The sequence below is a fragment of the Rhododendron vialii genome, chromosome 2a (assembly GCF_030253575.1).
Source record: "Rhododendron vialii isolate Sample 1 chromosome 2a, ASM3025357v1".
Lineage (NCBI taxonomy): Eukaryota > Viridiplantae > Streptophyta > Magnoliopsida > Ericales > Ericaceae > Rhododendron > Rhododendron vialii.
The window spans coordinates 15,159,863-15,231,951 of record NC_080558.1 but is presented as its reverse complement, the minus strand read 5'-3'; the positions used below and the strand labels follow the sequence as shown (position 1 = coordinate 15,231,951).

Genomic DNA, 72,089 nt, shown 5'->3' with positions numbered 1-72,089 from the left:
CCTACATAACCAGTAATAGGCATCCAAAAAGTAGATTAAAAGGACACACGAAATAACGAATACAGTGAAAAATCACACACATTCCTCTTTTTCTACTCCTCCCCCCCAGCCCAAAAGGTTAAACCGATAAAAAAAGGCATGGAGAAGGAAGAATACGGCAGTTCAAAGAAAACTAAGGACTACTGTCAAAATCCTAGACCCTCCTCATTCCACGCCTCCTGGCCCCAAGTTAAAACCCACTAAAAAGGAAACAAAGTTTCATTAGTAATCCAAAATTTTCTTGTCAGCTAAATCTAACAACAACGATGAAGAAAATGGTTCATTACACCCCCAAAAAGCAGTCTCCAACAAAGTCCAAGACTAAACATCTAAGCAAGGATAAATAGAGTTTATCTGATTTCAATAATATATTAATCCTTTCTTCCCACAAGGAAGCCCAAGAACATTCAGTGAAGCACAGCAAAGCCAAGGATGACATAAAAGATTCTATACACCACCGGTCCACCAAAGTAGACTAAGTAAAGCAGAAAAATAGCCAAAAGAAGGAATGACAATGACAAGGTCACAATTGCTTCTTGTAGCAGCTTACCCTAAAACCAAAATATCCATCAGATCAAGATTCTTTTCCAAGTAATCACAAGCAATAAGCCGTGACTGAACTTGTTGCCTTTGCAAATTTGCAACAACTTGAGTAGCATCTTTACGGGCCTGTGAAAGTTAACAAAATGAAATGGCAAAATACAGAGATATGGCTCCATCGAATGGAACATGAGAAAAACTATGCAACCAATGAAAGGTTAATAAATCTATTCAATTAGACCATCCAAATCCATGTTTATCTACAAAAATTGATTTCATATTACCTCTAGGTTCAATTTTGGGAGACACACAATTAAGAGACGCAGCGTGTTCTCCCTAAAGAATTCCTGGGTCAGTTGTGCACAAGCTTCTGAGACTGGTTCGGTTTCACTATTTCCATAAAGAATCGACTTTAGCTCCCTTAGAAGCTTGCTTAACTCAAACATCTGGAGAAAGTTTAGGAAGGGACAAAAAACTTGAAGAAATTAACACAGAACAAATAACAACATGATTATAGGGTAAAGTGGCCAACTAAATGCAACAACCCCTACTTCAGAAACCCTGCATAAGCAAGCATATTGGTCAAATTTACAAATTCAAGTCTTTCTCCAAAACACGGCACAACACAAATGATGAAACTCTTTTTCAAATTCCATAATAAAACTGTAAAATACGCTCAACATCAAGATTGGGAACATTACGTCTTAAGGCAATTCAGGGAAAGCTGTGGACATCTTCCAACACCACAGTTCTTAATCAATAGTTCATTTCCATAATGTCTCTTCACACGTTACTTTTTTTTATAAGTAGTCAAAACCAAGACTCAATACCAGCCTAAGCTTCAAAAGTCAAAACGTGTCAAGCATCCATTGGCAGTCCTAACAAGTAACTTTTCAATCCACTTGGCAAAGTTTCACTAGGCCGCCTTACCAATGCAAGTGCGTTCAAATTTTAAGCAAATAGCCATCAAACACTAGCATTGACGCAAAGTACAAGTACCCCCCTATAGACTTAACACCAGATAAGTTGACTCCTACCTAAGTGTGGTGGATATCCCCCAAAGCAATCCACAAAAATCAAACGAATCCCTTGCTGGATAAGTCAGACCGCTCAGCAAGAGTGCATAATTTAGTGATAAATACGGTCACAGTAACAACATCCAGATGACAATGGTTTAGGAGCAAATAATATCAAAACAATTTAAAGTTTCATGCAATTTCACTTATTTTCATACACTTGACACATAGCTGAACGCACCTTTTGCAATTTAATCACCGCCTAGTAGACATGGTTAGCATTTTCATAACCATAAATGAAAAACATAAACGCAAAGCTTGAAAAATTTTGAAAATCCTAATTCCATAAATGACAAGCATGCTAATTTTACAAAGCTAATGTATAACCAGTAATACATTGTCCAGGAAAGCTTGCCTATCTCAACACAATTCCGTAGCCAAATATCAAAAAAAAATCATCATATGCTAATCGTATACACAAACAAAAGTACAAACAATAAAATCACTCGTTGGAAATATTGGGCAATTTGGGCTTGTGAAGGCTGATTCGATTCATTCGCGCTTCGCTGACTATTCCGGATGTTACGGTAACCGATGACGTAAACCCTAAGTTATAAATAGTTGCCATCCGCAGCCAATGTAACTTGTAGTTCATTCCACATTCAATACACAATGGCAACTGGTGTGAGTCATAGATGCACTCTATTTCATTTTCACAGTTGAGGCACCACATAAAAATATCTATGCCTTGCGCTCTTTGTTTCTTTTCTTGATTATTCTATAACCACATGATATACGCAACCAATGCAACTTGTACTCTCAGTTTACATTTGATACATAGTGAAAGCTAGTGTTAGCCGTGAATGTACTCAACAACACAATTGGAGAATCATGCAAAATGTCTGAGCCTATCTTTATTTCTTTCCTGATTATCCTTCGTGCCTTGTGAGTTTGTTAATTGGGCCGATTTCTCACCAGGAAACATTTGCATACACAATTGGCGCAGATCCGAACAAAACTAAACCACGCAATGAAAACCTAAACCGTTCCGAACAAAATCAGATTAAAACAAAACAACAGAAAAGTAAAGGAACGACCTTCTCTTCGCGCTTGATTTCGCGGGTGTCAGGAGCGTTCAGGTCCGCGTAGACGAGGAGTTCGCGCGTCTGGCGGACGAGGTCGACCGGCGTCTTGGGCTTGGACTTGAACAGGCTCTTCATCTTCTTGTTGTTCTCCGCCTCCCCCTCGTTCTCTGGTGGCGCCGCCGCCGACGACGGCGACGAGAGCCTCTGGATCACCACCGCCGGTGACGCCGAGGCTCGGCTGCGCGCCAGAGATTTGGAGGATGAGAAACAGAGTCCTATTTTTCCTTCTCTCTGTACAAACAGATATTTTTTCCTATTGTTAGAGAGAGATAAAGAATAGGAGTATAAAAATCTCTCTCTCTCTCCCTCCCTCCCTAGGGTTTGAGTTCTTCGTCCGATTAGGGACCGAGCCAATCGATCGGTGCTTCAATTGTGCGAGAACTCATCGATATGTAAGTGTCTAGACTGCTCTCTCTCTCTCTCTCTCTCACACACACACACACACACACACACACAGACTGAACACCGTTGTAGATTCACGAGAACGATAGATTCAGGTGCTTCATTATCTGTAAATTAATTTCGTATTTAATTTAATATATCCGAAACTTACCAAATGCTCCTCAAAAACCAAAAAATGGCGAAAATCATCTCTATTCTTGTGCAAAATTCACTCTCACAATTTATATTTTAGGTATTAAATTTTAATCATTTGTGTCAAATTACGTATTATCTTCTTTTTTTTTTGGGTGTGATAGGTATTAAATTTGATATTATTAAAACTCGTAATCTTATCTTAAAAGAGGAGAAAGATTGTCGAGTACAAATGACCTTATACTATGGACTATGGGACCATATATTATGACATTGTCGATTAAATGATGTCATGAAACACTAACGAATGAACTTGTTACTAACGAATGAACTTGTTAGAATGGATATGAATATTTGAAGTAGAAGACAAGTGCAGGCATCGACCATGCAAAAAGGCAAATTGACTAGTTCTTAAAATGAATATGAATATTTAAAATAGAAGACAAATGTAGCGGCATCGACCATGCAAAAAGACAAATAAACCAGTTTGAATGGTCACAAGATAAAAATAATAATTACTACTATTATGATCCCACGCTGCAATCCAAATATTCAATATAAAATTTATCTTTTCCCAATTCCCTGTCAACATAGAATTTGAAATACCCTGTAAAAAATGTAATTTAGATAATGTCAAAGATGATTGATTGGTAAGTCTCTATACATAATATGCATAGACTAGGTTTAATCCTTACCGACTATAAGTAACAGCTAGAACTTATTACCCTTTCTGAAAAGGAAAAAAATGTTTCAATCTCACATTCTCCTCTAAGTTCTTGTAGTGGACCTTACGAGGTGTAGAGTTCGACGAATGGATCATTCTAACAAAATTAAATTAATAGGATATCATTAGTTCGTTACTCGATCAACATTTGTTATGCCAAAATAGATGGTCATTATTATTGATAAGTAAAAAATAAAATGTAACACAAATTTATCTTGATCATCTGGTTGTCAATGTGATTTTAACTTAATTTGTAGACCAACTGCAGCTTCCAGCTAATTCTATGGATTACTGTATTCACACCTGGTGCCCTTGTGGTTATTTCAATTTTGGGTGATATGCAATGAAAAAAAATATTGAAACATAACCCCAAAGGGTTTGGTGAAGTGATTGTGAAAAATTAATAAGCATTCTTTTATGAGATCACAAATTTCATTCTCACAAAAGCCAAACTGCGAAGCATTCCAAACCTTGGGGCTATTGGGGATTGTGCCTGATTGTTAACCTTCAGAACTCCGGAATTAGTCGAGGTGCGCATAAGCTGGTCCGGATATTCGGTTATCAAAAATTTTATAAAAAAATACTACTCCCTCCGTCTCAAAATGTTTGTCTGGTCCGCAAAAAGAGGACGTAAAAATAATATAATTTTTGCAAGAAAATTTTAAATTTTTTTCAAAAATTCACTAGATATCGATGAGGTCTTTTAATTTATAAATTTTTTTAAAGTTTTTCTTGAAATAAATGCATTATTTTTAGTCCTTATTTTACGGACCAAATAAACATTTTGGGACGGAAATAATATATTGAAACATTTGGTAGGAGTTGGCCAGTATCCATATCACAGCAACTTTACGAGGACAGTGGTGCCTGCCAGGACTTTACATCAATCCATGAGTACTTTTTGCTTTCATGTTTGGAGGTTTATGGAAATGGCATGTCTGTAGAAAGCCCACTTGCAATTGCACCGAGCCAAAGGGTAGTAAAGGTACACCTTTCCACCTTCACATTCACATGTCTTTGGCCACTCATTTATCAAATCTTTCCCCAACCACACCCTTTTCATCCATTTTTTAATGTTCCATCACTCTTTCTCTCTAAAACTGTCAAGGACTATCACATTTTTTTTGCCCTCATGTCAATGTCCAGAATTTTGATTTTCTTCAAAATCTTATCTGTTTCCTTTCTTTTCTCGGTGCAAATGGAGGATGCAGCCCCACAAATTGACTGTTTTTATCTTGTTAGGAGATATTTGAGCAGTGCAACCGACGTAGAAAATCGAACAAAGATCCTATCACAAATGTATTCAAAATCGTTCGATACACGTTAACCTCTCATGATGCACGTGAAATTCACATAATTGAATGCACAAATACATCAGTGTTAGGATTAGTATCCAAACATCCATGTCCAATTTTGCTCTCATTATGTGGACCTCCCACTAGTGGATGGTAGAATTGATTCTATGAATCATTTTGTGAAAATTTGATATAAAAAAAACATAACATTTGCTCACTATAAGTGCATCTACAGTACTAACATTTTTTCCCTCAAATTTGAATCAAATTTTGAGTAAAAACTCAATTTGGATAGGAGCATCTCCAATGCCAAAATAAATTTTTTATTCTTTTTAAAATACCCAAGGGCAATAATGTAGAGAGAGAGAGAGAGAAGAGAGAGATATCTCATTTCGGTAAGCATTTTTTTACTTTGATAGACAATAAAATTTTATTAGAACTCGACAAATGGTACATCGAGGCGACCGAACTTTAGATACAAGAGAAACTTGAAACATAGAAGAAGCCAAAAAAGAAAAAAAAGGTGAAAAGGAGAAAAAATACATCCCACGAGAAATTGAATGAAGCCGGAGGTGGAATCATCCAAACACCAGAACTGGAGAAGGCAACTCCAAGCAGTACTGACCATATAAGCTATAGGTCATTGTAAGATCAGAGAAGTAGCACAACATCTACCAAAGTCATTTTGCATCAGAGTTCCCCATAGGGAGAACTTAAACGATCTTCCGCAGCAACAAAGTTATGGAGCATCATTTAAACATCACCTTGGATCCAGCATATGCATGCCAAAGCAACATTAGAACATAATCTTCAGCATAGCATCAGGGATGCAAAACATCCAACGAAGAACTCTTCCTTGTTAAATTCAGCATCAGAATCGGCAACCGAAGCAGCCAGTAAAACTAGACTCCAGTCATCAGCATACCAGTAGCACCGTATATATCCTTGAGCATCACATGAGAAACATCCAGCAACCAACCTACATGGCAATCCTTATCCAAAAATCAGAGCTTAGGCATCAAACACAGAGCAGAAACAAAGATAGTGTTATATTCATCAGCAACAGAAGCAGGGAGAACTCCTTGGATGAGAGCCCTAAATCCTCTTAGCCCTCCAAACAGGGAATTGTATAGGATTCAAAACTAAATTAATACCGGGACAAATAGTCCAGGATTATTAACTAATACCAGGGTTTTTTGAGTTTTTTTTTTTTTTTTTCCCTCTTGACTGTGCAATTAATATTATAGAACCGAAGCTGCAACAAAGTTGGGCTATTTTTAGGATATAGCCGGGAAAAGTTTCAAATATTCAAAATACCTTTCCAGTTCTTTTTCAGAAGTACATGTTAGAAAGAGGAGATGAAAATAGCATTGTGCAAATGAATGGAAATCATAGTAATTAAAGCGAAAAAATAGACAAAATACAGGCATAATGTAAGACTAGGTTAATTTATTAAATCCAAGCTAAACAAATCCATGTTTTCAGCGCAAAGAATGAGACTCCTCTAAGAAGACACAACAAACAACAAGAAATTAAACAAAATCTTTTACAGTGCATAGGTGTCAACAACAAGAACAATGCCCAACTATACATATCAGCAAACAGTCATGATCTAGACATTGTTTTCTGCACTTGTGAGAGTTGCATTGACTTGTGCTTCAGTGATCTTTCCATCACTTGTCATCTTCTTCCAAACTTCTAAAATCAGCGAGGTAAGCACGATTGCACTGGAGATAGAACCATACCCGATCATCCATCCCTTCGCAGGCTTCAAAATGGTGAAGCCTACCCATATGTTGACCAAGCTCAAGACGAGAACTAAGTAGCCGGTGAGATGGTGGAACCAATTCCAAATATGTCTGTGCTTGTGGTCCTTCGCAGGTCGCATAAATAGAGCAGAAATCTAAACACAAAACAAAGCATTTTGTTAGCATGATGTATACCGGTTACAGAGTAGAAAAGTCGATAGCATTGTGCATTAAGAGGAAAAGAATGGCCTATGTTTTGATACCTGTAGTAATCAACTCATAATCTCTCACTATTTTTAGGCCCTCTACTGTAGTATTCTTTATTTTACCTTCTTCTTTTTTTCAAGAATGTAAAAAGAAAGATCAATCCTGGTTTTTAACTCATGTACGTAAACAGTAAAAGTGATGCTGGTTACAAATCTTTAACAGCCTATATTATCAACCCCCTTTAGAAATCAAAAGTATCAATAAAACTGTGATGATAATGTGTAAAAGCCTTAATTTTGGAAGGGCTTAATAACTTACTATCTTCAGTTTGGTTTTTGAATTGCCTCCATGAGATCCAAAGGCTTGTCCTGATGAGAGATTCAGATTTCCCATGGATTGGAGATGGTTTCCAGATACACCATGCATTCCAAGATTATCATCCGAGACTGGTCCGTCTTGCCAAATATGATTAACGCTCGTAGTGTTTTCGGGAAGCTCAATTGTTGCGAATATAACCATCTCGTTGTCCATAAACATGGCTGACAAATCTGAGACAGGGAAAGTCAGATTCCCCTCTCGTAGCCTGGTACCGTAGCTATCGACTGGTGACGTGAAGACTGCAACGGTTCCATCTGGCTTTGGGTATGCTACGATGGCTTGAGTTCCAATCATGCCTTTAGATGTGGGATTGATTCCCCATGCAACCCACGACGATGAACTGACTTGGCTGTGGCGGTAAGCGATGTGGAGAGTGGATGAGGAAGAGGTGTAAGTCCAGTGGAGGAACGAATCAAGATTGGGAAGATCAGTGCACGAGGCGAAGACTCGGTTATTAGGGAACACGGAGTCGGAACAGGATGAACCACCAGCAACCGAAAGAGCGAGGGATGGAGCCGAAAAGAAACTGATCAGGAGACAAAACAGAAACACCAGTTTCAGGGCTGCGGCGGAAGTAGGGAGAAGAAGAGAGCGTGAGTTTTGTAAATGACGGTGAAAAATCAGGGCATGGTGGTGTTGTTTATATAGGTTATCAAGGAATTAACTGTGCGTCCAAATCCTGATGGGATTATAACTCTCTGCTTCCTACTTGCTTTGCTTTCTAGCTAAGTTTCTGAATCTCCAGGATTCCTAAACTTATGGGGTTAGTCATTCGACTTGATGATTACTCACCTGATGCTTCTCTAAAGTTTAGAAATTAAAGTTTACTACGGCAAGGTTGTTGAGTTTTGGGCCGATCACGGTCCGGTCTTGATGACCGGGACCGTTAATTTTTTTTTTGGTGCTAATATTGTATACATCAACGGGGTTAGCGGGGTGTTAGGAGATTAGTACACCAGGACACTTAATTTGGAGGTCACTAAAAAGATCATTTTACACACAAAAAATTGAGTTTATCGGATATCATTAGCTATATAAATGGATGAAATTTAGTTTCACAATATGGACGGTTTAGTTAGAGAATTATACTTGCCACCTAGACAGGTCATCCGGCAGTTTGACTAGCCCTCCGGTAGTCATGAGACTACTTATATTTGATCAGTCTTTTTTCTTTTCTGTTCTTTTTAAAATGGGTCACCATATCAAAGGGCTCTACAAGTGAACAATTTTAATCATGATATTGAGCTTAGAGTGAAACTAGGGTAGACCTACTAAATTGGACTTTAGCATATAATTTACTCCTTTATAACAAATCTATCACAGGCTGCTTTGTCATTGTCTGATTTTATCGTATTGACAAACAATGCTATTTTCGGTGCAAGAGATGCCCACCTGTAGCCTGTAGGGCCCGGCCTGCTTCCCACCCCAAAAACCAAAAAGCTATGTGCACAGCTTGCTGTGCACAGCAGCTGTTTTCTCCCCCCTCGGGTCGCACAAAGATGATCGGAGCCGCTCATTTTGTTCAAAATATGTCGTTTAAGGTCTCTTTAAAAAATGAGCTTCGTTCGATATCGTTAGAGGCGTTAACAAAACACCCAAAATCACTTCAGAATTTACGACATATTTTGAACAAAATGAGCGGCTCCGATCATTTTTGTGCGACCCGAGGCGGGAGAAAACAGCTGCTGTGCATAGCTGCTGTGCACGTAGCACTGCTCCCCGAAAAAGTGCTCACTAGCTAGGCGTACTAGTTGGGCCGATCGACAAAGGGCCCGGGTTAATTAATAATATCAAATGCGTTAATATTGCCATTTAGTGACCCTAGCATTGGATGAGACTTCAGGAGTACATATGGGGAATGAGAAAAACTTCTTTCCGGAAGTGAATCCGCTGTCATCCAAAAATGTTTTGGCGGTCTAGATTTCAATGAAATTTTTCCGGAGAAAAATTAATTGTGACCGGTCATAATACTAAACAAGCTTTTGCTTTGATCTCTCTCTCACTCTCTGAAGTTCACAAAATGGGAGTGAATAAACCTAAATTTTGACTCTAATACCTACTTACACAATCAAGGCTGAGCAAAAATGAGAATGAAATTTAAAGCTTTCCTAGAGGTCTATATTTTCTCTTGTAGAGTACAATAAGTAACAAGTCAAGGTCAATCTTTCAAAACATTTCTCAGAAATAAACCGAAATCATATGAATACCTTTACAGTTCATGTTCAGAAACAGAGGATATCAAGATATCATTCTGAAAATGATACAAATGAATGGAAATCATATGAACTTTAAAAAAAAAAAAAAAAAAAAGGCATAATGTAAAACTAGGTTAATTTATTAAATACAAGCTAAGCAAAATCACGTTTTTAGCACAAAGAATGAGACTCCTCTAGGAAGACACAACAAACAACTAGGAATTATGCAAAATCTTTTACAATGCATTGGCATCAACAACAATTAATGACGTCGAAACAATCATGATCTAGACTTTGTTTTCTGCACTTGTGGGAGTTGCATTGACTTGTGCTCCATTCGTCTTGAGAAATGCTACATGCAAAGAAAATGGACAAAGAATTGACCCTTAAAGTGTACATGAACGGTTCAGATGCACTGCACAGTGAATCTGAGCTGTTCAAGTACACTATAAGAGTCAATTCTTTGTCCATTTTCTTTGTCCCTAGCACTCCTCATTGGTCTTTCCATCTCTTGTCATTTTCTTCCAAACTTCTAAAATCAGCGAGGTAAGCATGATTGTACCGGAGATAGAACCATATCCGATCATCCTTCCCTTTGCTGGCTTCAAAATGGTGAAGCCTACCCATATGTTGATCAAGCTCAAGAGAAGAACTAAGTAGCCTTTGAGATGGTGGAACAAATTCCAAATGTGTCTGTGCTTGTGATCCTTTGCAGGTTGCAGAAATCTAAACACAAAATAAAGAAATTTGTTAGCATGACATATACTCTCTCTGTCCCTAAATAAGTGTCCAGCGTGCAAACCTATGACATTTAAAAAGATGCATTTGTTTCGTTAAAAAAATCAATTTTTTTCACAAATCAATAGATGGCAACGAGTTCTATTAGATAGTATAAATTAAATTAAATTTTTTACAGAAAAACATGACATCCGTGATGCAGATACCTCAACCATTAAAGAGATCAAGAAGTTTGCCAACTCTGTAGTTGTAAGCAAGGCCTTTGTATGTCCTCATGTCATCAAGCATCTAACCGACATGATGGATGTGGTGAAAAAGTTGCAGGCATTCGAACTCAAGGTGCATGCAGAAGTTCTTCAAAATGAGCCCGTGTCTCAGGCCTGGGATTTCTGCTCCGATGCGAATATGGAAATCAGCAACTTTGTAACGGGTGGGGGAATTGATGGCATCATCACAGAATTCCCTAGGACCGCTGTTCAGTACAAGAGTAAGCCCGTACATTTATCTTTGGTCATCACACAATCGTTCTTTTCTATTGTTGATCAATGGCAAATTTCTGGGGAATAAACGTGTCCGGTTTTGTTTAGTAGCAAGTTTTCAACCGAAGTTACACGGATTAGGTCCATTAGGATACTCGTGTCCGCTGCAGGTACTAATTTCTATCTTAAGGGTGGGGACACCCCAAACTATTCATGTTGCTTTAATATGTTTCGTAGACTTCGTAGGATAGATTGTGTTTTACTAGGTGCCTTAGGAGTTAGGCAATTGATTCCTAGTCTTTGGTGCCATTACTCACTTCCAAATTAGTAACGGGCCCTCCTTCTAGCGCCAAAATTGTTACCAAAAATTCTTGTTTTCTTTCCAATCGACCGAGAATCGACGGGAAATCGTATTGTAAAGCTTGCTGGAATGTGGATGTGAAAAGTGGAGTTTGGTTCCTTGCCGTATTTCAGGACTTCTTTGAAAACAAACAATGAAGTGGATGAAGTATGGAAGAAGATTAACAAAATGAACTTTATTAATCCTCAAAGTAGAAGAACAATCAATCGAGAAGATTGAGTGAACAATTACAAGTTAATTCTACTCCTAGAAAAGAAAAGATAAAGGCCTGATTGGCGTTGTTTGTGTGTGTCTGAAACTGCTATTAACTTGTACTTAAATAGGCCTCCTCACATTACATTTGAATTCAAAACTTCCCTCCAAAGTGGCAGTTGAACTTTCCCTCGAATTCTGATTAAGAACTTTCTCTAACTGCCGATCATGCCCACGTTGAGAAAGTTGCCCTACTAATTGCGGTTTCCATCCTCTTCAATCGTGGAAACATGGGATCCACGTCCATTTGACATCTGTCACCCGATCGACGGTCCAAAATGCCACAGGAATATGCCACGTGGAGGCTAATCGATGGACAAGACTTTTTATAGTTTCACCATCGATTCACCTTCACGCTGAATCATTACGTTAAGTCCATTATATCCTCACATTTGCTCATATTTACCCCCGCCACGTGTCACCTAATCGACGGGTAAAAATAGAAATCTTAATTGTGGTACAAACACTTACACAAGTACTACGCATACCTCCTTCTAGTAAATCCTAATTATCGAGCATGCTTACTAAACCTGTCGGATACAGATTCCACACCATTAACTGAGTGGTCAAGTGTCTACCAATAATCATAAAGTTTTGGATTCTCTGCATTCCTCATTTTCGACTTGACTAGACAGTCCAGATCTCGTCTGCTCATCTCAACAATAGTCAAAAATTGCTGATAGTCGAAGGTAAGAAACTACCATAAACAAATACAAACCATAGATTGACTAGATGGATGATCATCGATCGATATTTCAGACTTCCCAGTGCAAATCCAAATTCAAGGCTGGGATCGAGGATCCAACTCCTCATCATAGATAGCAAGTTCAAGGGGTGAAGGCTTGATGTCTTTGAGTTTCATAAAGAAAATATGAACATGAAATTTGCTTCTCCGTTGCATCATGAGGCCTTTGCACACCTTGAAACACTCCAGAGTTCCTCTCCTTGTCACTTTCCCACCGAAGGACTCAAGGCTATTGAAAATTTGAAACTCATTATTTTCTGAAGTTGTTTAAATTAATAAGCTTGTAGTATTTTGTTCCCCAACAAAATGGTTACAGAGTATAATGATGCAGATGTAATTTACAGCTTACAGTGGATGAATTCATTCCATCTCCTTCGTTTAGTACAAAATTTTAGTGTGATCAGTTGTTTATCGAGCTTTTGGCGCTACCTGCAGATGATAAGGGTCTGGTGTCACTCATGTCTCCTCAGGACTAGCCCCCAGTGCTCCTAAACCGGTCTTGACAGAAGCTTCAAGTGTCTCAAAAGCCGCCCTGCCTTTTGATACAGGCAATGGGCTTATATCATCATCTCCAACCCCAGAAGCAAATGGGCATCCTAAAGTTCTGGCATACGACTATGTCAGACATGGGCATCCTAAAGTTCCGGCATACGACTATGTCGACTTCTTGACTAATCGGGGTTCTCTGGCTCTTCTTCTCCTGGCTTTTCTCTTTATGGCTACATTTGATAACAGTGATAGATGGGTGGAATTCGTAAGGAGATGAGATTAGAATTTGGATTGATAATGAGAAGTGATTGGTAATAAGAAGGGATTAGTAATGAGTACGTTTATTTGAGATGAGATTGTATGATGTGATTATTAATATTATGTTTGTTTGAGATGAGATTAGATGATAGGATTACAATGATAGAAGGAATTAATAATAAGAAAGGATTGGTAATGTGAATGGGTTGAGATTGGACTATTAATATCATCTCCCCCAGGGTATTCCTAATACCCCCTAATCCCCGGCTTGCCAGTCTATTGGATTCATAATCCAAACTCATTTTGGGTTACCAAACAAAGTATTGATAGTCCCTTGGGATTGGTAGTGGATTGGTAGTCCAATCTTAAGGGCTAAGAGGGTTAACAAATGGGGCCTATGATTCTTGCCCAATGTAATTTTTTCCGAATTTTCTGGCTCTTGTGGCTGTTCTCCTTGTTGTTCTCAGCTTATTAATTTTTCTCGTAATAGAGAGAGTATATGCTAACCAGATTTCTTTGCAAAAAAAATATCCTCAATGTTTTAAGCCAATGAAAAAAAAACACACACACACACACACAACATTATGCTTGGAATTCAAGGATGTGTTTTAAGTATGTGCTTGGAGAGAGAGAGAGAGAGAGAGAGAGAGAGAGAGAGAGAGAGAGAGAGAGAGAGAGAGAGAGAGCAAATCGAACATGATCTTCACGTTCATCATCGGTCAAATCTTCCGAACTATGCTCTGCCACCTCAAATTTGGTCTCTTCCTCTTCTTCACTTTTTTGGGGGCTGGCTTTTCCCCTTTGTTTGTGCCATAACTGCAATTTGTATCATCATGATCCGTATATTCCGGATCCTTCGTTGACCTCTCCACGTGCGAGTCAAGGGTCGCACATGCGGGGGAGTGTTGGGATTTGTCCCACATCGGTTAATTATCTCCGCCAAAACTAATATATGAGTTTGGGCGGCCTCTCCACTCTTTCTCAATTGATTTGGAATTGAATGCTTTAACATGTTTAGCGTGCAATGCAGCGGTACTTGGTTCTGATTTTACCTTTGTAGAATGCCTGGCCGCTCGTTGGTAAGAAACCATGGACAGCCAAAGGACTTTATCAAGAAATTTTAACTGGTTGATTTCCAAGCACGCTATGGGTGTGCATCCGACGGCACGGATCGTACACAGCACGTAACGGCTTGGATCGTGCATAGCACGCCCTCCATGTTCGGGGTAATGTAAGGTAGTGAGCTCCATTGGGTCCCCAGGGTCGCTTGGCAAAGAGAGATTAAGAGGAGAAGTTAAAAGAGTTGGAGTGGGTTATGTGGTGGAAGGAGAAGGGTGGGACACACAGGCATACTCGAACAGAGGATTCGAGTCCGGTTACTTTAACAGTAAACTTTGAAAATTTACCCATTTTGTTCTTAAACTATTCAAATCCCACCCATTGAGTCCAATTCGTCCTTTAATGAGTCTAATTAGTTCTTTAATGAGTCCAAATCCATCCATTGAACTCAATAGGTGTGATTTGGATAGTTTAAGGACAAAATGGGTTGTTTGGTAGTTGAAGAACAAAGTAAAAAAAAGGGTGATAGTTTGAGGAATAAAAATATAAAAAACTCAAATATAAAAAATGCAAGCCTAATTCATCCCATGGCTCATTCACAGAGGTCGTTCAAGGATTTTATGCCTGGTGGATTCCAATTCTTCACATTTTGTGTTGTTCGCCTCCTTTTTTTTTTATCAAACGATATACATCAACAGGAGTCAGCAGAGTGTTAATATGTTAGTCAATGAAAATTCAGAGAAACCCAAACTTGCTTCCCTTGAGGCGCGAACATTGGCCACAACTGGAGAGAGAAATGAGATAACTAACTTAATTAAGCTTGGTTTCTCAAAATGAAGTTTCCTTCCTTACTCAACCTTGAATTTATGGATAAATGGTATTGTTGGAAAAATAGTAGATTTTTTCAAAATCCAGTTTAAGTACGAATTAGAATTGTCTCATTATGGGAACGGAAAAAACAAAGGGATGCACGCGCACGTCATTGAACGTACACCGAAATTAGACCGGGGCCGCATTTTAGTGAGAAGAATATTGGCGTCGCCTCTGATGTAAAGAGATAGAATAAATTCAATAGCTAATAATAGTTGTAAGTAGAAACGTGCATGCATGTAATTAAGATCATCCTAGATAGTTTGAGCCATTTTTTTCAAATCAAAGTTGTTTTTTTCTACTTTGATAAAAGGCTATGAAATGGCAATCAATGTACACGCATCCTTTCTTAACTCAAGTTTGGCTGAAGAAATCATACAGACTTTTCGATCGGTGATTTGTCTAGTTAAAATGGAACCCAAGGGAGTTGCTTTATTGATCTTTATAATCTTCAAAATTGTTATAACACAACCAGAGAACCAGAGGGCAATCCAATTGCATTCATCATCTTTTGCATTGTGGTTCACTTATTATATTCACAATAGTAAGAGAATATCACATCAGCCTAAAGGAGGGCCAAAGGAGGGCCTCCATACAGGACCAAATGTCTCAAACTAGTGTGTTGTCTATCAAAAACTTTATATGCTATCATATTATTTGCTCAGGGCTCTGTGTTATAGGCGTTGATATTTTGCCCGTCAGGATGACTTCAACATTTTTAAAGTATGAGTCGTAATGTGTATCATCTATAGGAAAAGCACTATTGCCCATTCTAGCAGTAGGTGTGCCTTGGGGACCAAACACCTGTCCTCCCCATTCAGCATCGGAAGCCATGTCCGCTAGTTCAGTGAATATTCTCGTTGGCCAAAATCCAACCCTAGTATTGTCATCTCCAACTAAAAGCCACCAATTTCCATTCGCTAGGTCCTATGACAAAATAACTTAATAAGTTCCTAAATGCAAATACTCGTCGAATTCCTTTTTCCCAAGCCAACTAAGAATTGGAAAAGCTTGATGAGCGATATTTAACCTTACCCGGTCAATGTAAAGTTGCACTTCATAAACCGCTTTTCCGGGAACAGAAATTTGGGGATAGACTAAGTCTAGAGGTATATCCGGTCTCACAAGAACAAATCCTAGGCATCTAGCATTGAAACAATGAGATTGACCTGTTTGTTGGTACAATAAAACAAAGAATTACTCCGTAATAGGTATAACAAGGTTTAACACATCCCTTTAAGGAAAGTAGTTTAACCAAGACAGAGAATATTACATCCAATCGTAGAAATCGTCGAGTCTTAGAATCACCATACAACGTTGGATCAACCTAAAACATAAAAATTTGCTTATGGTGAGAACTTTAATTTATATGAAGTTACGATTGAATCTTGGCAATTCGGAAACAAGAACCAGTGACTTACCCTCCACCCTACTTATATGCTATCAGCCCCGTTTTGAAGCATGAATCTCATTGCACTGTATTGTATTCTGGAAACTCGCGGATTATGTAAGTTAAGTGTCGCTCCAGCTCCACTAAACTTGTTTTGGCCACCTCTTGTTCGAACCACGGTATACTGAGCAATATGACAAATACACACTAAATGTAGGCAAAATTTAATTTCTACCCCGTAACCCCTCCTTTCCACCACGAAATATTTTTATTGGTTATATCTCATGCATGATGTTTCAAGCTCCAAATAGGCTTGAGCATTTGGATTCTTCAGAAAAAAAAGCAAAGAAGTCAGGATTTTCAGAGTTAATTGGTAGTGCTTTGGAACGACTTTCCATGCATGTACGATCTATATCGATGAAAAGTATGGATCGGAGTGCAAGAAAATGTGGCTTTACCGGCACTTAACAAATGCCAGAAAAAGTGGTCAAAGATGTAGGTAATAGTTTTACCGGCATTAGTACCATCTATACCGGCATTTGTTGTATAGTATATAAAATCTTTGACGGCGTTTTCTAGTTACTGCTGGTAATAGTACTATTCCCAGAATTTATTTTACTGGCATTTAACAAAAGCGACTTAAGGTTTTTATTACCGGCATTTGTAAAAAAAATGCCGATAATAGTAACTTTTACCGGCATTTGTTAAATGTTGATAAAACAAATGCCAGGAATAATACTATTACCGACATTTGTGATAAATGCCGAAAAGAGTACCCATTAACGGCATTTCCAAATTAAAACTGGGAAGGTGCATTGGTAAAAACAATACATCTAACCAAAAGAGAAATAGTAACAGCAACGGCGGCAATGGCACCATATTAATTCATAAATAACTTAGATGTGGCTAAGGATAACTTACATGACCAGTTGACCACCATAAGCAACATATGCAGAAGACATTACTTCCGAAGCATTTTTTTGCTCTGATGAGATCTTCCTTTGTGACTCTTCTAATAGGAACTGTACCAATGAGCCCGATATGTATGGGTTCTTTATCTTCAGAGGAGACTTGATCTCTTTTTCTTTTAGGCAATAAAGTGGGTTGCATCTGGGGTTCAACACATGTGCATTAAATATGTTGTATTTCTACCTTTCAAGAAAAGAAAAAAAAAAGTTGTATTTTAGTCTGAGAGATTAGAGACATGAGAATATATGGAGACAAACCTAAAATGAAAACGGTGGTTCTTCAATTAAGAATGATCAATTGCTGGTTGCTTGTAGAAATCCACACAATCATATATATCCATGTACTGTGTCCGCGAACATTACAATATTCTTCTATTAATTTTGACGAGGATATGAGGGTTACCAATTACATACACGGTTTACAGTGATGTTCAATTCGTGAAAAGAATTGTTCAAATAAACTTGGGGGACCTAAGAGTTAAAAAAAACTAATAAAAGTCACGTCAATGTACATCCACATACATTTGGTGAGGGTGAACAAAATCGCACTCAAATTTGACTGACCCAATATTAAGGGGATATATAAACTTATAGGGTAAGTTATCAGGGTAAGTTATCACAATGCATTAATATTAACAGAAACAATATTTCTGCAAATGTTAAAAATGGTGTTTCTGAAAAATTACTTGAAACCGCATTATGTTCCTAAAAATAATGAGAGAACAAATAATCGAAATGGCATGGCAAAAAAAGAAAAGAAAAGAAAAACCACTCGACCTGAGTTGTCCACAGTGAATATATTGCAAGGGTGTACTACTAAATGATCCTCTTTTCGCCCTTATGTCTATATAAGATGATTTGTTTTGTAAGAGAATGGGAGTAGCATTAATAAAAAATGGAGTGGCAAAATCAATTCCCAAAAGAATTACTGGAAAGGGGACTTCTAAGGCTTCTTAATCTAAACTGAGCCCAAAGGTATTGGTTCGTGGCCCAATCCATTGCCAAATTGGGCCTCACAAAAGCCCACTTGGAGTATCCTATTAAGGTTCTGTTCTAAATTTTCAAAAAAATACTTAAAAATTAAGAATCTATTTTTAAACTTAAAATAATAAGTTTACGAAAATAATTTTTCAATTTTTTTTGCAGGGTTTGAAAAATCTCATCAGCATCTATCAAATAAGATCCGTGTTACATATTTTTTAATTTTAGTAAGCCTATTATTTTTAAACTTGAAAATTACAAATAAGTACTTATTTTTTAAGGAGTGAAAGCGGACACACCCTAAGCCCTTCCAAATAATTAGGTAGATTCCTTATGACTTACATCTTGGGATTCCCATATATGTTTGCTTTTAAAGCTAACCATGGTTAGTGGGACCTAAGGGTTAGAAAGAGAGAATAAAAATGATAATGTAACAAAATCGGACTTGTCAAATTTGAAGGCACTAAAATTTATGCAACAATTGTGTTGCCTATAATAACGAGGGTTTGCCACTCCTACAAAATTGAAAGTTGACCCAATTAATTCACGTCATACATCGTAATGCCTTAGCCAAAAAAAAGGAAAAGAAAAAAAAGCTATTGACCGTTAGATATATATACCTTTATAGTCTTGACTGCAGGCTTGTTCATAAGCTTAAGTTGCTTCTCCAACTCAAGATCTTCACTTTTCATTAAACCCCTCGTCCCTTCAACTCCATTGTAGCCGAAAAGTTGAAACTACAATAAGAGAACAATGAGCAATTTAGGTAAACCCATCTGTTGACCTGGATAGCGAAAGCAAAGTAACGATGAGCGATCAGATATTGCATTATGCTGATTGTGTTAAGAAACTATAAACATGTTAGGTGCTTATACATTGAAATAATCTAATACGCTACAAAGTCCTAGAGGGGGGGTGAATAGGACTACTAATTTAAATTTAAAGCAACAAACAATTTAGGCTACTATCCAAACTCCATGCCAAGGCTATCCAAATTAATAATATAAGCTAAGAGCAATTAATCTAAAGAACACAAACACCGAGATATACGTGGAAACTACTTAGGGTCAATCATACCCTAAGCATAAAACCACGGCCTAACTACCAAAATTGCCATAGATCAAAAGGTTTACAAAGTGTTGAGAGAGGAATAACAATTTTACCCCAAAAGCTTATCCTAACTCCACCACTTTGATGTAGCTCCCCGAACTCCTTCTTGATCCCATAGCCACCACGAGTCCACCACCTCGATTTTCGCTCAACACGGCTCCGGAATCATCCGGCCAAGTAGTATCATCGGCAACAATGTATGGATTTTAAAATAGATGAAGTTTTTGTGGAAAACAAATCAACCTAGAGAGGATACATTGAATATTAGAGTATTTCTCTAGGATGACAAAGGATGATCAAATGCTCTATTTAGATCATCTCAAATGCATAAGCACACAAGGATATGAGTGAAAGAGTTTTTCTCTCTCTAAAGTGGTTGATGCAAGAGTGGGTTAATACCCTACCAGAAGAGAAATTCGGCATATATATACGGTTGGAACAAAAACCTAGAGCTAGCCAATAAAGGATGGACACGGCGGGTGCTAGCGCGCTCCAGCGGCGCTCTTAGCACGCGAGCTAGCGCTAGCGCGCTGCCAAGGCGCTCCGCGAGCGCCCTTCAAAATCTGGTATTTAAAATTAAATCAAAAATCAAGAACACTTTGAATAGCGCCACCGGAGAGCTCTAGCACTCTTAGGGCGCCAACGAGTGCTACTGCGCTACAAGAGCGCTCCGCTAGCACATGGTTCTGTCCACTTTTTGCCTTAGAAAAATTTTCTTCCTTCAAGCAAGGCCAGCAAAGCTTTTTCTTATGCCTTGGAGAAATTTCTCTACTTCTTCCCATAAAACAAACAAAGAGAGCTAATGCCATGGAATTAAAAAGCGAGGTTGCAGTATTGAAGTTTATGCATAAAACTTAGAAGTGATGCATGGAAAATATTACATTAAATGCATAGAATGCATATACCTCTTTCGAACACAATCTGAGCATATCCTTCAAGGCAAGAGCTTCTCAATATTTCTTCATTCACCGGGTGGAGTATCTAGACAAAATAAAATAAAAGAACCACCTCCTAAACCCAAATGAAAAAAGAACAATACAGACTCCAATGGTTTTGATATAATCCGGAAAATGCCAATTAAACTAACATACATTACTATAGTTGATTGATCAATACCTTATCAAAAAAATGTGCCCCAAAATGCAAGTGATCTCACTACATATGAGAGAATGATAGTACGTGATAACGGTGGGTTGTTAATTTTGGATGAAAGAATCACAAAAGTCCACTCCTCTTTAATTATACAAGAATTTGGTCTAAAAAACACTGTTTTTTTAGCATTACTTAGAAAAATAAGTTTGCCCTTCACTTTATAAGACATTACACACAAAGTCACAAAGAAATCTTTCTACATGGTATAAATTAAATGTAGCATGGACGAGAACGAAGTGCATCTGTGTAAATCACTACTAAGATCGTTACTTCCTCTTCCCCATTTAATTTGGTTACGGATATTGAATGTTTTCTAGTTTGAGGAAAGCCGCAGAAGTTTTTAAGAAGAACAAAAAGTAAATTGAAAAACATGTGAAAATGGCTAGATTCAAGGAGAGACCTGACATGTCGTGCAGTGATAACTGATAACACAAGAATAGTGTTCTTTACATTAATTGGAGTTTATTTATATTGATCATGGTCTCTCATGAATTGCCCATTAAGAATGCAATAATGCTATATATGGTATCTATGAAATTCGTATCTTCAAATTAATTGGTAACATATATAAATACGTGCGTTTGAAGGAATCCTAGGGATAACAAGAGAGGTAATTGACAATGGAATTGATTCTCCTTATTTTATTTTTTTACGTTAATTTTGGTAAAAAGAAATAAATGAATCAAAAGGGGGTACGTTGATTATGCATGTGAAGAGTCTTCTATTTTGTTCCACTTGTCCGGAGGAGACTAATAAGTGCCGATTTTGTAACACTGAAACTGCTTTGAATTGGGGTTGTTCTCGGGTTATCGTGAAAGGGGATGCACTTCAAATTGTTCAAGTCCTCAATGGTTTTCAATCATTCGTTGACTATGATACCATTATTCTGGATTGCCTCCAATTAGCTATGCAAATTTCCTCATACCTTTTCTCTCATATCAAACGTGATTGTAAATAGGGTAGCACACTTTGTGGCTAAAAACCCTTATTGGGTGTTGGGTCGATAAGCTGGCAGGGCGATTTTTTCCAATGGCTCTTGGCTTTAGCCCTTGATGACGTTAAAGCCTCTGACTCCTCTTCTATTTAGTATAAAAAACTTTCTTCCGTTCGAAAAATAAATAAATAAATAAATGTGCCAAGTCAAGATAGTGCACTAAGATTGTCATTCACTTCAATCATTGACTCAAACATACCAATTTTTCACCCGTACTTTGCAAGGCCAATTTATCCTCAAACTTACAACTACGACATTAATGAATTAATCATCACTCGAATCCACGTGATCATTTGAGTAAATGGTGGAGATGCTCTAAGTGGTGCTAAATTTTAAGAGGATCACCTTAACCAACAGAATTTTCACTGGTCATGAGCTCTGAGCTCTTTTTGAAAGATGAAAACAGAACAAAACATGGGTATTTCCTTTCACTATCGTATCTTTGTTTCTTCATGAAATCCGAGAGGTTTCTCGGCAGCCAAACAGAGATCAAAGAGAGCAGCACAAGAAGAAAAATTAAGGAGGGGAAAAAGAGAGTTACCATGCAATGTCTGCCCCAAACTGGTTCTGTTCCTTGATCCTTGACCAGAAGCCAACGTCGCCCAGGGAACAAGTATCCAGATGCACCAAAGCAACCCATACGTGCACAATTTCACCATTTTCAAACTCTTCTGTAAAGATCACACACACACACACATAATTAGGAGTAAAAAGGAACAAATATCTTCAAAACCCATCAAAATTAGAGCAATTTATATTGAAAAAAATTAGCAAAGAACGCGAGAGTGCATATTTTGAGGGAAACCCTGATGGTGATTTTTCACGTAATAGAATATGGGTGACTCATACTTCAATGAAGAAAAGCAAGCAGAGCATGGAATTTTAGGGGCAATGTCACGCATAATTAAACTCAGACTCTTCAGTATTGCCCCCAAACCCCCCCCCCCCCCCCCCCCCCCCCTCTATATTACCTTCATTTGCCGGAGGAGACAAAGCTTGAGGAAATCAGTAATCGATGGATCGGTCTTCGACGGAACTTCCTGGTTTTCTTGAGGGCTTGTCTTGTTTCTGAAGAGAATTAAGTAGGTGGGTGTGTCGTTAATCTAGCCAGGAAAGAACGTTTGGGTTGATTTTGGTTGGTGATAGTGTGATAAAGTTTAGGGTTGTACAAGAAAAATCGAGAACCATGAAATCGGTCTAGACCAAACTGATCCGTGCCTTTTGAATTTTGTCTATGAATTAATGGTCCGGACACGGTTTCGAAAATTAAAAAACCGTGAGATATGGATTAAGATTGGATTTTCATTTCAAAACCGTAAATTAACCGAATTGGACCGTGAGATATTTAAAAAATAAAAAATATATGTGTGTGTAATATTTATAAATAATTATAACTTTACTAATTGTTATGATTTTTTTTTAACAATTTTACATTAATGTGACAATATCTAAAACTTAAGGGTTAAACTGTTAGTATTTTGTAAAAAAGAAAACGTAAATTTTAAATCACACACACACACACACACATATATATATATATATACATACACACACAGTACTCCGAAGTCTGAAAGCCAAAACCCTGGACTTGTTTGGTCGAAGATTTTTGAATTTTGAATTTAAATTTGTAACAATTAATTAGGGTATGGAGATATGATAATGATTGAAGAGAAATAATGATAAAAATAAAAGTATATGGTTTGAGATAGGAGTAATGAGTGGATGTTGGAGTAGAGTTAATAATTTTGAGTCCAAAATCCCAATACCTAACCAAACAAGCCCTATAAATTTTTTTGGGTGCTGTCTTACTGCGCTGGTATTTGGACTTGAACTAACTTGCTATAATCTCTATTATAAAACAGAAGAGTGTGGGGACAAGTTATTGGAACGGCTTAGATTCATTTGATCCAAAGGCTGTAGTGCATCCTCCCACTTTCCGGTTAAGTGCCCATAATTTTCATCTTAATCACACAACTGTCATCCCCTTTCAACCGGAATGCGTAGTGCCGTAGGTACGGACTAATAAGTGTTTGCACTTTCAATAGCGTTATTTTATTTTTATGAAAGGAAATTCATGGATAAAATCGAAACCAAACTATATGACTTTTAGATTAGGATTGGATTGCATGCTCTCTCTCTCAGAAACAGATGAGGATCGACGGGGCCGTGGTTGTGAACTTGTGATACCCCAACGGTGAAGGCATCAACGGTGGGCTGTGGTTGTGTTACGTACCACTGTAATGGTTGTCGAATTCGCCGGAGAAGACGCCGTAATGGAGGGCCAGACAATTATGTTGTAATAGTTCGAGAGACTCTCTCTCTCTCTCTCTCTCTCCCTAAACCAATTTCATACATCTACAGATTGGGGCCCGAATTTGATTTGAAAGGAGGGTCGGGGCTTCAATTTATTCGCGATCGAATCAAGCATTTTGCCGATGAGATTTTCAGATTTTGAGTGATATTCAAGAGGCAATGTAAGCCGCACTGGATTGCTTCTCACTGGAGAGGAACTTTTTGAGTTTTTTGGGTTGTATTCCGCCCGCTTTAGTTTTCATCTTGTCCAGTGATGCATTTTGAGCTGGTTTCTTTGGAATACAATGACATTTTCAAAAAAAAAAAGAAAAAAAAAGAGGCAACTTGGGTCTTGGCTAATGCTCATGCACCACATGTTGGACCAAATACCAGAGGAAACTTATAACCTCATAGCTCAACGTAGCAATTCGATCAAGAGGCAACGTGGCCCTTGGGTCTTGTTGAAGTTTTTTACTTACTCTTTTTTTTTTTTTTTTTTAACAAAAGAGAGAATATTTTATTAATCTAAAAGGCGGAAAAACGCCTAACCATTAGAGAGAGAGGAGCCCCAAAGGGGCAAGGTAGTTGTCCACAAACCGGACAAACTACAAGAAAGGGCTTTCTTCGCACAAGCATGTGCAGCCCTATTACAATCACGTTTGACAAAATTAAAATCACACAACTGAAACGAATCCTTCAAAGCTAAATAATAGTATTTCAAATGAAAACTTGAACCCGTCAAGACTTTACTGTGATTTTTTTTTTTTTTTTTTTTTGTCTTTGAGAATTCCAGGTGTCCTATTTGGATCAATTTGATGCTCAGTTATTCACTCCATGTAACAGGTTGCATTACTTTATTCTATGTTCTTATTTGGAGTTGAGTTCTTTGGTTGTGATTAATGAAATTTTTTTTTTTGCCGATTAAAAAATATTAAAATAGTCCAAAACAGGCTAAAAAAGATAACTGTATATGTTGCTTTATTTTTGAGAGAAAGAAGAATAGGCTAACAAGTATAACAATATCTGTCTTTTTTTTAAAGAAAAACTCCAAGTATCTAGTAGTGATATAACTTTGTTTGTTACTTTTTGTTCAAGAAACACAAAATATATTAGCACAAATAATTTTTTTTTTGAAGATACATAAAATAATGTTATGTGTTCGTTTATTTTTGAAGATACGGAAAATAAATTAGCATAGATAAGGTTATTTGTTTCTTTATTTTTGAAGATACAGAAAATAAATTAGCATATATAAGGTTATTTGTTACTTTATTTTAGAGAGAGAGAAATAGATTAATAGAGATAATGTTATCAGTTTCTTTATTTTAGAGATTACGAAGAATAAATTAGCACAGATAAGATTATATGTTGCCATATTTTAGAGAGATGAAAAAATTGATTGTCATAAATAACGCTATATGTTGCTTTATTCTGGATAATATTATCTGTTGCAGTTTTTTTTTGTTTAAAAGATCTTTTGTTGTTTAATCTTCAATCATAATTCTACTGTTTACACCATAGTTATTAAGCGTTTATGTGCTCATTCGATAAACAATACCCGAAAAATCAATAACGTGAGAAATATAGTTAGGATTTTTTTTCTCTATTCTAATCATATAAATTTATTAACTACTTACAACTTGTGGAGATAACTTTTTCTATTGTTTTTTTTAAGAAGATATAGAAAATAGATTAACACAAATAACATTATCTATTATTTTATTTTAGAGCAAAAAAAATGAATTGATTAACGGAGATAATGTTATCTATTATTTTTTTAAACAACACAAGATATAAACTAACACAGATAACATTACTAGTTGCTTTATTTTGGAGAGAAAAATATTTTGTGCAAAATGCATGAACTCCCAAAAGGAACAAGCAATTTGGTACGAAAGGGATATAAAATTAGACAAATAATTATGCAGAGTACATATTGGACAGGTAATCCTATCTTGCATAAAAAAGAGGACAAATTTTAACAAATAATCGTATCTATTGCTTTTATTTGCAATTACACAAAGTGCAAAATTTTGGGGAGATAACTTTATCTGTTGGTATTTTTGAATTATAAATAGTATAAATTGGACATATAAATAATGGAGATAGTTTTAATTTGACATATAAATAACATATATAAGGTTATATGTGTGCTTTTTGTGTCACACAAATAATATAATCCATGTGTATTTTTTGTTATTAAGATGATAAAGTAACACATACAAGGTATTATGTATATTTTTGTCACACATATAACGTTACTTGTATATATGTATTTGTGAGACAAAGTAATACATATAGGGTTATTTTTTATTTTGCATGTGGCCTATATAATGTTAGAGCATCCACAATGGGAATAATCAACACCAATAACCAAAATGTGTCACATCCGCATTTGATTATCTATTTAGTTCATAATCAAACTTAACAATCTATATCCTTACATTGGTTATTTTTGCATCCTTAACCAACAACCCACCCCCTACCCCCCCCCCCCCCCCCCCCTCGGCCCCCCCCCCCCCCCCCCCCCCACAATACACAATGCACATATGTTCAATCGCAAATGAGTTCTAATCACGCACTCGACCACACCAAATTATTTGTTTCGATGAGACGTTCAAATGTAGGGTGTTTTTGAGTTATTGAGTTTTGAGTTTAGTTATTGAGTTTTGGTTATTAGTAAAAGTTGTTAAGTATGGTTATGGAATGGATGAAATTTGGTTATTTGCTAACTTTGCTTATTACAATGTGAGTATTTTTTTTAGCATTGTTGTTAAGTTTGCTTATGCACACTCATTTACTTATTACACTGGAGATGCTCTAAGCTCCTTGTGTTATTTTGATTGGCTTGTTAATAGATTTTGTGTTGGTGCTAAAAGCTTTTGTTTGCAAGCTGAAATGAAATCTACACATTTAAGGAATATTCAAATTGGTTACTCAGACTTGTACATTATCAACTAGAGATACATAAATTGACACAAAGAACATTATCTATTGTTTTATTTTATAGAGAGAAAAAGATTATATTAAATTAAATATTATTATCTATTGCCTTTTTAGAATAGACACGAACTAAATTAACACAGATAACATTCTCTGTTATTTTTTTGAGAGAAAAATATAGGCACAAATAATATTATTTGTTGCTTTTTTAGAATATATAGCAAATAAATTAATACATGTAACAATATTTGTTGATTTATTTAAAAAATCAATACATTGGCACAAATGATATTATATGTAAATTTATTATAGAGAAAAAAAATAAATTGACAGAGAGAACGTTATCTTTTTATTTTTGAAGAATATAGAGAGAATAATTAGGAGAACATTATCTGTCATCATCATAAAATCAAAGTTGAAACTTAAAGTTTGACTATCTTATGATGTTGGTTGGACATCATTACAAAACCAGTCGAGAGCATCGCGAAACCATGCATGGCGTTGGGAATAGAATGGAAATGTCAAAAAAGAAAGGACATGAGAATCGATTTCTTTTTCTTGTTACGAAATTGAATAATCACATTGTGTTGATTGGTCCCCAATGGTGTTAGCTTTGGCTTTCATGTGATGACAAGAACATACTAAAAAAGGAACAACTTGAAAGTCAGGCACTTGGAACACAAATGGGGCATTACATAGAGGACGACTGTGACTTCCCAGGAAAAAGCTTTAATGAGAGACGAAGAAGAGCAAAGGGGGACGTTACATAAAGGAAGAGGATAGGGACGTGGACGATCGAGTTAGAGGGCGGGGACGAGGAGTTAAAGGTCAACAAGAGACAGAGCAACAAGGACAAGGCAGAGGAGCAGGACAAGGTCAAGGATAAGGATGAGGCAGGGGGTTTGATGTGAGCCAAGTAATTAAGAGATTATCTCATCTTTGTTTTTTTTTATTGTTTTGCCTATAAATAGGCTTGTAATCTGTACGTATTATAAAAATGTGAGTTTAGTGAGCAAAAGATAGAGATGTGAGAAGTGTGAATATTATTATGTGTGAATATTTCCTCCTCCTATCAGATCTGTATATGTATGTATATATATATGATCAAGTGATAGAGAGTGTCGAAAAGAATGAAATTTTACAACATGCTCGGAATTTGCAGAGAAATGAAGGTGTTCGATCTCTTTGCGAATTTCTCAACTTGAAAAGTTTATCACTACTAGAAAAGAGTGAGTGAGTGTGGAAAAAATGTGGATAATTATGGAGAAGAGAGAAACTACAACTACAAATATATACAACAAAGACAGATTATTACCAAATTCATAACTAGATATATATTGAACTTAAAACAAAGATCACAAACATAACCGCTGCAAACAAGAAACACACTAACATCTATCTATTCTATTTATAAAGGGAGAGCACCATTTAGTGCTATAAAGCTGTATGGATTTTTTTCAATTCCAAAATAGTCCCTCAAGAAGTAGCTAGCTTATTACGCTTCAAATGTTCCAAGCCATATGCCATGGGAAAGACAGAACAGTAAACAAAAAAAAAAAAAAAACTACCCACGCGCTAGGCCACTACAAGTGCTGCTCCACTATTTTTGGGTTTGCAGTGCTGCCATTCAGGCTCCGTTTATTTTGACGTAAAATATTTTTGTGGAAAATATTTTACCCATTTTACTTTGTTTGGTTAGATAAATGACAAGTAAAATATTTTTGGATGTAAAATGATTTCCATCATAAGGCGTAAAATGACTTGCGGTTGTGATGGCCGTAAATCATTTTACGATACTGGATTGAGATGCCCGCTTCACCCAATCACCCATTGCTGACAATTAAGTGCACGAATGGCCACCGGCCCACCAGGCATCATCTGAGACTTTTGCATGATTCTACATGGAAGCAAACCACCACTCACTCACTCTCTCTCTCTCTCTCTCTCTCTCTTCAATGAACTGAATTTGTATCCTCTCTCTCTACAGGCCCAAGACAATTGACACCCAAGCATCTCTCCCTGTATATATGAACTTGTATATATTTGTCCCAGACAACCCACTTCGAAGCCCCTGCTCCGTGAGAAACGTTTTTATCGGAACAAATCATTTTTTTTCTACTCATTTACCAAACAGCCACAAATAGAAGTTCAACTATCATTTTACCTGTAAATGATTTTTCATAAAAATATTTTTCGATATAAAATATTTTACATCAAAACAAACGGAGCCTCACATACATAGTGTGTGTCATCCCTCTAGTAATCATAAAGTACATGAGCCTCAACACAACGGTAGAGAAAAGCTTGCGACACCACGTGGTGAAGCTCAAGAACACCGAATAATTACAAGAAATTGCCGAATAATTATTGAACTCCTGGGATGGGGAGATCTTTAATTCCCATTCCATTCAAACTGTAAACTAATACGTACAACTTTTGACAACACCAGCAACAACGTCCTTCACAAACGCTCCCAACACCGCATACTCTTCAGATGCTCTGAAGTAAATTTTGCACCTCAACAACTGCGGAATAAACAGCCAAAACCCGGTAACCATCACGAATCCGACGCTCATCGGCGTTGAGATCAACCGAGGCAACCGCCACCTGTCCTTAACCACCTTCTTGATCCAAATCTCCGCCACCACGCACGCCCCGTGGAGAAGAAAGAACCGTGTGACCTCCCACGTCGGCTGCAGGCGGCCCATGTAGTAGAATATAATCTCGTGCATTAGGGCCGAGACTACGAACGTGCACATGACGGCCGGAAGCGACGCCCACTTCCGGCCTATGACTTGCGCCCATATGCATAGCGTGGGCTCGTATACGGTGGAACGCAGGGATCGGGATGCAACGAGGTTCCATCTCCTGCCCCAGAAGTTCTGGACAGAGGTCGAGAGGTGCGGCTTGTCGAATTGCGGCTCAAGCTCTAGCCCGAATAGGGCTTGAGCCGCGGCTGCTGCAGTGGCTAGTAAGATTTCCAACGTGAAGTAGATGTGGAAGCAGTAACTGACCCACATGACATTTGGGTGTATGTGGTCACTATACTCGTAAAAAGGCCAAAACAAGGCTAGAAAAACAACCTTTATAGCATAACTCCAAATCGATGTGTTTCCATTTTGTGTGATTCTGGGATTTGGATTTTCTCTATTATGACCTTTTGGAGGTGGGTTTTGGCTATGGTGGCCATCTTGATCTAATGGATATGGGTTGTCTCTATTTTGAGATGTCAGTGAATTTTCTAGATTTGCATGGGATTTCGGAGGTGGGTTTTGTTGGATCCTGATAGGGAAACAAGCAATAGCAGTGAAATGGGGGAGAGAGAGAGAAGGGTGGGAGAGAGGGCCTTTGCCAAAGGCAAGGAGGAGGAGTTTGAAATTGGAAAGCCAGGCTATGGCGAAAGCGGTGGGGCCACAAAGGTTGACGGAGTGAAGTTTGAGAGGAAGGGCAAAGAAGAGAGAGACAATAGGGATGATTGAGAGAAGCCTGGGCATACCTTTTGGGATGAACTTGGCTGAAAAATAGCAGTAGCATAAAGAGACAACTACTGAAATCCATACCTTAATGAAGTTGCTGATCTCCCTCTCTAAGGTGTAGCTTGGGTAGTGCATCTCTCTCTCTCTCTCTCTCTCTCTCTCTCTCTCTCTCTCTCTCTCTCTCTCTTGATATTTCAAATATTATTAAGTGTTCTCTCATCCGATACCCTCTCACGTGTAGATGTAATTAGCTAGGTCTGTCATGTGTGGCTATTTTTTGGATCCTATCATCGTAAAGACTTTTTTGAGTTTGTCAACGTAAAGAGACTTGATTTAATTTTTCTTATAAATTTTGGGTTAAAATGGGCCCATTCTGATACTACGCAAAAATTTTATATTCAACTCAAAATTAATTGACCACGAGTAAAGATGTCTCAAATGTGATTAAGTGATCTCTCATTCTATATTCAAACAATGTGGGATAACTATTCTAACACTGTATAAGTGGTTGGTAATTAAATGGTCCCTCATCAAAGGAATCCCTGTGGACCATGTAATTACCAACCACTTATACAGTGTTAGAATAGTTATCCCACATTGTTTGAAACTACAACAAATTACATCATTCCCGACTAACATTAACGACCAAAAACGATTTAGTCGCTGAAAATATAGGAATTAGCGACTAAATAAATTTAGTCGGAGAATGTGCGCACATTTAGGGTGCGTTTGGTAACCTTTTCAGTTTTTAAAAAATTAGAAATACAAACAGGGTTTTTGTTTTCATAAAAACAAAAACAAGAAATATATTTGGTAATAATCTTTTTGAAAACAACGAAAACTGAAAACACAAACATGTTTGGTAGTATCATTTTTGTTTTTGTTTTTATTCTTCAAATTGAATGAAATTAGAAGAATTGAAAGAAAAAAGTTCCACATACAAACAATTAACAAAAATAAGAAACATGTTTACTTAAACCAAAACTCAAATCCATCAATCGCATACAAATGATGTTCACTTTGAGTTCAAACCTCAAATAAGGGTAACAGTTTTAAATAATGATAATTACATTTGCAGTGGTATCATCCACTATGATTCATGCTAGCCCAAATTTGTTCAGCAATCCGATCACGAGCATTGGACATACGACGGAGTTGTCCACGAGTGATATCAATCTCAACTGAATTTTGAGAACTACTCCCGCTAGCTCTTTGACATTGTCTCATCACCATGTTCTCTTGGTTATATTCTATGAATAGATCATCATTGTTATCATGCATCCTAATCCAATTGTGAACCGTACAACAAACTGTGGGAATATACTTTTGTACTCAAACACTATACGGTGGCATTTGCTTCAATATAGGAAATCGAGCTTTTAGCACTCTAAAACATCGCTCGATAACATTACGTAAAGACGAATGACGAAAGTTAAACCACTCTTCTATCTTTTTTGGTCGTCGGCCATGCCCACGGAAATTGTTCAAATGGTACCTCTCTCCTCGATACGGTGATAAAAAAACCCGGCATATTAGTGTAACCCGAATCCACGACATAGTATTTACCTGCAAGTCATATTATCCATTAGCCTAAGCAATGAATTGATAATAAGATTAAGTTGTAACAAGTTTCTAGTTTACCTTCCGGAGGCTTGGGAAATCCCATGGTAGGACTATTCACACATTCTAAAAAGACCCTCGAGTTATTAGCAGTTTCCTCCCAACTGATAGGTGCGTAAATACGCTTTTTTACGCCCTATAACTTAAACTTGTTATGTTCATTTAGCGCGTTATTTGAGATTTGATACTTGTTAGTTGTGTTTTAGGACTCTTGGAGTCAATGGTTAACAATTGGAGCTAAAAGCACAATTCATATTTTACCCCAAGTCGATGCTGATTCAATTGATCCAGAAACGTGATCAAACTTATATTGGATAATGTAAAGCAGGCAATCAAATCCCGAACATAATGGAATTTCCGAGTAATATATTGGTGTGGATTTGCATGTGGTGCAAAGGAAAAGACAATTGCATATTTTCTATAATGAGCCAGCCAATATACATTTGGGTTGGCACGTGAAAGATTGGGGCCCAGTATTGGTAAGTTTGTTTCCTCGTTTCTCATGGGTTTTCGGCAACTATTATAAACGGAGGAAAAAGGGCTTTACCAGAAAAAATTATTTGAACGCAAATCAAGAGAAAAAGGTTGCCGACTGCGGAACGGGGCTGCCGACTGCTGCCATGAGGAGGATTGTTCTGATTTTATTTTGCAGCTTAAGAGTACAGTACTTTTTTTCAAAATTCTTTTCTTTTTAAGTTCATGGAGTTTTGTTCATGTATTCACAATTCGGTCAATCGTATCGATTTCTATTCTTTATTAAAGTTATTCGTATGTATTTGTTTAGTATTTGTCTCTCGTTTATTTTCTTTCCCCAGTAATAGAAGCATGATGCAATCTAGCGTTTTCTGCATTTTTTTTTAATAATGAGTGAGTAGTCGTATAGGTAGGGTCACGGGATGATTAACATGTCGTGACCAGTTTGGGCACTACTCTTATTTTCAAACAATGAAAAAACGATTTTAGATTGAAAAAATACTTCCTGTAAGCGAACTCGGGCATTGTTGGAGCCCATGTAAACGGGAGAATATGGGTCCAAAACTCGTTCTCCGCTGCGCATGAGTAAACGGCGACCCTAAGGTTTTGCATCTTACGGGGTATCTTTTTCAATCTAAAATTGAACGTTTTTTTAGAACACTGAATGGAGCAGGTTAATCTGAACTGGTTACGAGTGCTATAAACCCTACGACCGTACCTTCTTTTTAATTATTTAAAAAATCAAACAATTTCTTAGTTTTAGTTAATCTCAGCATCAAACTACAAGGGGTGGCTACCTAAGAGCTAATTTTAATACTACAACTCGAGGTTCCACAACACACACTTTACCGTCCTTAGTGGATTCGATTCCGATCTTACCGGATATTGTGGTTAGTCGGTTTCAACCCTACGCTTGGGGCAATCCATTATTTTAGGTCTAGGAATCGGTCAAGCATTTTTGGCGCCGTTGCCGGGGACAGTAACGTGTATTAAGAATTCGGGTAGTTTTTTTTGTTTTTTTTATTTTTTATTTTAGTTGTTTCGAGTCAACATAGGTAAAGTTAAGCAATCCTCCATTATAAGAAAGCAATCACCTTTAAGCCTAAGTACTACCGAGACAATACCAGGCATCTCGTAGCCATTGAGAGAGTGCCGAGAGTAACTGTGGAGAAAGAGTCTTTCAGTAGTGTGTCTTTTGATATCGGTGGCCTCTTCGTTGATTTAATAATCGAACCACCGATGGCAGAGGCACAAAAGTTGATGCGTGAGCTCATGCATCCTGAGAGGATCACTCATCTCGGACCAATAGTTTTGCCAACCGAGACGGTGGAGGCACGTAATGCCTTCACCATAAAATCTGGTATGCATAATGTCCTTCCCCTTTTCTACGAGAAGGAGGATGAGGATCCGTATGACCATATCCGCTATTTCGAGCGGTTGGTGTGCACCCTTGCCACCACTGCCTAGTGGGAGAATACTTACCTTAAGCTTTTCTCGTTCTCACTTAAGGACAATTCGGATAAGTGGTTGCGAATGCAGAAGCCACAGTCTCTCACGACGTGGACTTTCCGAGATCTATTTTATAAGAAATACTTCTCAGAGAGTAAATCGAAGTACATGACTCGCCAAGTCCAGTAGTATAAGCAGAAAGAGAGCGAGTCGTTTTTAAGGTACTGTGAGCGGTTCAAGGACTTCTTGTTGTCCTTACCGCATCATGGATTTGTGAAATACCAGTTGGTGTCATTTTTCTATTTGGGTTTGAATATTGCGGCGACCCAACAACTTGAGTACCTTTGTAAGGAGGAGGATTTTCTAGACAAGTCCCCAGACGATGCGTGAGACTTCCTAGATGAGTTGGCCGAGAAACACCGAAATTGGGAACCTTCCGAACTCGGTGATAGGGCCATGGTTGCTCAGGGACCCGGTAGGTCTGGCATTTTCCCTTCAAGTGTGCAAGAGTACAATGTCCGGTCTCAGCTAGACAATATGGCTAAACAGTTAGAGGATTTGAAATTTAAGCAAGTCCATCAGGTAAATGAGTTGAGAGTCGAGGAGGTGTGTGTGTGTTATGTGAGGGTTCGGGGCATTTAGTCACTGCCTGCCCCGCGTTTCCCATTGTTAAAGACGCTTACCATAGTAATCAAGCTGAGGTGAACGCAATTAGCCAGCGTTGGAACCCGTATTCAAATACCTACAATTCAGGGTGGGCTCAAAATCCATTTCTGAGTTGGAGGGATCAAAAAGCTCCATTGCAATCCCAGGCACCACCTCAACCACAAGTTTAGCAATTCCGACTTTCTCAAGGCCAAATGACTCAGTTCCGTTACTCACCTCAACAGCAGCAGGGGTTCAATCCTCATCTTTTGGACCACCCCCTGGCATTAACCATCCCCTGCGGGATAAGCAGACTGATGAGATGATGAAGACTCTCATGCAGGCTCAAATTAGCTTTACTAAGCTAACCAAGTAGGCAATTGGTTACATTAGGACCCAATTGACCCAGTTAACGGTGGCAGCTGGACAAGTCCAGCAGGAGAAGGGAAGGTTTACTTCTCAACCTCAAGTCAATGCCGCCAGTACTCATTTTGCGGGCGATTCTTCAAGCTCGAGTGATTTGAACTGCAGTCTGGAAGAGGCTAAGTCGATCACCACTCTTAGAAGTGGGAAGGTGATCAACAAGGATATTCCTCCAAAGCAAAATCGGTTCCACCCCTGGTGCCAGTAGTTGCACCAGCAGTTATCCCAGACTTGGGAAGTGTTCCTGAGGAAGAGAAAGAGTCGGAGTCTCCTGAAGTGGTGGTGCCTGCTCCTACAGCCCCCACGACTCCATCGCCACCCATTGCTCCATACCCCTATCGCTTGGTGGCGATACCCAAAGTCAATGTGAACTTTCAGATGCTTGAGTTATTCAAGAAAATTCAATTTTCTATCTCCTTGATGGAAGTCATTGACGCCATTCCTCAGTTTGCGAAGGTTTTGAAGGATCCGTATACTTCAAAACGGATGACTAAAAGTCAGGACAAAGTGCTCCTGACGGAGCAAGTGAGCTCCATTCTTCGGGCCGATATCCCAATCAAGAGTAAAGACCCTGGTTGTCCCGTCATCCCTATAGCTATCGTAGGCCAAAAGTTCGATAAGGCTTTGTTGGATTTAGGAGCAAGTGTCAACTTTCTACCATATTCAATGTACTTGAAGCTAAGCCTAGGCGATCTGAGAGCCACACCGGTCACGCTACAATTGGTTGATCGAAGTGTGAGAATTCCAAAAGGGGTGGTGGAGGATGTTCTAATCCAAGTGGGCGAGTTCCTTTTTCCAGTCGACTTCATTGTCCTGGACACATGCCCAATTCCGAAGGTCTTCGAGAAAACTCCTATCATCCTTGACCATCCTTTCCTAGCCACCTTTAGTGCCGTCATGAACTGCAAAACTGGACAAGTCCAATTCTCGTTTGGGGACTTGAAAATGGAGATGAATGTGTTCAATGTGGATAGTCGAGTCAAGGATGATGAGAAAGTATATAAGGTGAGTTTGATCGACACGTTGGTTTAGAAGCATGTCGATAGTATTTTGTATAAGGATCCTCTAGAAATAGCCTTAACTGCCAAGGAGGCGTCATTCTTAGATTCTCTAGAGGTAGGGAGTTTGATGGAGATGCTTGCAGTCAAGGAGGTGTGTGGCACCTCTTGGGACCCAATTCTTGAGCCGCTGGGCGCCCCATCGTCTTAAGTTCCGATGGGTAGCTTTTGCGTACCACTCTCTTTACTGAGAAGTGGATTCGGCCCCTAGCAATAGGGGTACCCATCATTGACTTGGGTTTTATAACTTCACATGCTGCTATTAAAATAAGGATCGTGTGCCCAGCTCCGATTAGTAAGGACAATTTTGTGTCGGTGACATTGAATTTTACTAAGTTCTTTTGCTTTTGGCACAATCCATGTATAATTGTCTTTTACTTCGTTGTTCTTTTATTTCTTGTTTTTATTTCATTTTTCTTGTATTTCTTGTTAAGAAAAAGAAAAATCCAAAAAAAAAGAGAAAAATTTAAAATAGAAACAAAAATAGCATAATAGTCTTGTAGAGCTACATGTCCCTTGCCCCACCGGCGAGGGATGGGGAGAAAAGTATGACATGTTGATCGCGTGAAGATTTGGTGGAGTATTTTTTTTTTTTTTATCTTTGGGAACCCGAATAACATGAGCCGGGCGGAACTAATGTCTTTTATTTTGTGTTGTGGGACTAGCAAACTGCAGGTTCAACACTTCAAGTTGGGGGATGACTTCCACTTTTTCTTTTGCCTTATCTTTTGTTGCTCCTACATGAGGTGATATCTCTCCTCTCTTTCTCCGACTTGTCTTTTCTTTTTCTATGTTTGAGCCGTCACTAAGGACAATGCTGTTTTAAGTTGGGGGATGAGTCACTTTGCTTTTTGTTAAAAAAAAAAGTTAATTAAAAAATATTTGTTGGATCCTTTCTACTTGAGACTTAGAGATTGAAATGTTTACTTGTTGATTGCTCGTGCTGAGAATCTGTAGGCATTCCTTGAATATTTATGTTGCATGGTAGTTCTTTTTGCTAGCTTGGCGATAGAAATTTATCTTGGCATACACTCTTAGCATCTTTGCACTGCACATTTCTTGGACCTTGACTGCTTGTGAATTGTGACTTGAGTGCTTTCAATGGCTAAATTAGTAGAGACTTATACCCATGTGAGCTTTAGTACCTTACCTTCCTTTGGAGTGGTGTTATATAAACTCTTTTGTTTGTCATTAAAAAAAAGAAGCTTAATTGTTGTCGATCTCATTATCTTTGTCGTCAAATATTGGGATTTAATGCATGCCTATTATTTCTTCTTTTGGGAATGGAAAGTTACATGGTTGTATTAGCCTTAGGAGATGATAGTAGGCCAGTTTTGTACTTTGAGCCGGTTTGTTTCTTTTTCTTAAACACTTATCCCTTGCAAGTCACATTGAGCCTCTTGCATGAGCCTTTTTCTTGTTAAGTTTCACCAACCATATCGTGTCTTGAGAATGACAAGTTAATTGTGAAGGTTAATTTTTGAAGAGAATGGAGAAAGTGTATTTGAGAAAGATGTACTTGAAATGTGGTGTGTTCTTCCCCATAACTAAAAAGAATAAAATTGAGAAAATAGTATAAAAAAAAAAAAGGAAAAAAATAGAACTTGAATGAAAAAGGGGAAGACACCCATGCATTTATTTGAAGAAAAAAACGTGTGAACTTCATTGGGGAATTGTGTGAAGGGTGAAAAATAAGAGAGATGTGGCGGAGTTGAAAAGAATGATAATAGGGTGCATATTGTTACACTTGCCCTTCGTTGTTTTAGCCTATTCTCGGACACTTATGATTTATCATAACCTTTGAAGTACTTTTCCCTACCCAACGATATAACCGAATAAAAGTCCTATTTGATCTTAGGAGCAATGAGTTGTGGATCGATGGATCGATAGTCTTTAATACATGACATTCCATTCATAAGATCGTGTGTCTACTTTAAAAAGCTTTCTTTTCGTGTCTAAGTGTGCGGGGTACTTTGGTTTCATATTGCATAACTTCCGCCCACACACATTGAGAGTTTACTGAATGCACCATGTTTTGAGTGTTTTCTTTTGTTGAGTGCATGACACAGTAAGAATTGAAGTCAAGACTCGGTTTGGAGAGAGTACTTGGTTGTGGTTCACTTGTGATTAAGGTCCTTACTCACACGCGCTAAGCTTGGGTGCCATGATTTATTTCTATGTTTTGATAGCCTCTAGAACTATTTTCACATGTGCTATACTTTTGGCATTGGCGTATCAATGAGTCACATTGCAGGTTTTTGAGTTTCAATTAAAAAGATCCAAGGTGTTTTGCAGGTAATCATTGCTGAAAACCCTCACGAGACTTTACTCGTCATACCGGGGCCACCCAAAGTTTTAAAAGATCTATCTCTTAGTTAGTTGTTTATTTTATTTATTTTTCTTTTCTTTGCTAGGGACTAGCAAAGTGTAAATTAGGGAATGTGATAGGTGCGTAAATACGCCTATTTACGCCGAATAACTTAAACTTGTTATGTTCATTTAGCGCGTTATTTGGAATTTGATACTTGTTAATTGTGTTTTAGGACTCTTTGAACCGATGGTTAACAATTGGAGCTAAAAGCGCAAATCATATTTTACCCCAAGTCAATGCGGATCCAATTGATCCAGAGACGTGATCAAACTTATATTGGATAATGTAAACCTGGCAATCAAATCCATAACATAATGGAATTTCGGAGTAATATATTAGTGTGGATTTGCATGTGGTGCAAATGAAAAGACAATTGCATATTTTCTCTAATAAGCCAGCCAATAAACATTTGGGTTGGCACGTGGAAGATTGGGGCCCAGTATTGGCAAGTTTGTTTCCTCTTTTCTCATTGCTTTTCGGCAACTATTATGAAGGGAGGAAAAGGGTTTCACCAGGAAAAATTATTCGGACACAAATCAAGAGAAAAAGGTTGCCGACTACGGAACGGCGCTGCCGATTACTGCCATGAGGAGGATTGTTCTGATTTTATTTTGCAGCTTTAGAGTACAGTATTTTTCTTCAGAGTTTTTTTCTTTTTAAAGTTTTTGGAGTTTTGTTCAAGTAATCGCAGTTCCGTAAATCGTATCGATTTCTATTCTTTATTAAAGTTTTTCGTTTGTATTTGTTTAGTATTTATCTCTCATTTATTTTCTTTCTCCAATAATAGAAGCATAATGCAATCTAGGATTTCCTGCGTTTCTTTTTTATTAATGAGTGAGTAGTTGAATAGGTAGGGTCACGGGGTGATTAGCACGCCGTGACTAGTTCGGGCACTACTCATATTTTCAAACAATGAAAAAACGATTTTAGATTGGAAAAATACTTCCCGTAGACGAACCCGGACATTGTCGGAGCCCATGTGAACGGGAGAATAGGGTCCAAAACTCATTCTCCGCTGCGCATGAGTAAACGGCAACCCTTAGGTTTTGCATCTTGCGGGGTATATTTTTCAATCTAAAGTTGAACGTTTTTTTAAAAACACTGAATGGAGCAGGTTAATCCGGACTAGTTACGAGTGCTATGAACCCTACAACCATACCTTCTTTTTAATTATTTAAAAAATCAAACAATTTCTTAGTTTTAGTTAATCTCAGCATCAAACTACAATGGGTGACTACCTAGGAGCTAAATTTAATACTACAACCCGAGGTTCCACAGCACACATTTTATCGTCCTTAGTGGAATCAACTCCCGTCTTACCGGATATTGTGCTATGTTGGCTTCAGCCCTACGCTTAGGGTAACTCATTATTTTAGGTCTAAGAATTGATCAAACACCAACCACTTAGTACGTATGTGAACTGCATGTCGAAAGAGCAAGCCGCCATTACATTTTGTGTCGTAACAGTGTGTCGACCATGATATGGTATTTGATTGGATGCCAAAACACTTGCCGATATGTGGGTACTGTCAATCGCTCCAACACAGTCCCAGTTTCAAAAAAACAAGAGGAAAATATAATCACTCAAAGAATACAATGTTTAGTAGAGAGAATGAAGAAAAATATGGGCAACTAGTGGCTGCCTATGCAGCAACAGAATCGACAAAACAGGGGAGGAGAGAAGGTCCTCTCTGGATCTCACATTTCAAATCCTAAAGCATGATGTAGCCTCCTAGGAAAATGAGGCCTTTATGAAATAATGGACCAATGAACAAGAAGGCAATAATGTATTTATAATCTGCAGCACAATAGCATTGTAACATTTGTTGGAAAAAATCCATAAATGAGCAGCACGCACCATAACCGGCCACTAATCCTTACACCACCAAAAACCTCCTAAATGGACCCTGCATAGGAGGATTCTTCCAAAACAATACCTCAAACTCAGCCAACAGAGCAGCAATGCAGCAGAGCAACAATAAAGCACAGACATGGTAATAAAGCATTGTAGACACCCCAATCTGGGCTTCCGAATAATCTTTAAATTCCCCGATGATAAAATAAGAAAACATATACCTTCGAAACTTGGATTGTTACTCCTTTATTACTCCTTCTCTAAACCTCAAGAAACCCCCCCTTCCAAACATATAGGGTGGCCCCCGGTTCAATTGCAAAGAGAAATATGCGTTTGCTTTGTCAAAAATAACTTTTTCCATGATACACTGATGATAAAATGGGCACATATTTCAATGTATAAAACATCTTTGAGTAAAACCAATTGGTTAGAAAGAGAACTCGACAAGCTTTCCAACACTTCAAATCATGCCCAAATCCGAGTTCGGGAGTGTCCGGGGCTCCCCCGTGAAATTCAGTATGCTGTGCTGACACACAATACCGCGCGGCATTTCAAAGCGTCGCGCGGCATTTCAGAAACGCGGCACAGCATTTCAAAAAATTTCAAAAAATCACTCCACCTCACGGGATTTCAATACACCGCTCGGCCTTTTGAAATTTGAAACACCATCAGGAGGAGCGTCTGACAGATTCCCATGCGCGTCAGCAGATTGGCCAGAGCACATTTTCCATGTTTTTTTTCCTTTGGGTGCACTCCAAGCATATTTTTGCCTATAAATACACTCCTCCTCTAGTTGAGAAGTACCACTTCAACTCCAAATAAAGTTATTCTGTCATTTTCTAGACTCTCACACTCTCTTTCTAAAAATACTCTCATTCTTCTTCTCCTCTTAAGTTCAGTAAACTACTAATTTAGGAGGACCTCCACCTCAAAGCATCCAAACAACCTCAAATCCTTCAATCTTCATTCAAGCATTTCAAGTCTACATCAACTTCCATTCCTCCATTTTCAAGCACATCCAAGCTTCGATCAAAAGGTATAAACAAATTCTTTGGGCTAAACCATGTTTAGCTTTGAGGGGAGCCGATCGAGGCCCTTCTCAGTCTTTCTATACTGAGTTTGGGTCTCAAACGAGCTTTATATTCAAAAAGCACAAAAAACAATTTCTACACTGTATATGCTACATTGTGCGGCGTTTTTTAAATATCGCACGGCGTAGTGTATTACACCGTATATTATTTTTTTTATTTTTTTTGTACATATTCTTTCTCATGTTATTTTGTTTAGTCTCTTTATTACTTTTCTATGCGGATACATTCCAAAATCAAATTTCATGTTAAAAGTCTTTTTTTTTTACTTTATTAAATCTTTTAACATTTCAAAAAGCTTTTAACATTGCTTTACATGATAAGATGAACAAAAAGGTCTCATAAATCACTTTTCAGAGATTAAAAAAACTATTTTGCGGACCTATGTTTGTTTTGTCATATAAAAATGAACTGATTCTGGAAAGCGTTGACAGGTACACCACACGGTGGTTTAATCACACCGTGCGATGTATCCGGTCCGTCACGCGGTATTCCATACGATATTGGCAGACTGCTGTAATGCTGTTACTTTATTTTCTGTACATTGTTCATCCATTCATACTGTACAGTTTGCACCACAAGCACGTCAATGTGTTATATTAAACCCTATGTCCCTTTCCCGTACGTATTTTAATCAAAGTTAAGTTTTTCAAACGATATTAAATCCCCCATTAAAATTGTTCAGTAGAGACCGGTCTTTACCGGCGAGCGGGGTGCTTTTCAACAAAATCTTTCTCGTTCGTAACGTGGCTCCCGAACTCAAAGTCTCAACATTTTCGCTAGATTAAAAGCCTTTTTCTCTCAAACAAACTCTCGATTTCTCGGATCATCCATCTCAAAAATCCGAGTGGCGACTCTTCGATCACGCCGGGCGGGGGAGCCCACAGTGGCGACTCCACTAGGGACGATATTGCGGTAATCAAAATTTTAAAAGTTAATACATAAATGAACAATCTTTCAAAAGTCTGTCAAAACAGTACCTCAACGCTGCTGAATAACGGAATGGTAACTTAACAGGATTTCACATCCGACCAATCCGAACTGGGACTTTTACTATTGTTCGCTTGTGTAGTTTTCTCCAAAGTATTGATTAGTGGAGTGAGCCAAGCTTGAAAGGCATTTTCTTTGGGGGATTTAAAATCGTTTGAAAAAAATTTAACTTTGTTTTCTTTTACACTCTGCACCGCACAAGCCTCGCCAGTGTGTTTCGGCAATCTTGCCCGGTTTACCGATGAAAAGCTCTCCCGGGACGTCTTGCAACCCCTCGACAATGATGAGCCATAGTGTTGTTCGACCATTATCTTGTAATACACTTGACATTGAGAGTACATCTTGGCTCTAGTCCAGAAAACCCTTTTGAGACCAAAACCGGCCTTTGCACTTGTACGTAACCGTAGAACCTTTCAAACTAGGACAGGGACCCCTTTACTTTTACTATGTGCCATATCATGCTTACGTGCTCATCTTATATTGTTATGCCTCATGCACATCATACATTCATCACGCACTCATGCAGGCTAGAGGTCAGGCTCCTGCAAACCGGTAGGCTAATCCGCCTTTTAGAATAATTCTAGGTTCCGCGGTCTTTAGAAGGTTGCTAACACCCGATGAAGAGTCGTGCCCCATGGGACGCACGTTGCTTAATACTAATTAGTCCTTAAAATGACGCATTTGAGGAAAATCAATTCTTACTAAGTTTTCAATGCATTTTTCAATCAATTGTTCAAAAAATGAAAAAAAATAAAGAATGAAGAAATGACTTAAGTAATAATGTTGTGATACTTACACCGTTTAGGCTAATAGCGTCATGCCGCTCACGCCGTTCTGGTCACAGTACCGCATCATTTTTACCACGTCATTTCAAAAACAGAAATTGAACCTTTGAAAAAATAATAATTAAGTCTTAGTTTGTTTTGACATCTCTTAAGTTTCGTTATTTATAAAGGCTACATTGTCAAAAGAAACTCTAAGGATCGAGGTAACTTTTTAAGACCGTTTTCTGTGAGTCTAGGAGACTTAAAATCTATGGAGTTTGAGATACCTCTGGTGTTCGTCGTGCCCGAACTACCCCTCTGGTCTAGATCTAGCCTTAGGATGTTCTTGTATCTAGGTTTCGGCAACCTTATTGCTTTGTCTCGGATGGTCAAAATAAGGAGATTGGATTTGGTTCCGAAGCATTCGGAATTTAACCTGCCTAACACGACTTACCCGTGGCTGCTGAAACCCTTGGTACAATCATATTCTAAGTGAGATTTGGAGCTGAGGTAGGTCTTAGATTGTAGACGACATCGACGACATTGCATGGACATGATTCTCAGGCAGAATTTGAGCCACCTTTTTGCTTTACTGTCAGTTCTGAAACATCTGTCACACAAGAAGGACTTCACCCAATTGGAACTGTCCGCAAAGAGAAGCTCAGTCACCGGTGATAATATCTGAAATGGTGGGTCAAGGGAATGAAATAGGGGAAATTAGGCAGGCTATGGTTGACCTAAAAGATCAACTCAGGCAGTCAATTACGAACATAGATGGTCAGCTCAAGTCAGTCGTCGCCGATGTCCAAAAGAACATGACCATGATGTTCGAATCAATGCAAGAAATCAGTGACCGCCTACCAGCCAAATCTACTCCGAGTCCTGAATCATCGCTCACCGGGGATGCGCCCGTCGCTAACCCCCAAGTGGCAGAATTGATTGCCAAGATCAACAAACTCGAGGAATCTATCCTTAAAATAGAAAGGATGGGGAGGGGTGAAATAGACATGGATCGTTTAAGTCTATTTCCCAATGCAAAATTGCCGGAGAAGTTCAAAGGGATGGACTTTGCCAAATTCGATGGGACTACTGATCCAAAAGCCCACTTGCTAGGGTATGTTGGCTCCCTTTCCATGCGAGGGGTCAAAAAAGACGTCATGGCTCAATTGTTCCACGAGTCACTTACTGGCCCGGCTCTACAATAATTCCTTTCCTTGGCACCCTCGAAGAAAAAGACGTGGGAGGACATTGGAATGGCTTTTGTGTCCCAATACGACTTCAACGTTAAGCTGAAAATGACCACCCGAGAATTTGAGAACACCAAAATGGGCGAAAATGAGAGTTTTGCTGACTATGTAAAAAGGTGGAGAGCCAAAGCTGCCCAAATGCACAATAAGCCAGACCTAAAAGAGCAGATGCGTATCATCACTAAAAACCTGCCCAGTGCCTTTGCCCCCAACATGGTTTTGTCGCAATCATCTCCCGATTTTGAATCCTTCTACGATTCTGGATTGGTTGTTGAAGAAGTCATTAGGGATGGAACCCTCGAGAAGAAAGAACCCATCTTAAAAGGCAAGGGATTCCATCCAGACAATGGCGAAGTCCTTTTCGGAAACAGCAATACCTTCCACGTCGGGAACTCCTCAAATGCCTAACCCCTCGAAATAAACGAGATAGCTGATAAACCAACTTGCACCTTCACCCAATTCAGCACACCCCTATCCACACTCTATGAACAGCTCCTCAAAGCCGGTCTCATCAAGCCACTCCTTCCAACTCTTTTACCCCAAAAGCTTCCAGCCTACCACGACCTAAATGCCTTCTGCGCCTTTCACCAAATGCCCGGCCATATTACCGATAAGTGTCACCGTCTCCGTCACAAAATTCAAGACCTTATCGATAGCAAAACCATCCTTCTACCACCAAAGGAATCAAGCACCTTGTCAAACCACCACATTAACTATATCAACACCAGCTCCACTATATTCGACCCCACTCACTATATTATCCCTGCTCACCTACCCAAACCAATTGTAACCATTCCCGATGAATCCAGTATTTCAGTATTGGAATTTGAACTAACGACGAAGCGAACAAAACTTAAAGAGTTGAGGAAAGCTGTGGAGGAAATGTGCCAGAAAATGGATACGCAAATAATCCAAATAGGGGCTTTAACACAAAAGATGGATAGTCTCCTCGCCTTCATAGTCTCGAATCCAAATCTAAAGCAAAATGCTAAGGAAGACATGGATGAAGGGTGTTCACCCCCAAAGATGAAGCTCTCCGAAATGTTCAAGGGCCTAGCCAAAGCAAATGAGGCCTGCAACACAATCAAAGATTCCGTTAGGGGCACCCCCGGTACCACAATGAGCCCTCAACTTAATCACAGTGCCAAATCGAGAACCTCATCCCGCTTCTCCACACCCCAATCCCTGGTTTATGGGGAGCTCCTCAAGGCTGGTCTCATCAAGCCACTTTCTCCAGCTCCTTTATCTCAAAAGGTCTAAGCATCCCATAACCCAGATACCTTCTGCATCTTCCATCAAATGCCCTGCCATAACACAAACGACTGCATCCGCCTTCGCCATGCTATCCAAGACCTCATTGACAACAAGGTCATTAAGGCACCTCATCAACCAAAGTCAGACCTCATGTCCAAGCGCAATCCATGTAGCCTGGTACCGTAGCTATCGACTGGTGACGTGAAGACTGCAACGGTTCCATCTGGCTTTGGGTATGCTACGATGGCTTGAGTTCCAATCATGCCTTTCGACGTGGGATTGATTCCCCATGCAACCCACGACGATGAACTGACTTGGCTGTGGCGGTAAGCGATGTGGAGAGTGGATGAGGAAGGGGTGTAAGTCCAGTGGAGGAACGAATCAAGATTGGGAAGATCGGTGCACGTGGCAAAGACTTGGTTATTAGGGAACACGGAGTCGGAACACGATGAACCACCGGCAACCGAAAGAGCGAGGGACGGAGCCGAAAAGAAACTAATCAGGAGACAAAGCAGGAACACCAGTTTCTGTGTTGGCATTGACGTTCGCCTTGCGATCGAAGAACAGAAGAGAAGATGAGGTGAAAAGGCTATGGCGGAAGTAGGGAGAAGAAGAGAGCGTGAGTTTTGTAATGACGGTGAAAAATCCGGGCATTTGTGGTGTTGTTTATATAGGTTATGCTAAGTCTTGCATAGCAAAGAATTTGTGCGTCCAAATCCTGATGGGATTTAGAACTCTATGCTTCCTACTTGCTTTGCTTTCTAAAAAACTTTATGGGGTTAGTTAAGTGACTTGTTGATTACTCACCTGATAATGATGCTTCTCTAAATTTTAAAAATTATAAGTTTTTTTTTCTTGATAAGTTTGAAAAATTAAAGTTTACTACGGCAAGGTTGGTGAGTTTTGGGCCGATCCCGGTCCGGCCTTGATGACCGGGACCGTTAATTTAGAGGTCACTAAAAAGATCATTTTATCATAAAAAAAATTGAGTTTATTGGATATCATTAGCTATATGAATGGATGAAATTTAGTATCACAAATATGGTCGACGGTTTACTTTGAGAATTATACTTGTTACCTAGACAGATCATCCAGTAGCCATGAGACTACTTATCTTTGAGTAGTCTTTTTCTTTTCTTTTTTAAAAATGGGTGACTATATCAAAGAGCTCTACAAGTGAACGATTTGTACCTCGCTATTGAGGTTAGAGCAAAACTAGGGTAGACCCAATAAATTGGACTTTAGCATATAATTTACTCCTTTTTAATAACAAATCTATCACAGGCCTGTTTGTCATTGTCTGAATTTATAGTATTGAGTCTATTGATGAACAATCCTGCTTTCAGTGCAAGAGCTGCTCACCCGTAGGGCCCGACTTGCTTCCTGCCCGAAAAAGTGCTCACTAGCTAGGCAAACTAGTTGGGCCCCTGATCAACGCAAGGCCCAGGTTATTCATATCAAATACGTTTATATTGCCATTTAGTGACCCCAGTTATGGATAAGACTTCGGGATTACATATGTGGAATTGAACACTAGGACAGAGCCAGCGAGACAAATTAGGGAGTCAAAAGCCCAACTCATCCAAAGTCTCGCGAATACCCCATATGATCGAGAAAATAGTTTCACCAGGTTTTATTTGATTTGTTGAGAAACGTCGGAACTCCTTTGTCAATAACAAGAAGGGTCACGTCTACAAGTCAATCTGTAATGTTAATAGTTTCTTCTAGTTCATTCTCTTTTCTCTTGAGCCTCAAAGTGTGACGGGTCACTGCTCCACCCGGTCGGGATAGACGAGCCTTGACTGGGCTTTTGGGCAAGTATTCATGAAAAAATGACAAAAGAAAACTTCTCCCATTGCATCATCATTAACTGGTGTAGGAATAAGGATTAGATCCAGGATTCAAGTCAAATGGACCTTCCCTCTCATCTTATGGTGAGGCAAGGAATACAATCATCTTATGGTGGGGCAAGGAATACAATCATCTTATGGTGAGGCAAGGAATACAATCATCTTATGGTGGGGCAAGGAATACAATCATCTTATGGTGAGGCAAGGCATACAATCATGTAGAAAATAATCTGTTGTGGTCAGTGATAAGTATTGCACTATCATGTTCATGTGTGAAGGTGGACAGCTTGTGAACTTACACACTTTAAGAAACCTTTGCAGACTGAATAGAAGAGCTTGTTATAGTTGGAAAATTTCTAGGCGACGGGAGAAAGTGAAAGCTTACTTTCTGAAAACCAGCTTCACAATCTTGTAAGCATGTATATGCTTTCTGTGATCACACATAATAACACAGCTTCACAATTTTGACACTGATACCCACTTACACTATCAACGCAAAGCAAAAATAAGAATGAAATTTAAAGCTTCCATAGACAGTCTGTGTTTTCTCTTGTACAAGAAGTAACAAGTCAAGGTCACTCTTTTTAAAACGTTTCTGAGAAATAATGTTAGTCCAAAGTTCTCAATATTCCAAAGACCTTGACAGTTCATCTCCAGAAGTATATGTCAGAAACAAAGACCATATGAAAATAACATTCTGAAAAAGATTTTAAATGAATGGAAATCGTACAAATCAAAGAAAAAACAGGCAAAATGTAAAACAAGGTTATTTTATTAAATCCAAGCCAAACAAATCCATGTTTTCAGCACAAAGAATAAGGCTCCTCTGAGAAGACACAACAAACAACTAGGAATTTAGCAAAATCTTTTTCAGTTAGGTATCAACAACAAGAACTATGTCGAACTACGTATCAGCAAACAATCATGATCTAGACTTTGTTTTCTGCACTTGTGGGAGTTGCATTGACTTGTGCTCCACTGATCTTTCCATCTCTTGTCATCTTCTTCCAAACTTCTAAAATCAGCAAGGTAAGCATGATTGCACCGGAGATAGAACCATACCCGATCATCCATCCCTTTGCAGGCTTCAAAATGGTGAAGCCTACCCATATGTTGACCAAGCTCAAGACAAGAACTAAGTAGCCTGTGAGATGGTGGAACCAATTCCAAATATGTCTGTGCTTGTGGTCCTTCGCAGGTCGCAGAAATAGTGCAGAAATCTAAACACAAAAGAAAGCATTTTGTTAGCATGACGTACACCAGTCACAGAATAGCAAATTCAAATAGCATTGTGCAATAAGAGGATAAGAATGGACTTTGTTTTGATACCTGTAGTAATCCAAGGGCAAAAAGTGTGCTCCCAATACCCATGTGGCAAGGATGATGATTTCCAGATGACATGCCGCCAAGAACAAGCCCAGTTGCGCCTCCCGCCATGCCAAGAAAATAGCCAGAGAGCTGCAGAGATACGTGAGTGTAGAACCAAAGAGGGTCTGCTCGTGGTCCGAGGGCCTTGAGATACCTTGCCGCCATAAATCCCAAAGGCATCATAATACCCCAACTAACAGCATTTAGAACTCCATGTGCCTGCAAAATTGATTCAAAATCACCGTTAGAGAAACAGAAAAGAAACAGGCTGCTCCTAAAAACTGTGATGTTAATGTGTAAAAGCCTTAATTTTATACGGGCTTAATAACTTACTATCTTCAGTTTGGTTTTTGAATTGCCTCCATGAGACCCAAAGGCTTGTCCTGACGAGAGATTCAGATTTCCCATGGATTGGAGATGGTTTCCAGATACACCATGCATTCCAAGATTATCACCCGAGATTGGTCCATCTTGCCAAACATGATTAACGCTCGTAGTGTTTTCAGGAAGCTCAATGGTTGCGAATATAACCATCTCGTTGTCCATAAACATGGCTGACAAATCTGAGACAGGGAAAGTCAGATTCCCCTCTCGTAGCTGGGTACCATAGCTATCGACTGGTGACGTGAAGACTGCAACGGTTCCATCTGGCCTTGGGTATGCGACGATGGCTTGAGTTCCAATCATGCCTTTGGACGTGGGATTGATTCCCCATGCAACCCACGACGATGAACTGACTTGGCCGTGGCGGTAAGCGATGTGGATAGTGGATGAGGAAGGGGTGTAAGTCCAGTGGAGGAAAGAATCAAGATTGGGAAGATCAGTGCACGAGGCGAAGACTCGGTTATTAGGGAACACGGAGTCGGAACACAATGAACCACCGGCAACGGAAAGAGCGAGGGACGGAGTCGAAAAGAAACTAATCAGGAGACAAAGCAGAAACACCAGTTTCTGTGTTGGCATTGACGTTCGCCTTGCGATCGAAGAACAGAAGAGAAGATGAGGTGAAAAGGCTACGGCGGAAGTAGGGAGAAGAAGAGAGCGTGAGTTTTGTAATGACGGTGAAAAATCAGGGCATGGTGGTGTTGTTTATATAGGTTATGCTAAGTCTTGGTTAGCAAGGAATTAACTGTGCGTCCAAATCCTGATGGGATTAGAACTCTCCGCTTAGTTCCTACTTGCTTTGCTTTCTAACCAAGTTTCTGATAATGATACTTCTCTAATGTTTAAAAATTAAAGTTTACTACGGCAAGTTTGGTGAGTTTTGGGCCGATCCCTGTCCGGCCTTGATGACCGGGAACGTTAATTTAGAGGTCTCTAGGAAGATCATTTCACCAAAAAATTTGAGTTTATCGAATATCGTTATAGCTCTATGAAAGGATGAAATTTAGTTTCACACTATGGATGGTACACTTTGAGAATTATGCTTAAGAAAATTACCAGCCGGTCCTATATTTTGTCATCCGGTCATCAGATTTCTTATATTTGATCAGTCTTTTATTTTTTAAATGAGTGAATCATGGAGTATCACATAATTGAACTTTACCACATAATTTACTCCTTTTTAAGCTTAAGAAAATTACCGGCCGGTCCTATATTTTGTTGGGGTTCCATGCGAACCCACTTTTGTAGTGCTATCCCGCCCAAGCCTTTTTTAAATATGTTTTTACTATTTTTCCCTCAACGCCTATATAAATACGTGATTTTGAATGTTTGTTTTTGTTCTATTCGATCACTCCATTGAGGATGGCTTGCAACGACGACCAAGGATTGCAGAGAGAGGAATCAATAAATTGAACGAAAAATTGGAAAATTGGATCAAGCACCGACGTTTATCCGGTTGAGCCGATTTTTCACTTGGCCACTCGAAAAAATATTTTAAAATTATTGAATTGCACAAATTATCCGTGTATAACCCAAAGTGGACCCCTCGTGCCGGTCTATGCACCGTATATGCACAAACGGTCGGTTCGCATAGAAGGGTTCATCATCTTCGCCAGAGCACCTCAGGTCTCTCTCTCTCTCTCTCTCTCTCTCTCTCTCCTAACTTGGCTAAACCATTAGTACTCAACCACCATAAACCACCTGAAATCCCAAATCCGATGCATCTCCATCGATCAAATCCACCGCAGAAACCACCAGGCACCCCGACTGCCACCACCTGAACCAACCAGAAACCACAAAAATTAGCTGTTGGAATTTCGGGTAAAGGTTAGGGTTGTCCCTCACTTGGGAATACAAATGGATAAAACTCCAAAATGGATACACATTTGGGTAAGCATTGGAGATTCATTGATAATTCAGTCGGAAGAGTAGAATGACAATCGAAGCATGCCCTCTGATTTTGAATTCTAAAACATATAAATATCAAATTAATTCTCTAATTGGATTCTTTTGTGATTAATTAGAGCCAAACTTTCTTAGCACCATTATTCTATTTTCGTGGAAAGCATTTGCTGCAGAAAAACACCCAAAAAAGGTTCGGCCAAGTGAACATGATAAAACAATCAAAGAGTTTGCTCCCTAAGAGATCGCAAAGTCGAATATCAAGAAAGAACATTGCAAATTTTGGGATCACCTGGAAGTTTGGCCAATGGTTAACTTCAGGGTTCCGGAATTAGTCGAGATGCACGAAAGCTGATCCGAACGTACGCCTGGTTATAAAAATTAAAAATCAGTTGTTTTATGAGCCAGCCTCACATGCTTTGATAGTTTGATGCATGTTGATTCAAACACTATTGTATTGGCATAAATATTAACAGTTTGAGCTGATCAACTATTCCAAAGTTACCTAAAACTTCAATTCGAGCAGCAAAAGAAAAAAGAAACTTGCTAAAATTCACCAGCTTCTCCTCTCCTATGCCGTTTATACCCTCCATTCCCAACTTGGCTGTCACCCATTCTAATTGTTGTTGTACTGAGTCTGGCTAGTAATCAACTGTTCTGAAGTTACGATTTTGGGATTTTGGGAGTATTCGTAAAGTTCGAATTCTGTGTAGGTTATTCGCTTGTCTCTCAAGTGCTCTTCGTCTTCGTAGCCGTAGCCTTTAGGCATAACAAAACTTTGTTCATACGTGACCGCACCAAAAAGGCAATAATCGGGCTCATACATGAAATCTATAGGTTCAATGTCATTAGGATCGTATACCACTACAGCGCAAGGACCAGAGTTAAAGGTAACTCTGATTATCAGAGCCTCACCATCTTTTGTGCCCAATGGGTGCAAAAAATTCACCAAGTCATCCAAACCAGAATCTCTGCATATTCTGGATTTCGATATCCCGAGCATACAAGTCCAAGACTTTCCCATACCATATTCTTTCATCACTAATACCTCAATATTGCTTCTTCCATTGCTCGGATCTTCCCAACGAGACATGCAAAGACATCCATCTAGAGCTCCTAGCCCGAGCATGACATCTTCTCCTCCTTGCTTGGCCTCTGGCATTGGCACTTTCTTGAATTTATTAATCCGCGGGTCAAAGTAAATAATTTGGTCCCCGGAAGGGATGAAGTGCTCCCCAGATTTTTGCGTATGAGCAAACCAGTGTAAATAACCATTCACTGTAGGCCCCTTATTCACCGTACCAACCTCATATGGAAAACGAATACTTGTCCAAGTTCTGCTTCTGAGGTTACCAACGACGACGAATTCACCAGCTTCTGAGATTACTCTCTTGGAGACTGCGCCATTACAACCTTATACTCATCGGTTGAAGAATCGTAACAAAGTCCAGTAACATAATAGTAGAACTGGTCAAAAAGGGGTCGAAAAAACGATAACACCTTCAAGTAGTTAGTGACTGGATTCCACAGGAAGAAGTCGTCGTCAAGTGCCAAAAGCAACAACCCGTTGCATGAACCGCATAAGTTGACATGCCAATAGCATGAGCCCTCTGTCCATGGATTACGAACGCTTTTTACGTGACCAACTTCATCGGTGGACGAAAAATCCGGGGAACTCAGAGTTCCACCTGATCTGAAGGTGGACGCGGTGAAAACTCTCAGACTTCTGTTTCTTTTGGCGGTGACGTCGGAGACCATGGAATACCAGCGTTTCGAAACGCCGGCGAATTGCAGTAATGATTTGAGAGGTAATCTGGAGAGTATTTCGACGGTTACATCTTCCGGAACGTGGGGTTCTGCTTTTGTTGTTGCCATGTTTTTTTTTTTTCCAACAAAGACAATTACAAACCGGATTCATTCAATAATAATTAATTCATTCAGCTCCAAAGTTTACAACTTATTAAATAGACAGAAAACCTAACCCTAATCGATTCATCTGAAAATAGAGCGGAATCAATTAATAACAAAAATGAAAAAAATGAAAAAATTCGGAATAATAACAAATTTAGAAAATAGAGAAAATTATGAGACCTCTCCAAAAAAAAAGTGCAGCTTAATTCGGATTTTTCTTGCCCAATAGCAAGCCAAATCTTTCCTTAAACGGCAAATTTGACCATTCAGACAGCGACGAACGCCCGAAAAACGACTTCGGCCAGGGCATAGCGATGGGTCTTGACCGTTGAGCCGTTTCGGATCGAACATGGGTGGGCCCAACGCATAATTCCACAACTACAGAATTACGGTACTCTTCCTCTATGGCATCTGCATCATCTTCTCTCTCCATCTTCCTCCCCTGTTTTTCTTCTTTCCCATCTTGAGCTTTTCAGTTGCTAATAAATACTAGGGTTTTTCTTTTTTCCAAGCTGCTGTTCTGAGGATTTAGGGATACGGTGCTAACAAATACAGTATTAGAGTTTTTTTAGTTTGTTTCTTTTCTCTTGACTGAGCAATTAACATTGAGAGAAACTTCCGCCGTGAATAAGTTATCCGCGCAATCTCAACCGTCCGTTTCAACGATTAATGGTTGATATGCATTTTTAAACTATTACCGGTAATGAATAACTATTAACGGTAATAATTCGTTTTTAATTCCGGACAGTCCAAAACACTTTTGGATGTGCAAGATGGAGCGTTGTATTTACGGGAGGCCCGTTTAACAAAAAATTCTCATTAATATTATAGAGATATAACCGAAGCTACAACAAAGTTGGGCTATGTTTAGGATAAAGCCGGAATTATTATTATTATTATTATTATTATTATTATTATTATTATTATTATTTTAAAGTTGGGCTCTGTTTAGGATGTAGCAGCAAGACTTGCAGTTGTTTTGGATGTTAGTTTTGAGACAAGTTTTTGAGATACTAAAGTTGTATAGGTTTGCATATATTTTTCGTCTTTAGTCTATTTTTTTAACATTCTAACAATTTTTTTTTTACTTTTTAAATAGAGATGCGCTATATGCATCAAAAAAGTAAAAAATTTAATGATTTGATAAAAATTTACTTAAGATGAAATGCTCGAGGGAAAAATTGAACCCATTGTGGTAACTTATAATAGCCTATTTGGTTATTTGTGTAGGCTAAGGGTCTGCTTGGTGACATGGCCAGGGAAAAAACCCCCAATGCGGTCAGGTTCTCGTTGTTTTTTTTTTTTTTTTTTTGAATCAGTCAATATTTCATTCAAGCCTGAAGGCGAGGTTCTCGTTGTTGATGATGGAAGGTTTGTGCTCTTCAGATAAGTACACTAAAGCGAAAAAAGATTATAGTTCACGATACGGAGTATCAAGGGTGTAAACCGTGAATGGTGAATTATTGTGTTTTGATGAATGACTTTGCAAAGAGAGGGTTGATTGGGGAAGCCAAGGCATTGCTTCTTGAGATGATGAAAAGAAGGTTTATGCAACACGTATTCCCTTGCATTTGACGGGGGTTCAACTTCAGTAACTACAACTAACAATATTGACTTTCGCCGAAGAGGGAAAAAAACGCCTCTTATCGTGACTATTCTCTTTAATTATATGTTCCAAGTAAGGGAGAGCAGCTACTGAGGCATACAAAATATTGGTGGAAATCCAGCTTCAAGTGTGTGACCCAAATGCAGCCGCATATAGAATGATGGTTGATGGGTTTTTTTGAGTTGAGGAATTTGAAGGTTTTGGATGCAATGTTAACAAGCAAGCATCGCCCGCGTTTGGAGACTTTTTGCTGTTTGATTGGGGGGGACTAGCCAAGTTTTGCACAATGCGGACATTGTTTGCGTTGTTGTAGAGTACATGGAGAAGAAGAAGAAGATATATGAGTCATAGGAACTATTGGTTAGTAATGCTTTTGGAAATGTATTCTCCAGCACACCATATGAGACGTAAAGACGAAGGTGGACTTGAGAAACTTGAACTCACTTCGCTTCAAAATTTGAATATATTTGTATTCTAAAACCATGAAATTGGAATTTCACCGTATTCCCGTGCTGTAACCATTGCACAAACTCTATAGCAGGAGATACACGTTTCGCTAGTAAACTCGAGCTTGGTAGCTTCGTGCTGTTGTGAGCAAGAGAAATGATATCAACTTGACTCAAAAGGTTCAGGCATTTGAGGATCACGGCTGAAGGATACAACTTCGAAACCATTTTGAATCCCACTATAAGAACTAACCACCATAAATAGTCTCCCTTTCTATCACCAAAATCAAAACTTCTTACAAAAGATGTATAGAAACTGATTCATTGTTTCTTCCTATTTTTTCCAAATCTTATATTGAGCTTCATAGAAAAAGTAAAGAGACTAACAACGGTTGTGAACTGAAACAAGATCAATGCATCAATTGCTTACAATGGCCAATTGAAGGAAAAACTAAAGCGGGAAACTGACTTGCGTTCTAACAATGACCTAAACTGAAACTTTACACTCGTAAACTGGGAATTATGAGTCAATGTTGAGGTAGGGTTGGTCTTTTTTCCAACATTTCATAGTGAACAACGAAATTATCCTGCAGAAAACATGAAGTACGGCAAATTCAGTGTTGCAAAGACTTTGACAAAAAGGATCAAATAGATAACCATACCAAACTGAGCCTTAAGTCCAAATCAATTTGGCTCGGCTGCATGAATTCACTGTCTCCATTTTTTTCTGTAGAGGGCATCAGGTTTCATGGAACAACAAATCACAATCAATCAATTCAACAGGTGAAAAAAATCTTATACCTTGCGGATTGTTTCCCAAGTGTTTGGGTCGAAACAGATATAAGATCCTCTCTCGTAAGTGTTAGTCTTCACAAGCGGCTCCATGTTGGCAACCCTTGTTAACCATAGCCGGAGCTCTCTGTGATAAAACCAACCTCTGTTGTACCTGCAACATTCAATATAAAGAAGGAAAAAAGAAGTAACAAGGATCTTAGCAATTTATAATGCTGTACTGGTTAGCAAAGACAGTGAATAAATTATCTACTTCGCACTAAAAAAGATTTTCAAAATGCAACACATCGATAGTCAATGCTTTACAAATTGCAGTTTGAGGTACGGAAGAAGCAGCAGTAAAACAAACTGGTACAACAGATGCTAGGCTGAGAGCATACAGTTCATTTGCAGCAAATAGTTGGGCTTCGTCTTTTGGCATGCTGCAAGATAAAATTACAAGTAGGCATCAGCTTAAAATGAGAAGACCCTTAAAGTTTATAGAAACCCAATTTACAGGCATACCTGTAGAAAATGTAAAACAATGTGTCCATCGGAAACTTCAGAAAATACGATTGCTGCAATCAATTTAAAAACCTTGCAAGCATGAGAAGGCTAACAAGAGAAGCAGACTAAAATCAATCACACAGAGAGAGAGAGAGACAGACTTACACTTAAGGCAGGTGGTTGTTTAGTATAATAGCATTGTGGTACAATGAACTCTGGGTCACCCTTAGCAGGCTCATCAGACCAAGGGGAACCAAATGTCTTGTGAAGATTTTCAGTTGAGTTCAAGTTCAACCCCAGTGTTGTCAAATCAATTCCAAGTGCAAGAGATGTCAAATCAGGATCACTCATTCTAATTACACTTAACAAACCAAGCAAACCAAAAGAGTCAGGAGCGGCTTGTGCGGACTGCATAGACTTCACTCCCTGATCCCTGTATGATTGATTTAAACCAGACATTTGCTGCAGCCGAAATTGTGATTGGTTTTGATGTTGATATTGCTGGATAAGCTGGTCGTATGACCCCATACCAGAAACCGAATTTGGAGAGTTCAGAGGTCTTAATCCTATGCCGGGTGGTCCACTGGTCTGGAGTAATAACAAATAGATGCTTAAAAATTCCACTGATAATTCAACAGACGATACAGACAAGTTTTACAAGATAAATGCCAAACCAGATGGCGAAGTAATTTATTCTTTTGAATTTGACATTTTCAAATTATTAAGGGCATCAAAACTTTCTTCTCATCTTGAAAAGAAAATCTTTTTCCACAATCACCAATTTATTGGAACAAAAAAGCTCCAATGTCATCACAACCAAGTGGCGTAGAAATGTTTAGTTCGGGGTTTAGGAATTTATAACTCCTTCATGGCATTTAATAAAGAGGCCACTATAATAAGACCTGGCAAGGAGGTCTTCTGCCAGTGCTGAAGTAAATGGCAGAAGGATTTTGATCAGGTAAAGGAATTTCTTTAGAATGAAGGCCAGTTTTGAAAGCAGGGCTTGAAAATAGCAAATAAACATTACAACGGTAGTGACCAAGAGGAATCCATACAGCCCTTGCATCATTAAATAACCATTTCACGTAGCAGATAGACAAACCTGTGAATGGTAGCTTGAATGAGATGATTGGAACATATCCGAGCCATGTAGATGGAGAAGATCCTGGTTGTTTACAGATGAAAAAGGGACCCCACTGCTACTGACTGATGAAGCGTGTTGCTGTTGCTGCTGTGGACGATGCAGTGAATATGTTCCTCCCAAATTGAATCCAGCAGACCTGCCCATCTGCACAATGATGCATGAACGTATGAGTGCAAAACCCAATCAGAACAAATAAATATGTTTTCCCAAAAAAAATTAACACGTACATTGAAGTGTTGAGACTGCATCATGGACATAGCATTGTCATGAAGTTGTTCTTTCTGGTGCATGTCCATAGCATAATCAGCATTGCCGCCTGAACAAAATCTAATAGGATAGTCATTAAGATGCGCTTGAAAGTACAATTTGTCTGAAGGTGATTCCCAAGTCCCAAGCGTTACGCGAAAGGTATTAATGCAAGCTAATAACATGTATGGATGCACTGACCCTTTAAAAAAGGTTTCCATACTTATTACCAGGGGAGAGAGGAAATTGAAAGACGTGATCAGAAAAGTCACAAACGTGCTTCTCAGAGGACATAAGTTGAAACATATAACAGCACATCAATCAACGTGGTGTCCCAATTTCCTTCGGACTAATTTATTTTAACCATCAAATCAAACTTAGAAGGAAAAAAAGAAAAGAAAGAAACAAGAGAGTGGCAGATGCATCGTGAGAAATAATTAAACAGAAACAAGGGGCAGGGTCAATTAAATGCAGTGTCGAACAAATCTAACCTATTACAGTTTACAAGCAACCAAAATGTAAATGTGAGCAATGAGCTAATCAATCAACAGGGTACATAAAACATTGCTATATCCAGAAGCGATGCCAATATAGAATGGGTGGGGTCAGCTGACCCCATGGGAAATATAATTACTCCACCAATTGCACTAATTAATTTGATTGGGCAGTATTAAGTTATTAACACCATTAAAACGAGGTCCATGAGGCAGTAGCATGGAATACATGAATAACTTTTCCTTCAGAACAGCCAACTTTCCCTCGCTCTCTTCTCTAAGAACCCAAGAATCATTGTTATCTTCAAAGAGCAACTAAATTTAGGATTCTCTTTTATTTAAAAGCAAGCCTTTATTATTTATGTGACAATGTCTAATTACACAATATATGAACCTTACCGTCCAAACATATAATGGATGACCATTGAGAGTTGTAGGTATTGATTTAGGATTTCAGTTGATCAAAAGTTAGAATTTGTAATTTTGTACCATACATATACATACATATAGATAGACACACACACACACACACACACACACACACACATATATATATATATATATACAGTCGGGTTCCGGTGAGGGATCCCGCATTTTTTTAAAATGCGGGACTCCCCTTCCCGATTGAATTTCGATGATCCGAGCCGCTCAAAGTGATCAGAACGTGATTTTAAGGGTCCTTGCGAGAAATCAGCAAAAAAAATGACTGGGAAGGGCTTCATCCGAGCAGTTTCATTGAACGGTTCAAAAAAAACTGCTCGGATGAAGCCCTTCCCGGTCATTTTTTTCACTGATTTTTAGCGGGGACCCTTAAAATCACGTTCTGCACACATTGAACGGTTCGGATTTTCAAAATTTGATCGGGAAATGAAAGTCCCGCATTTTAACAAAGTGAGGGATCCCTCACTTGATAATTTGTGTGTGTGTATATATATATATATATATATATATATATATATATATATGTGTGTGTGTGTGCATAAACAAATATCTGGAAATCTATTTTTTTCGAAGTAGATGATTATTTGTTTATTACTGTAAAGCTATTTTGCCCATGGAACAGTTGGAATTTAAATTTGCCATTGACCCCATAAACAATAATTCCTAGAGTCGCCTCTGTATACGTGTAATGTACACCAACCAGTAAACCAATCAACCAGAGATCATGTTCACTCAAAAGGAATACCAATAAGTACCTCTATCTTGGTCTCTAAAAAAATCCTTTAAAAAAGCAACAGATATAAATAAAAAGCTGGTATCCATGAAATACCTACTGCCCATTAGACCTAGACACAGACTGCGCTTTTCTCGGGAAACCTAGAGTCCCAGAGACAAACTATTAAGATTGTTAAGCATGCATATGTACCTAATGCCCCTCGCTATACTTGACACGTGACATTAATGCTTAACTCTAGTACCAATGACAAATGGAGAAGGGCCAACATAGAAATTCTCTTCCAGGCTTTTAGCCATTTCACCAACCGTATGACATAGAAAAATCAAAGGAACATAGACCAGAAAACTTGCATTCAATAATAGTCTGACTTAAAACAAATGTAACAAACCACAGAGAGAGGGGGGGGGGGGGGGGGGGGGGAGAGAGAGAGAGAGAGAGAGAGAGAGAGAACCTTTAAATCCTGGTAAAGCTGGAAAATCTTCGTTTTGGATGCTGAACTCTTGGTTTTGTTGGACAATAGGACTAACACCAAGACCTTGCTTGCGTAGCGAACCTGACATTATTTGCTCTTGATAAATATATAATCGTACGGGTAAGAACCTAAGAGAACCATTCCAAGCAAAAATAAGCACCTAACTTACCCAATTGTCCTTGAGGCCCTCCAGCAGAATTGGGGCGGCTGGTCAGCTGAGGAAAATCATTTATATCAAAGGGAGCACCATCATTGGAATTTACATCATTCAACATTCCCATAGAACTAAGATTATTCATTGCTTGAATATGGCTTTGAGATAGTGGCCCACCAGCAGTTGGGTAGGAATTTCCTAGCATGGAAATTACCTGCGGAGAAGCTGAATCCAGGCAGTGTTATTTACTACAGAAAAAGCATCAACTAGCTAACTAGCCATAACGCTTCTTCTTGTGGAGATAATAACGTCATCCAACAAGAATCACAAAGAACCAGTGAGCCGTATTTAACAGCAGGGACATTCAGTTGAGAGTCAATTTCGACCCACAAGATAGAATACTTGAGCAACAGGAGGAAGATAAGGGATATCCAAAAAATCCCACAAAGGTAAATACCATGGTCCAAGCTTGTGACTTATTGAAGTGCACAGAGATGCAATGTTTGTGGCCACACCTTTTTTTTTTTTTTTTGATCGGCAGTTTGTGGAAGGCAGAAGGAATCACAACTAATGAGGAACAATTACAATAATTTGCAATCAAAAGCAGCTGGAAGCTATCAACAATTCCATCCCATATTTAGCAATTTGTTTGCAGATTTTCACTCTGTAAATGTAAATTGATTCACTGCCCGATGGCACATTCAAGAGACAACAATCAAATTCTTTTTTTCACATGATTAACAGCTAAGTTATTTTACGAGACATACTTGTTAAAGAAGAAATGCGAAAGTAAGAACTACCAACAAAACTCTTCCAGACAGTTTGTAAGGGAGAGGACACACAGCATCACAATGGTAGAAGTTAGCAACAGAACAACATCCTCTTAAGCCACAACAATTTGTCACCAAATCAAGGTCATATACCTTGTTGAAGCACACCACTCATTAGTCTATTTGGACCTTGCACACTTAAATTTCCCGAACCACTGTTGGCAGCTAGATTTAGGCGAGAAGCAAGACCAGACACAGATAATCCTCCACCAGAGCTCATGCTCCTTCCAATGTTTCCCCCACCGACTATGTTTCCCATGGAACTGGTAATCCGAGGACCTGCATTTCCCAACATTTGGGACACTCCCAGACCTGGAACAGAACTCCGATTACCAATTGCTGCAGAGGTTGACAGAATTCCAGGAATAGAACCACCAACACCATTTGCGCTACTACTAAATCCAGGGCTCCCAACAACCCCCATTCCACCTCTATTTGTCACACCTGAATGACCATGATTGCTTCCATGAGATATCTGCCGCAGAAAACAATATACAATCAGACAGAGCTCAAACAAGAAAATAACCTATATGCGGCCAATGAAAAACTTACTTGCAGTCATCGTGAAAAATACTTATTGCATAGATACCTGAGAAAGGCCAACAGGGAGATTATTTGGTCCAAAACGTCCACTAGAAAGGCTTCCAGTGGGCTGTTGAACCGCACTTGACGGGACGTTATTTGTTGTAGAGTTTCGGGAAGAAAGTGTGCTGGACAAGTTGGGAACATTGAAGCTCCCATGAATGTTATTATGCAGCCCTTGCATAGATCCTACAAAAGGGAATTTCTCTATTAGGCAAAATCTAGAATAGATGGAGCAGTACTAGAAAAAAAATACTCACCTGAGTGATGGAAAACAGGGGAGCCAGCACCGGACTGAGCAGAGAAAGATGAAGTAAAAGGCCGCCCAGTACTGTCTGGATGATTTGAAGCCGTTCCGTTCAGAGATGACTGCATGAATTTTTTTTTTTTTTTAAAAAAGGTAAACAAGCAACAGAGCGGGGGTTTCGACCATTGACCAGTGTCACACATGGTATAAGTTACCCATCACGTAACTCAAAACCCAGGGGGGGCAATAAAAATAATTGGCATACAAAAGAGAATTAACTCCATACGAAAACAGAGTATGGATATTCAATTAAGCATAAGCAAAGGAAATTGATGGAAGGCCCAGCTGCCAACGTATCCATATAGTCTCGTCAATACAGTTAATCGCCAAATGTTTGCTGGTTCCCCTTGTGAATGACTTCATCTTCTTGTCAGCATTAAGAAGCATAACCTTTAACTAGACATGCTAGAGATTTCTCCATATATCAGAGCAACAAAAACCATGGGGAAAAAAAAGTTGTGACAAGTTAGACGTCGATTTATTTTACACCTAGCCTTCCTTCGATTCTTGTTGGTGAGAAACTAATGTAGTAAAAGGCCAAGCTCTATAACTTCCACATTAAACCAAAAAAGTAGGACATGAACCGGAGATAAATAAAAATCACATCTCTGGTCAATGAGACACCATAATAGGTCCATTCATCCCTGCCATGCCTCACTAATAACTCTTCACATGCCACAAATTTAGAATACACAGATGCTCCACCAAAATAGGCAAAACTAGTGTCACTAGAAACACTGCAACCTAGCGATTTACACTTTTTGGACACCTATGTTGCGAAAAAGTATGCAATTTACCACCAAATGGTGCATTATTAGCAAACCAGAGTACTACCCAAAGCAGTTCCTTGTTATTTCTTTAAATTTCCCTTACAACTTAAAACTAAAGTATAGTACAGTCAAAAGAGAGTTGTGAGTTTCATTGAGACCCAATGATTAATATTTGGCGAGTGCTTGCTCTTACTTTCAATCCCAGAAACAACAGATACACCCTATAGAAGTTAAAAACTACCCCATCCAATATATGTTAAACAAAATCAATCTAGAAAATCTCAGACACGTGTTATCCACAAGTATCATAGAATTGAAAACTTCCAGGAAAAAAAGGAAGGATTGCATATGAGAGTAGGTTCCTTTTCCTAGTAATATTTGCACATTGTCCCCACTTTGACACTAACTAGTAGATATTCCAATGCCCACAAAACCCTCAGTACAAACTGACACAAATACTAAGAAAGTACATGCCGACACAGTATTCCCAATTCCACACAAGGGTATATACATAGCAAACCAAGATGACTCACAATTTCAAAGACTAAATAAGAAGATGCACAAAAATAAATCAAATTTAGTTACATTAGAAAAGGTAGACAGAAGAAAAAGATAAGAAGATGTCAAAACCGCTATAAACAGTTCACTTTACTCTAAGATATGCCATACGTTCATGCAAGAATGAACCCAACGATCTAACAACCATATGATTAACACTCTCAATGTCATTTATGTAAAAAAAGGCTTTCAGAAGGACAATACATTCAGTAATCCGGACATCGCAGAATTTCAAAAGGTCATGCAGAAAAGTTTTCCTTGCCAAACAGCTGCTTTTCCTTGTCTTCAGATCAGATTGACAAAAAAAATCTGATATTTCAGGCTTTTCTTTGGGCTTAGTTAACCTATTATCTGAAAAGGACAGCATTACTCAGCAGCCAGTCAAAAGAATAAAAACAAGTGCAACTATATTCACGCACATGTGCACACGAAGAAACAACAAAAGGATGAAAGAAAGAAGGCAATGGGATATGAAACCAAGTTCCACTGTCGAAATCACACACACCGCATACACTAAAAAAAAAAGGAAAATTCAGGTGGCTAGTCAAGCATGAAACAGATAGAGGAGCATATGTACACTCCTGTTGGCTTACATTTTCAATGCTATCAAATTTTCTATTACAGTCTTCCAAACATAAGGTAACTAAAAGCAGTCGTCTAGTGCCAAACCCTAAATGCCAGGTACATATTGGTCTGCACGCTCCAAAACACACAGATATATCTCAAACTCTCTAGTGAACGCATACTTGGCATCTCCAAAAGGAGAGACATTCAAATCACTGCCTGAGAGCAGTCCATTGATCTCTTCACTCAGCCCTACCACTTTCGCAACACATCCACAAACCCTAGAAGGCCTACCAAAAAGGGTAGAATTCAGGTGGCTTGTCAAGCATAAAGAGAGATAGAAGAGCCTATTTATACACTTGTTGGCTTGCATTTCAATCCAACGATCATACTTTCTATGAAACTGAGAGTGGCCGTTTTCCAGGGCAAAACCCTAAGTTGTGTATGTATATCGGTCTATGCAATCCAAAACACACAGACTATATCTCAAACTCTCTAGACATGCTGAATATGTTTACATATGGGCCCACGCGGCATCTCCAAACAGAGAGATATTCAACCCATTGCCTGAAAGAGGTCCATTGATCTCTTCACTTAACCTTAACACTTTCGCAACACGTCACAAACCCTAGGAGGCCTACCAAATAAACGCAAATCACAGTCTCGTTTCTGCGTAAACACAGTAAAAAGGCACGAACAAAAAACAATGATCAAGCTGAAACAAGTTCCATTTCAAATGGAAATAAGAGCGGAAATAATTTCCATTTTTCGAATGGTTAGCATTGCAATCAACTGTTGGTAAAACACCACAGCCTAGGGCAAGCCCTGGGGCAAAACCCTAAATGTATGTTACTCGTGCAGCGACGTTAAAAGGATTCACTCGTGGTGTGTGGATCGGACCTCCGAGTACTCCAGGAGGAGTTTTTATTGACTAAACCCTAATACACTATGTTCAAGCATCTATATTACATACAAATAACAGCAAACCGATAGGTAGACGAGCGAGAGAGAGAGAGAGAAGGTTACCTCTCTTCGATTTGAGATTTTAGGCTGCCTCTGATTCTGATCGAGTAGAATTTGTGTATATCTAGCGACAATTACATACAAAACCCTAGGATTTGATCATGTCAGAAATTACTCCCCTTTGTTTCAGTTCAGACCCTATTATAAGAGTCCTGCTATTGGTAATAAAGGGTGTGCACGGGTCGGGTTTGACCACGAACTCAAGTCCGACCCGACATGTCGGGGTAACAATACTTTTAGGCTTGCAAACCGAACAGGTGCAAGAACCGTCCGCGAGCCCGATTCTTTACGTCGGGTCGGGCCTGACCAAAAACCGAATTAATCTTTGTGAATTGGTTAGGTTGGATAAGAAACACATCAACCCGAACTCTGAACCAAAATATGATTTTTAACAGAAATTGAACTTGCACCCGTCCTAACCACACGTTCGACCCCGCTCGAAACCCTTCGGGTCAGGTTGGCATGTGGACGGGTTTTTTGCACAGGCCTAATTGGTACGATAGGATGACTACCGATAGGGTACCCGTTGGTCCCCTTAGCATTAAGGCTATTATAACTTCTATATTGGACTAGTTTTTTGTTATTGATATTGGAGTGTGGTTATAAATAAAAAAAATGAAGCGTCGAAATCAATTGGAGTACTTCTTTTTTTTAACTATAATGTCAACTCTCTATAGCAACAAGGTGAAATATATTATTTGACAAATTAAAAAAAAATCAATTATCATACCATGTCACAATCAAACCATGTTTGTGCTCCACCGAACATAAATCACATATCATTATATTTTAATCGTATAACTTTTATTTATCTAATTAAACGCAACTACTGTAATATTTTCCAACTAGCCATGACTGGAAAACTCAACTTGCAGCTTTTTGACCCCTTTCCCTCGTTCTTCTCCGCCAAAATAATGTCACGTATGATATAGTTTGTGAAACCTGATTAAAATGGTCTGAGTATGAGTTTTGCGTTTTTGGATAATATTTTCTGAATTGATTTTATAGTCGAGCTTCTGATGGTTGGGTGTTGTGTCGGTTTTATATCGTGGCTAGCAATCAAAAAGGTCAAATGAAAGGGGCTAATAATAATGGAAATAATACATTAATAGAGGGCCAGTATTCAACTGAAATATATACCAAAAACGCATAGGTTAATGAGTTTCCAGGATATACCAAGTATTCAACAGAAATATGAACTAGTCTACTACGTACTACTAGAACAAGAAACATAACTCTGAATCTTATTGCGCCAAAAAGAAACCCTAGATAATTTCTCACTATGTCTTTTTGGTCGTTTTTTTAAAATATTGGTCAGATTTGTGTCGATTTTTTTGGATCAATTTTTCATATTGACGAACAGAATCCAGAAACTAAAATAATGACCAAGCCTCGAAAAGTCCGAAACACGTGTAAAGAGAGACAAAGATGGAAAATAATTTATTGTCCTTAGAAACACTTTATCTGGACTTTTCGATGAAAAACTAAATGAAAAATCAGGGTTCCCTAAATAATCCCTAAAAAATCCTTACAGTATGAATGTGAATTATTAAGCATAACTATTAGCAATAATGTTCGGATAAATCCAAATTAACTTTTGGTGGCCAAATTAACTTTCGGCGGCCAATCTCAATCTCAACGACTAAAGTTCAGACAAGAAGACAAAGACATGTGTCGATGGGTCCCATGAAGTGAACCCGACATCTTTTATCTTTCATTAGATCTGAATTTAAGTGTAATTTGAATTTCATTTCAAGTTGAAATCCCCTATATAAGGGATGCGTATTTAGTTTAGGAGGTAGGTTTTGGATTTCCCCTAATCTAAAAAATCCTCTATGTTGCTCTCTCCCTCTCTTGTGTCGCTATAGTTATAGCTTTGGCCTTCTTTAATAAAAGGTTAGTTTGTTTAAATAATTCATTTCCTTCTTCTTACGATCCTTACATGTTGGTATGTATGTTTGAGGTGCACACAATCTCTTTGCTAACTATTTTACTTATGGCAAAGCAGTAATGAGTCTAATAACACGCAATGCTTACAATTCTAAGGACCCCATCGGGCTAACTTTTCAATGACTTTTTGGCATCATCTCTTTGGTTAATTTCTCTTAGTGTCTTTTTTTTATTATTGTTTTAGTGAATTTTTGTCTACTATGTATATACTTTTATATTTTTCTGATATTCCTCGTTGGGGGCCTAAGCCTTGTGCCATTAGCTTAGGCCTATGGAGGGCCTTGTGCAGAAAATGTATATGAAACAGAAGGCCTACTAAACATATCTTTCAATGAAACGTTGGATGATTAATGCCATACTTTTCAGAACCCCTGAAATAATAAATTTTTCACAATTGCATAAAGTCGCGTGAAAGTGGTTTTAAAAGTACTGTATGTGATATGCATTGATATCCAGATATTTTTTTTACATAAATTCAAACAGATAAACAATAATTTAACATATGTGTGATTGCTTTATATTTTAACATCATTCCATTTTCTGAATAATTTTGTTTATATATGCCTACCGTCCATCAGCAAAAGTAAAATTTTTGTTCGTTATAGTATTCTAGATTAAATTGAGTGACCCAAGTTTTCATCTTTTCAAAATAATCTAGTTTATATACTTGGACCATAATCAACAAAAGTTATCTCATATAAAAAAAAAAACAAAAACAAAAGTTATCTTGTTAATTATTAGAATTCATTAAATTGAGTGACCCAAGTTCATCAATTCAATCAATCGTATGGCACAATAAAATAAAAAAAAGAAAAACTCAAGCACCGTTTGTTGATTCCTACTTGAGTGTGAGTGTTTTAACCCGTTCTGCTAAAGGTTCTTATTCTTTAGGTACTTATTTTTTGTGTTTACGAGATAGGTCATTTATCACACAATACATCACCTCTAATTCAAAAAAATTCAAATAAGTACTTGCTTGACCAATTCCTAGACCTAAAATAATGGGTTGCCCCAAGCGTAGGGCTGAGACCGATGTAGCACAATACCCGGTAAGACCGGAGTCGAATCCACTAAGGACGGTGAAGTATGTGCTGTGGAACCTCGGGTTGTAGAATTAAAATTAGCTCTTAGGTAGCCACCCCTTGTTGATTGTTTGAGATTAACTAAAACCTAGAAAATTGAATGTGCTTTTTTAGAAAATTAAAAGGAGGTAAAATCGTAGGGTTCATAGCACTTGTAACTAATCCGGATTAACCTGCTCTGTTTGGAGTTCTTCAAAACGTTTAATTTTAGATTGAAAAAGATACCCCGCAAGATGCGAGACCCTATGGTCGCCGTATACCCATGCGCAGCGAAGAATGAGTTTTGGACCCCCATTCTCGCGTTCATATGGGCTCCGACGATGCCCGGGTTCGTCCGCGGGAAGTATTTTCCAATCGAAAATCGTTTAATTTAATAGTTTGATAAAATGAGCAGTGTCCGAATTAGCCACGGTGTGCTAATCACCCCACGACCCTACCTAAACAACTACTCACTAATCATTACGCAAGAAATAGAAGAAACCCTAATTTGATTCATGCTTCTAGTACTGGAGAAAGAAAATAAACGCCTGATCTAAGTTAAACAAGAATCAATGAACAACTTTAATTAAAAACATAAATTAAAATGAATTACCGAAGTGCGAGTAAATAAACAAAGCTTCAAAACTTGAAAGGAAACAAAATACTAAACAATATGTGCCGCGCAGTCCCGTCCGTCCTTTCTCCGTGGGAAGAAGTTCTGTCCGTGGTAAAACAGTGATTTGCTAGACCGCTAAAACAGTGGTTTGCTAAACAATATGTGATTTGTTTCTCTTTGAAATTTTCTAATATTACATCAATATAATTCATACTCAGGCTTAGGCCCCGTTCCAGTTTGACTTCTTTTTACAAAAGTTCTCTTTTCTGTGATGAACAGTACCAAAAAAGAACTTCCGTTCCACTTTCCTTTAAAATGTTGTTCTTTTTCAAAAAGGTTATTATTGTAATGACCATATTACCCCTCCTACGAATTCAAATTCCCCAAACTTTACCCTTGACTTTCTCCCCTCCCTCTTCTATCATTACTGAGAGAATCCCAAACCCTCTCTCTCTCTTCTCCTCCTCCTCCTCCTCCTCTCTCCCCCCCAAAACGGCAGCAGCTCTACAACAAACCCAAATCACATTCCACTCCAGACTACCCCTATCCACTCGAGTAATCACAGCCAAATTCCACACCCACAAAGCCACAGGGGCAGCCCCGTTCAACGGTGGCTTCTCGTCCGCGGTCCGCCATTAGAATCCCCAGGCGGGCTGTTAAAATGGAAGCCAGGGTTGGGTTGCCAACAAAATGGGACGAGGGAGGGCTGCGATGATGTGCTCCCAATTTATGTTGGAGATGATCGGACTGATGAGAAAGGGGACGAGGTAGGGCTGCAGAGATGAGATGAGGAGATTATTGTGTCATAAACTGGAAGCCCTAGGAGATAAAATGGTGCAAGGGCAGTATTGTCATTTCACTCGGGGATTGTGGGGACCAAAGACCAAAACGACGTCGTTTTGGTCAAATATTTTTAAAAATGGGGAAGGCTCAGAGATCTGGAATCAACCTTCTTTTTGGACCAAAAAATAAGAACTTTTTCTAAAACTGGAACGGGGCCTTACTTTCCCAAAATAAAAAACCAATTTGAATTTGTTTTGTTCTTATTCAAAAACAAATTCATGAATGTTAGTTTTGCATCATACTTTTATAGATTATTGGTTTGTCTTGACGCGAAGCTTTGACTTTTTGACCTTTTTCTTAGATATTTCCAAAAAAAGGAAGGTAACTTACTCGACTACCCAGGGAGGAGGTAGAAGGACAGGAGGTGTATGTAGGCTTGACTTCGAAATAGTAAAGCAGACAAACAGCTTATGAAAGGAAATTGATGTTTTAATGAAATATCCCAGGTTTACAGAATCTGGCAGAACAGCTGGGAATAGACTTCCTAGCTAACCCGGGGAAGGGAAAGAAAGAACAGAATACTCCTTACCATCCTTTTCCGAAAGCCGCTTTACTGAACTATGACCGGCCATCATATTAGCAAATAAACGTATTCCTGAGCTTAATGCGCAAAACAATGAGGGATTAGCTCAAGGAGTACTAAAAAAGGGCGCTGGACCTACACAAGGGCTTACGTTTTTCAACTGCATCGTACCGTACTATGGGGGTCCATACCTCCTTTAGATAAAGCCCCCGTGCTCCTAATGTAGAGCTAGTACCGTGCTTAAGCGGGGGTTCGGACATTTGACGATCAAGGATTGATAAAAGTTATATAGTTTTTATTTCTCTCGTCAAGACAAATTGATAATCCATAAGAATTTGACAAAAAATTAACAAACGCAAAAAAAATCTGAACAAAGATAAAAGCAAAGGAAGGCCCAATGGCTTTTTTCGGGGAACTGGCTCAGGCTCCATTTTTTGAAGGAAAAAAAATTTGGTGGGGCCTAAAACCATCGTACCTCCTAATTTAGGTCAAAGTCGGCCTTGGCATTTCTCGATAACACTTCAATTTAAAAAAACAAAGCAAACACAGAAGGAGAAGTCTCAAATGAACCCAAATCCACCCCCCATGCAATTAATCAATTTTAGGGGGCTCTGTAGCCATGCAAACACCCCATTAGACATCGCTATCTATCGAGTACTGTTATGTGTACATATATAATGTACATACCATGTAAGTAGAGATTTTTTGGGGCCCATCTCGAATCACACAAAGATGATTCGAATCGCCTATTATTTTTAAAATAATTTTTTAATGGAGCCCTGTAAAAAACCAGCTCAACCCGATATCGATAATGATTTTTTTTGAATTTGTAGGAGCGAAACTGAGCAGTTAACTAGTTTCGTCCCCACAAATTTAGAAAAAAATCCTTACCGATATCGGGTTGAGCTGATTTCTTATAAGGCTCCATAAAAAAATATTTTTAAAATAATAGACAGTTCGAATTATTTTTGTAGGTCCCGAGGTGGGTCCCACAAACCTCATATGTACCTATAGCTTTATTGCCATCTATGCATGCATAGAGGTTAAAAATCCATGCAAATTATTCAGATATTCTATTTCTACAAAAAAAGCGTTATACAATTTTTTTTAATAATTAAAATTATACATAACACAATTTTTTATACCTTGTTCTCTTTACAATTCAAAGAATTTTTCAAAAAATTCTTCCTACTTCCAACACTTCTCTCTCTCTCTCTCCACTTATTACTCCTATTATATTTTTTTTTAAAAATCAAACACCAATCCAAACATCCACATGCAAGACAACTATTGAAGTGCAATTAATTATAAGAAACTGAATTGCTAAAATTCATTTTAAAGTGAAAGACCATCATTTATTAACCCATTGAATTTGCCAAGTTAGAGCATCACAACAATTAATGTACATGCCCTTTTCGAGTGCACCGGTTCGAATTCTACCGCTAGCAAATAACTCTAGAGACCACTGAAGCTTTTTTATTCGGCCAATAATATCAAGGTATTTTATGATTATTGGAGATACGTGTATGAAAAAGCATTTCCGCTAAGAGCATCAGCAATAGTAATAATCAAAATCAATAATCAAAATGTGTTACGTCAGCATTTGATTATTCATTTAACCCATAATAAAACTTAACAACTTCTACCTCTACATTGGTTATTTTTGCATCTCTAACAAAAAAAAAAAAAACCACAATACACAATGCACATCTGTCCAATCGCAAATAAGTTACAATCACGTACCCGACCACACCAAATCATTCGTCTCGATGAGACGATTTCAATGTGGGATGTTTTTGAGTTATTGAGTTTTGAATTTGGTTATTGGTAAAAGTTGTCAAGTTTGGTTATGGAATGGGTGGAATTTGGTTATTTGCTAAAAGACTTGTAACTTTGCTTATTATAATGTATGAGTGTTTTTTTAGCATTGTTCTTAAATTTGTTTATTCACGCATATTTGCTTATTACAATGGGATGTTGTAAGGAGTCAAATCTGGTGTGGAGCCACTTGTCCAAATTGGCAGCATAAAGATTAGACACAGCAACCAATTTTCTCCACATGCAATAGAGTAGGCAATATGTGCCAAATGCAAAAAGTGGCCTGTGTTATAAAACTAGCGCAAAATAAATAAGATTGCAGAAACTAAATTAAGAAGCGGACACAAATACATAGAAGGATAGTTTCTTAGAGAAACTATCAAGAGCGAAGTAGATCTTTAGGACCTATTATATTATACTCAGTGTTTTTCTTTAATCTTTTTCTGATCTTTGTCTTTTCTTTCTCACTGGTATTCATACTCTACATTTCTCTCCGATTACATTTGCATTTATAGCAAAATGGGGGAGAGGATGATTAATGACAGAGAAAGAGATCCCATAGAATTAACTTTGTTCCCTAACTAACAAACATGTAC

The 72,089-nt window shown here is 38.5% G+C and overlaps 5 protein-coding genes and 1 non-coding gene across 7 annotated transcripts in view; 1 reads left to right on the top strand and 5 right to left on the bottom strand.

Moving 5' to 3' along the window:
* Positions 1-3,295, bottom strand: part of LOC131310539 (putative MO25-like protein At5g47540) — a 10,845-nt gene extending 7,550 nt beyond the window's left edge. Inside the window, exons 1-4 of the mRNA XM_058337617.1 lie at positions 2,693-3,295; positions 864-1,025; positions 590-708; position 1 (exon numbers count right to left, since the gene is read on the bottom strand). The exon at position 1 is cut by the window's left edge and continues 74 nt beyond it. Of these exons, the coding sequence (XP_058193600.1) occupies position 1; positions 590-708; positions 864-1,025; positions 2,693-2,815 (405 nt within the window). The 5' untranslated portion in view covers positions 2,816-3,295. The remainder of the gene's footprint in view (positions 2-589; positions 709-863; positions 1,026-2,692) is intronic.
* A 25,843-nt stretch (positions 3,296-29,138) lies between these two features.
* Positions 29,139-30,581, bottom strand: LOC131314415 (acyl-CoA--sterol O-acyltransferase 1-like). The gene has a single exon (XM_058343020.1). It carries the CDS (start codon positions 30,511-30,513, stop codon positions 29,323-29,325), a length of 1,191 nt encoding a protein of 396 aa, XP_058199003.1. The 5' UTR covers positions 30,514-30,581; the 3' UTR covers positions 29,139-29,322.
* A 17,636-nt stretch (positions 30,582-48,217) lies between these two features.
* LOC131314424 (cytochrome b561 and DOMON domain-containing protein At4g17280-like) lies at positions 48,218-50,000 on the bottom strand. Its single transcript, XM_058343032.1, has 3 exons — positions 49,168-50,000; positions 48,796-49,053; positions 48,218-48,686 (listed from the first exon to the last, which is right to left on the bottom strand). Exons 1-3 carry the CDS (start codon positions 49,795-49,797, stop codon positions 48,396-48,398), a joined length of 1,179 nt encoding a protein of 392 aa, XP_058199015.1. The 5' UTR covers positions 49,798-50,000; the 3' UTR covers positions 48,218-48,395.
* Positions 50,001-52,503: 2,503 nt separating this feature from the next.
* Positions 52,504-52,995, bottom strand: LOC131317203 (F-box/kelch-repeat protein At3g23880-like). The gene has a single exon (XM_058346774.1). The coding sequence runs from the start codon at positions 52,993-52,995 to the stop codon at positions 52,504-52,506; it is 492 nt and encodes a 163-aa protein (XP_058202757.1).
* Positions 52,996-55,400: 2,405 nt separating this feature from the next.
* On the bottom strand, positions 55,401-64,836 carry LOC131314401 (probable NOT transcription complex subunit VIP2). 2 transcript variants are annotated; one of them, XM_058343001.1, is made up of 14 exons: positions 64,686-64,836; positions 63,300-63,446; positions 61,721-61,829; positions 61,468-61,649; positions 60,972-61,353; positions 60,064-60,273; positions 59,874-59,975; positions 57,733-57,821; positions 57,464-57,649; positions 56,527-56,949; positions 56,380-56,432; positions 56,256-56,297; positions 55,885-56,029; positions 55,401-55,670 (listed from the first exon to the last, which is right to left on the bottom strand). In XM_058343001.1, exons 2-14 carry the CDS (start codon positions 63,315-63,317, stop codon positions 55,611-55,613), a joined length of 2,001 nt encoding a protein of 666 aa, XP_058198984.1. In that variant the 5' UTR covers positions 63,318-63,446; positions 64,686-64,836; the 3' UTR covers positions 55,401-55,610. The 2 variants fall into 2 exon arrangements, with proteins under 2 accessions (XP_058198984.1, XP_058198993.1); XM_058343010.1 differs by having other exon boundaries at positions 63,300-63,448; positions 64,690-64,781.
* Positions 61,721-61,801, top strand: LOC131318296 (small nucleolar RNA snoR35). The gene has a single exon (XR_009197620.1). It is a non-coding gene; the product is annotated as a small nucleolar RNA snoR35 (small nucleolar RNA).
* Positions 64,837-72,089: the final 7,253 nt, after the last annotated feature.

Excerpts from the sequence above, each read along its gene's own strand:
- LOC131314415 (XM_058343020.1), bottom strand. The coding sequence starts at position 30,513 with ATGCACTACCCAAGCTACACCTTAGAGAGGGAGATCAGCAACTTCATT.
- LOC131314424 (XM_058343032.1), bottom strand. The coding sequence starts at position 49,797 with ATGCCAACACAGAAACTGGTGTTTCTGCTTTGTCTCCTGATTAGTTTC. Across the intron at positions 49,054-49,167 it reads CAAAAACCAAACTGAAGATA|GCACATGGAGTTCTAAATGC; the intron begins GTAAGTTATTAA and ends TCAATTTTGCAG. Across the intron at positions 48,687-48,795 it reads TTGCCCTTGGATTACTACAG|ATTTCTGCACTATTTCTGCG; the intron begins GTATCAAAACAA and ends TTTTGTGTTTAG.
- LOC131317203 (XM_058346774.1), bottom strand. The coding sequence starts at position 52,995 with ATGGCAACAACAAAAGCAGAACCCCACGTTCCGGAAGATGTAACCGTC.
- LOC131314401 (XM_058343001.1), bottom strand. Across the intron at positions 56,950-57,463 it reads ATTCAAGCTACCATTCACAG|ACCAGTGGACCACCCGGCAT; the intron begins GTTTGTCTATCT and ends TTATTACTCCAG. Across the intron at positions 56,030-56,255 it reads CTATTTGCTGCAAATGAACT|GTACAACAGAGGTTGGTTTT; the intron begins GTATGCTCTCAG and ends TGAATGTTGCAG.